At 37.3% G+C, this 72,089-nt stretch overlaps 2 protein-coding genes across 2 annotated transcripts; one reads left to right on the forward strand and one right to left on the reverse strand.

Moving 5' to 3' along the window:
* Window positions 1-10,899: 10,899 nt before the first annotated feature.
* LOC108465449 (pentatricopeptide repeat-containing protein At1g09900-like) lies at window positions 10,900-26,874 on the reverse strand. Its single transcript, XM_053026760.1, has 3 exons — window positions 25,691-26,874; window positions 14,589-14,848; window positions 10,900-11,411 (listed from the first exon to the last, which is right to left on the reverse strand). The coding sequence occupies exons 1-3, from the start codon at window positions 26,872-26,874 to the stop codon at window positions 10,900-10,902; spliced, it is 1,956 nt and encodes a 651-aa protein (XP_052882720.1).
* Window positions 26,875-35,739: 8,865 nt separating this feature from the next.
* On the forward strand, window positions 35,740-38,724 carry LOC108465447 (transcription termination factor MTEF18, mitochondrial-like). The gene is made up of 2 exons (XM_017765771.2): window positions 35,740-35,975; window positions 36,149-38,724. Exon 2 carries the CDS (start codon window positions 36,155-36,157, stop codon window positions 37,799-37,801), a length of 1,647 nt encoding a protein of 548 aa, XP_017621260.1. The 5' UTR covers window positions 35,740-35,975; window positions 36,149-36,154; the 3' UTR covers window positions 37,802-38,724.
* The last annotated feature ends 33,365 nt before the right edge of the window (window positions 38,725-72,089 follow it).

The following is a 72,089-nucleotide window of genomic DNA, read 5'->3' on the forward strand; positions in this document are numbered from 1 at the left end:
CATGACACAAATTATGGCCACCTTATCAAGATTTGAGTTTCTAAGACTCGTGGCTATAGGTTCTAGCATCCCACTCGACGACCACATAGGCCATTTTCACATGGCTTAAAGTTTACAACCCACAATTCGACAAAATATAATAGCCTATACATGCCAAATGTTCTTCAACAACAAAAACAATACCACAAGATTTCAGCGGTGTGATGACTTCAACGACGGTCCCGATCACGCAAACAATACGAGTCCGAGAGACCTAAAATGGGTGACAAGAAAAACACCGAGTGAGTTTACAACTCAAGAAGTCATAAGCATTCATCAATCCACTGATAAAGTTACTACAACATGAAACAATAAACGAGGCTAGGTACTCATCCATATCGAATCTATACCATAATTCCTCGGACCTTTCGGTCCAATCTCATACCAAGCCATACATCCACATTTCATATTCTACACAACAAGATATTTGAGGCATTTTCACACACTAACTCATTTCCACCACAATCATACAATTTCAATCATCACATAGATTTAAGGCTTACCAAATTTAACCCCGAGCATGAACATATTTTCTATTCGTCAAGAGCTCGAGGTACTTACCCGATCCGCTGTCCGGATTAGCTCGATAATGTCGCACACTCAGTGCCAATTGTAATGCAAGAACATATAGTGAATCCGCACACTTAGTGCTATATGTATTCAACTCGCACACTTAGTGCTATATAATCAAACTCGCACACTTAGTGCTGTACAATTTTAAACCCGCACACTTAGTGCCAATCTTGTCACCGTGTCCATTTATACCCGCACACTTAGTGCCGAGACCAATACCTTATGTATTTTGCTGCCTTTATACATTCAACAATGGCATCATTCCATACACATACATTTCCATTTACACACCAACTCATTTAAACACATTTGCATATATATATTGATCATTTAAATCAACACCAAATATACGCTTAATCACTTACCTTGTGTTGGGTAAAAGCAGTCCAAGTCGGCTACTCGATGACCTTCGTCTTTCCCTTGCTTGATTCTCCTTCTTTAACTCCTTGAGCTTAATCAATAAATCAACTAGTTTAACCCTCTTGCTAAACATTCATAATTCAATTACACATGCATATGTATGTTTGTATATTCGCAACCATCCTCACTTATTACCCATTTGGTCAACAATCTAAGCCAAGATAAGGCTTCAATATGGTTGCCTCTAACCAATACATGCACACCAATCTACTTCCTTTGGCGAATATGCATGTCTATGTGGAGGCTAATTTTACACTTAATACTACACAAAAAAACAGCATACATTTTCCTAATTAACGCATTACATATTGTAGTTCTATACACATCTCTCATTTATTTCATAACCAAAACAACATCACAAGCAAATAGACACCTTAAAATAGTATACATGTCATACCAATTCATCATGTGCAAACATATATTCATGTAGGTGCAATGGCGAATTCTCAAGTGGCTTATATCCAAATATACACACATATCCAAAGCTTAAATCTTACTTACCATGCAACATGCATGAATCATACTTATGGATACAACATGGCCGAATACCACAACACCATACCGTTTCAATTTGGTCATGGTTAAACAAAGAACTTAGTATCTCATTCAAAAATGCTAAAAGAAAATCTAAGAATCCTCAATCCACCATCACATGAATCATTATCAAGCTTGATATTTAGCATGCAATGGCATTAACACCATATTCACTTTGGTCAATTTCATTCCCATGACATAACAAAGATTTGAACCATGGGCTAACAAGAACATCAAGCTAGCAACTAAAATATACATGAATCTCATGGCAAAACATCAAACTTACCTTAATCTAGGTACAAGTATGGCCAAACCTCCTCCTAAACCTCTTCCAAACCAACATGAAACAAGAATTCCTTCCTTCTTCCTTAGAATTTTCAGCCCAAAGGAAATGAAAAATGATGAACAAAAATTCTTCTTTCTTTCTCCACACTCACGGCAATGGGCATGCATGAGACCATTTTTTTCTCTTTTTTTTTGTTCCCTTTCATTATTAAATTCCCATGCTCACTATTTTATTTTTTTCTTACATACACCATTGTCCCAACATGTTTTATGACATGTTTTTACCCATAATCTCTTGTCATGGCCGGCCACTAACTATTAGGGGGGGAAATTTGACATGCAAGTCCTCCCCTTTGACTACATGCACTATTAGGTCCTTATAGATTAGCCTATCACTTTTCAAAAGTGTCACACAAGTCCTACTAACTCAATTCACATGCTATCGGCTAAATCGAAGCTTGAAATTTTCACACATTCATAATTACATATTCTAGACAATAAATATTACGTTCAAACATTTCGGTGACTCGGTTTAGCGGTCCCGAAACCACTTCCCGACTAGGGTCAATTTTGGGTGTCACAACTCTCCCCACTTAAGAAATTTTCGTCCCGAAAATCTTACCGTAAATAGGTTTGGGTAACGCTCTTTCATAGAGTTCTCGGGTTCCCAAGTAGCTTCTTCCATCCCGTGTTTGAGCCATAACACTTTTACTAATGGAACTCTTTTGTTTCGCAACTCCTTCACTTCACGAGCTAGGATACTGAATCGGTTCTTCTTCATAACTCATATCGGCTTGAATTTCAACCTCGATGGACTAATTACGTGTGACGAGTCGATCTATAACGTCAAGCATCAAACATGGAAGACGTTAGAATCCTTTCAAGTTCAGGGGCAAAATCAAACGATACGCCGATCGACCGACTCGTTCAGATATTTCATATGGCCCGATGAACCTCGGGCTCAATTTTCCCTTACGGCCAAATCTAAGCACCTTCTTCCAAGGTGAAACTTTGAGAAAGACCTTGTCTCCAACCCGATATTCAATATCTTTTCTTTTCAAATCCGCATACGACTTTTGGCGATCCAAGCGACTTTCAAACTTTCACGAATTACTCGAACTCTTTGCTCGGCATCCTTAACCAAATCAACCTCAAGAATTTACCTTCACTAAGTTCACCCGAATAATGGGTACGGCATTTACGATCGTATAAAGCCTCGTAAGGCGCCATCTTAATACTTGATTGAAAGCTATTGTTGTGGCGAATTCAATCAAAGGCGATCTGCTTCCATGAACCACTAAACTCAAGGATACAACATCTCAACATATCCTCGAGTATATGAATTATCCGTTCGGATTGACCATCGGTTTGGGGGTGAAAGGCGGTCTTGAAATGCAACTTGGTACCCAAAGCTTCTTGAAATTTCTTCCAAAATCGCAAGGTAAATATCGGATCTCTATCCGACACAATAGAAATCGGTACCCGTGTAATCTCACAATCGAGAAACGTACAATTGCTAGTTTATCCAATGAAAATCCGTGCATGCGGGGGATAAAGTGAGCCGACTTAGTCACCTATCAACAACAACCCAAATCGCATCCTTCTTACTAGTGACAATGGCGGCCGGACACAAAGTCCATTGTGACTCGATCCCATTTCCACTCGGGTATCGTGATCGGCTGAAGCAATCTTGAAGGCACTTGATGTTCCGCTTTCACTTGTTGACATATTAAACATCTCTAAACAAAGTCGGAGATGTCCCGTTTCATACCATGCCACCAAAACCGACGTTTCAAATCGTTGTACATCTTCGTACTCCCGGTGGATTGCCATTCGGCTACAATGGGCTTCGTTCAAAATTATTGGAATAAGTTCAATTCTTTGGGACACACAGACGACTTCAACCTCAAACAATCGTCATCATCTATTTGAAATTCCGAGTCCTTGTTCGAACACACTCATCCGTTTTGCAACCAACTCATCGTCGACTTTACGAGCTTCACGAATTTGACGTATCAATAATGGTTTGGCTTTCAATTCAGCTACTAACACATTGTCGGGTAGGATAGACAAGTGTACATTCATCGCTTCATAAGGCAAATAGTGATTTCCGCTTAAGGCATCCGCAACCACATTAGCCCTTCCCGTGATAATCAATGACGAGCTCATAATCTTTTAACAACTCGAGCCATCGCCTTTGTCGCAGATTTAAGTCTCTTTGGGTCATCAAATATTTGAGACTTTTGTGATCCGAATACACATGGCACTTCTCACCAAATAAGTAATGTCGCCATATCTTTAAGGCGAATACGATGGCGACCAATTCGAGATCATGGGTCGGATAATTTTTCTCATGTGGCTTTAATTGCCTCGACGCATAGGCCACAACTCGCCCTTCTTGCATCAATACGCAACCCAACCCAAGTAGGGATGCGTCACTATAAATGACAAACTCTTTGCCCGATTCGGGTTGCACTAGAATTGGGGCTTCATCAAATAAGCTTTCAGTTGATCGAAACTTTTCGACATTTCTCCGTCCATTCAACTTAACATCCTTTTGGAGTAACCCGTCATTGGCGTGGCTATCGTCGAGAAACCTTTACAAATCGTCGGTAATAACCGCAAGCCCCAAAAGCTCCTAACTTCGTAACATTCCTTGGTGGTTTCCAATCGACTATGGCGAATTTTGTTCGGTCCACCGACACCGTCACGGACACCACGTGCCCCAAAAGCTAACCTCTTTCAACCAAAATTCACATTCTTGAACTTTGCGTATAATCGCTTATCTCGTAAGATTTGCAACACTAGCCTCGGTGTTCAAAGATGCTCGGTTTCATCTCTCGAATAGACCAAAATGTCATCGATAAATACAACTACGAACCGATCCAAGTATGGCCTGAAAATTCTATTCATTAAATCCATAAACACCGCAGGGCATTAGTGAGCCCAAACGGCATCACCAAGAATTCGTAGTGACCGTACCTCATTCTAAAAGCGGTTTTGGTATGTCCGATTCTCGGACCCTCAACCGATAGTACCCGACCTCAAATCTATCTTTGAAAACACCGAGGCTCCTTTAATTGATCAAACAAATCGTCAATTCGTGGCAATGGATATTTATTCTTTATCGTCACTTTATTGAGTTGACGATAGTCGATGCACAACCTCATGGTTCCGTCCTTCTTCTTCACAAACAATACAAAGCGCCCCATGGAGAAAAACTCGGTCGAGCAAAACCTCTATCCGTCAATTCTTGCAATTGAACCTTCAATTCCTTTAATTCCGTTAATGCCATACGATACGGGGCTATTGAAATCGGCGTAGTACCGGTACAACCGATGCGAATTCCACTTCTCGAATCGGTGGCAATCACGTAACTCCTCGGGAAAAACATCTGAATACTCACAAACCACTGGTACCGATTCGAGTTTCCTTTCCGTCTCTTTACTTCCAAACACATACGCAAGGTATGTTTCACACCCTTTTCACATACCTCCGAGCGGTCATAGAAGATATTATCATTGGCGCTCCTTTTAAATCAATGAGACTCGACTCGGACTACCTCATTATTTGCACTCCTCAAATCAATGGTTTTCCTTTTGCGTCCACCATTGCATCATGTACTGTCACCAATCCATACCAAGAATAACATCAATTCATTAAATGGTAGAAGCATCGATCGGTGGAAAACAGATTCTCGAATTGTTAGGGGCATCTCTTGCACACTTTATCAACGAGCACGTATTGACCCAAAGGGTTTGACACTGAATTACGAACTCGAGAGACTCAACGGTAGAGTCTTCTTCGGATGCTAAGGTTTCACATACATATGAGTGAGTAGAGCGGGGTCAATCAATGCAATCACAATAGTATCAAAGAGAGTAAAAGTACCAAAGATAACGTCGGGGAGGATGCCTCCTCTCGTGCGCGGATGGCATATGCTCTAGCAGAGTACGGGTCTCGGATCGGACAGTAGTATTAGAGGCTCCTCTCGATTACCACCCCTACCTCCAGAGATTCTCGGGGCCTACCTCCACCGTCGTTCCACTAGGTCTTACACCTTGCGTCTTATTCCTCTCATCTAGCTCGTGCAATCTCTAATGAAGTGGTCCTTGAACCGCATCCATAACAGCCCTATTAATGCACTTACCCCAACATTCACCTAGGTGTCGTCTTCCACATTGGGGGCATTCAGGTCTCTCTTGACGATTATTGCCCACACTAGCTACTAAAGTAGCTCGAGTCCGTCAATGGTCGGGCTCTAATGGAAATTCCCGCATCGTCCTCAACTTCATGGTGTCCTCCTGAACCTCTTTACAGTAGAACGGAGCTTTACTCGTCGATCTTTTACGGTAATCTCTTGCTTCAAATTCAGCCTTCTTCTTCTCCTTCCCAAGTTCTTCCGCCTTGCGTGCTCGTTCGACTAGTGTCACGAACTCCTTTATCTCCAAAATTCCCACTAGTAACTTTAACTCTTCATTCAATCCTTCTTCAAATCTTTTGCACATCGCAACCTCATCAGCCACACACTCCAGAGCATACCGACTAAGTCTTACGAACTCATGTTCAGATTCGAGATCTGATCATCCGCCTTGCTTGAGTTCCAAGAATTCCTTACGCTTCGATCGATGAACCGTTGACTAATGTATTTCTTTCAAATTGGATTGGAAGAAATCCCAAGTAACTCGTTCATTTGGGACTATGGAAATTAAAGTCCTCCACCAATAGTAAGTGAGTCTCGCAACAAGGATATAGCACACTTAAGACATTCATCGGTGTGCATGATAGTTCATCTAACACTCTAATGGTGTTATCGAGCGAACTCGGCCTTTTCGGCATCATCGAGAACTATGGCCTTGAACTCCTCGCCCCACGCTTCCTAATCAAGTCCACGGTGGTTTACTCAGCCTCACAGGATCGAGAATCGGAGGCATTGCGGGCTCTTGGGGTGGAGTATTTAAATTCGGAATGGTTGGACAGCCGGGTTGGTTCGGGCATATTGCGCGACCCACTCATTCATCATGGTGAAGAAGGCTTGTTTCGCCTTCATTTTGATTATTCATGGATGATCGAGGCTCAACGGGCGGTGTCCCTTGCGCAGAGCAGCCGCTACACTTTCAACGTCATCCGCCAAGGGTCTCTCTACCCCGGTTCCATTGCTAATCAAAACAAAAATTCCAACCGTCAAGTCATCACATTATTAAGCGCTAACAATTTGGCATGTATAGATAGACTCACACGCTATGGTAGTCCTAGAACAGACTAAACCATAGCTCTGATACCAATAAAATTGTAACACCCTAACTCGTGACCGACGCCGTGTCGGACACGAGGGTTAACGCCAAACCCTCTCAAGATACCAACTAATTTGACATTACCAGTCAGGCTGGAAAACTGCGTCACCGTCGCCTTAAAATCATATCTCGAGTTTCAAAACTCGAAACTGGTTTCGTAAATTTTCCTGAATTTAGACTCATATACCCATCCATGGATTTATTTTTAGAATTTTGGTTGGGCCAATTGGTACAGTTTATTAGTTAAAGTCACCCATGTTACAGGGACCGACTGCTCTGACCTTCACGCGTTACAACTTGAATATCTCCTGTACAGGGCTTTAATACTGGTGCCGTTTGTTTCTAATGAAACTAGACTCAAAATGGAATCTTTACATATAAGGCATGACTCCTAATTCTTTCTGGATAATTTATGGTAAATTTTCAAAGTCACGACAGGGGACCCAGAAACCGTTCTGGCCCTGTCTCACGAGAACCTTAATATTTCTCAGTATACCGCTCATATGGTCATTTCGTTTCGTCCATATAAAATAGATTCATCAAGGTTCAGTTCCATAATTTACTCACTATTTAATTCTACTTCTACTATTTTAGTGATTTTTCAATCTCATCTCACTGCTGCTGTCGGCAACAGTTACTGCAGTAGACTATGCCAATTTCATGAATTTTTCCTTGGCCTTAATCATCCATCATACATGACACAAATTATGGCCACCTTATCAAGATTTGAGTTTCTAAGACTCGTGGCTATAGGTTCTAGCATCCCACTCGACGACCACATAGGCCATTTTCACATGGCTTAAAGTTTACAACCCACAATTCGACAAAATATAATAGCCTATACATGCCAAATGTTCTTCAACAACAAAAACAATACCACAAGATTTCAGCCGGTGTGATGACTTCAACGACGGTCCCGATCACGCAAACAATACGAGTCCGAGAGACCTAAAATGGGTGACAAGAAAACACCGAGTGAGTTTACAACTCAGAAGTCATAAGCATTCATCAATCCATCGATAAAGTTACTACAACATGAAACAATAAACGAGGCTAGGTACTCATCCATATCGAATCTATACCATAATTCCTCGGACCTTTCGGTCCAATCTCATACCAAGCCATACATCCACATTTCATATTCTACACAACAAGATATTTGAGGCATTTTCACACACTAACTCATTTCCACCACAATCATACAATTTCAATCATCACATAGATTTAAGGCTTACCAAATTCAACCCCGAGCATGAACATATTTTCTATTCGTCAAGAGCTCGAGGTACTTACCCGATCCGCTGTCCGGGATTAGCTCGATAATGTCGCACACTCAGTGCCAATTGTAATGCAAGAACATATAGTGAATCCGCACACTTAGTGCTATATGTATTCAACTCGCACACTTAGTGCTATATAATCAAACTCGCACACTTAGTGCTGTACAATTTTAAACCCGCACACTTAGTGCCAATCTTGTCACCGTGTCCATTTATACCCGCACACTTAGTGCCGAGACCAATACCTTATGTATTTTGCTGCCTTTATACATTCAACAATGGCATCATTCCATACACATACATTTCCATTTACACACCAACTCATTTAAACACATTTGCATATATATATTGATCATTTAAATCAACACCAAATATACGCTTAATCACTTACCTTGTGTTGGGTAAAACAGTCCAAGTCGGCTACTCGATGACCTTCGTCTTTCCCTTGCTTGATTCTCCTTCTTTAACTCCTTGAGCTTAATCAATAAATCAACTAGTTTAACCCTCTTGCTAAACATTCATAATTCAATTACACATGCATATGTATGTTTGTATATTCGCAACCATCCTCACTTATTACCCATTTGGTCAACAATCTAAGCCAAGATAAGGCTTCAATATGGTTGCCTCTAACCGAATACATGCACACCAATCTACTTCCTTTGGCCGAATATGCATGTCTATGTGGAGGCTAATTTTACACTTAATACTACACAAAAAAACAGCATACATTTTCCTAATTAACGCATTACATATTGTAGTTCTATACACATCTCTCATTTATTTCATAACCAAACAACATCACAAGCAAATAGACACCTTAAAATAGTATACATGTCATACCAATTCATCATGTGCAAACATATATTCATGTAGGTGCAATGGCGAATTCTCAAGTGGCTTATATCCAAATATACACACATATCCAAAGCTTAAATCTTACTTACCATGCAACATGCATGAATCATACTTATGGATACAACATGGTCGAATACCACAACACCATACTGTTTCAATTTGGTCATGGTTAAACAAAGAACTTAGTATCTCATTCAAAAATGCTAAAAGAAAATCTAAGAATCCTCAATCCACCATCACATGAATCATTATCAAGCTTGATATTTAGCATGCAATGGCATTAACACCATATTCACTTTGGCCGAATTTCATTCCCATGACATAACAAAGATTTGAACCATGGGCTAACAAGAACATCAAGCTAGCAACTAAAATATACATGAATCTCATGGCAAAACATCAAACTTACCTTAATCTAGGTACAAGTATGGCCAAACCTCCTCCTAAACCTCTTCCAAACCAACATGAAACAAGAATTCCTTCCTTCTTCCTTAGAATTTTCAGCCCAAAGGAAATGAAAATGATGAACAAAAATTCTTCTTTCTTTCTCCACACTCACGGCAATGGGCATGCATGAGACCATTTTTTCTCTTTTTTTGTTCCTTTCATTATTAAATTCCCATGCTCACTATTTTATTTTTTCTTACATACACCATTGTCCCGACATGTTTTATGACATGTTTTTACCCATAATCTCTTGTCATGGCCGCCACTAACTATTAGGGGGAATTTGACATGCAAGTCCTCCCTTGACTACATGCACTATTAGGTCCTTATAGATTAGCCTATCACTTTTCAAAAGTGTCACACAAGTCCTACTAACTGAATTCACATGCTATCGGCTAAATCGAAGCTTGAAATTTTCACACATTCATAATTACATATTCTAGACAATAAATATTACGTTCAAACATTTCGGTGACTCGGTTTAGCGGTCCCGAAACCACTTCCCGACTAGGGTCAATTTTGGGCTGTCACAGTCATGGTATTCCTTGTACATGTTATGATAACCAGTATGGCTTTGGTAGCGGAGCCATACACCATAATTCTTGATCTTGGTAGGGTTCTTCTCAAATATCTGCAGAGAAATTTGATTTAGATACCAAGCATTAAAAAGAAAAGAAAGTAATATCATGAGAGTTAAGAGATCCTTGGGTAAATATTACATTAAGGGGTGGGGCCAAAGGGAACAAATTAGAGAGAGAGAAAAATACACACACATCACCTACCCTACAGTTAAGATGTTTGGCATGAGATGCTCTAGATGGAAAAAAATCAATGCTCCCGAAAGCAAGGACTTTCCCCCTTCCACTGCACAAGAGAACAAGAGAAAACATGTGAGGTTGATTCTCAATGACTTTCCCCCTTCCACTGCACACGAGAACAAGAGAAAACATGTGAGGTTGATTCTCAATATTAATGATTTACGTGTCTTTTCTCTGGTGGAAAAACATCAACACATAGATTCAATAAAAAGTATCTTCTTTTGGCCATTGATTAAGAACTTTTCATACCTGATTCAGGCTTGAATCTTCATAAATGTTCTTAGAAAAGACAAGTGAGCCATAATTTGCTTCAAGCAATCATATGAAAAGAATCTTCAAAAACTAAATAAATCAGCCAGCTATTGTCTTTTGATCTGTTTCTTTCTGAAACTCATTACTTATCACCCAATCTAGAACTTTAGCGACTTTAGGAAATCTCTTCATTGAACCATTTGAAATTTCTTGGCTAAGGATCCCTAGAGTTACCTCACCAGTTTGAAAGCCCTGCACTACCATGGCTTTACGTAACAAGAGGATATCCCAAAACTTGCCTCTCTGAAATATTGCATGTAATAGGGAATTGAAAATTACAACACTAGGAATAAGGCCCCTCTCTAGCATTTGATTCCACAGTTGGAGAGCAGCTGATATCTTCCCTTCTTTACACAGGCCACTAATTAATGAACCATAGGTAAAAACATCTGGTTTTAGTCCCTGTCTCTTCATTTCCCCTAACAGTTGACCAACCAGAAGGTGATTGTGCTCTCTTATAGAAGCATGGATGAGAATGTTGTATGAAGTCACATCAGGAAGGCACTTGGTGTTTCTTAAATTCTGGAAAATCCGGTATGCAGTTCCACAACCTGTAACACCCCGAACCCGAGACCATCGCCGGTGTCGGACACGAGGGGTTAACAAGCCAAGTTCACTTGTTTTGCCCATCCATTTGACATTTCCAGTCAGGCTGGAAATCTGCGTCACTGTCGCCTTAAAAATCATATCTCGAGTTTCAAAACTCGGAAACTGGTTTCGTAAATTTTCCCTGAATTTATACTCATATATCCATCCATGGATTTATTTCTAGAATTTTTTGTCGGGCCAATTGGTACAGTTTATTAGTTAAAGTCACCCATGTTACAGGGATCGACTGCTCTGACCTTCGCGCGGTCTAACTTGAATATCTCTCTTTACAGGGCTTTAATGCTGGTGCCGTTTGTTTCTAATGAAACTAGACTTAAAATGGAATCTGTACATATAAGTTATGTCTCCTAATTATTTTTGGATAATTTATAGTAAATTTTTAAAGTTGCGACAGGGAACCCAGAAACCGTTCTGGCCCTGTCTCACAATAGCTTTAATATCTCTTAACATGTAACTCCTATGACCATTTCGTTTCTTCCATATGAAAATAGACTCATCAAGGTTCATTTACATAGCTTATTCACTATTTAATTCCATTACTACGAATTTTGGTGATTTTTCACATTCACGTCACTGCAGCTGGCAGCATCTGTTTTAAGGTAGGTCTTACCTATTTGGTAGTCTCCATGAACCAACTAGTCTTGCCATACATAGGTTCATATATGATCATTTTAACCATGCCAATGGCTGATCATATGACCAACATTCCCATTTCCAAGCCATATCCACATCATGACACCAAATATATACATACAACCCACAATTAGTCTAAGTCGATACTTCACTTTTACGAGCCATTTTCGCATGGCCGTATATATATACATCACAACATATTCAACCAACAAGGGTAGTCCTATACATGCCATTTCAAAGTTCAACCAAAATTTATACCAAAATAGAGGCGTGGATAGTGTGGATGACTTCGACTTTATTGATCCCGAATCCGATTGCTATCGAGCGAAATCTATAAAACAGAGAGCCAAAGTAACGGGTAAGCATTTTTTTATGCTTAGTAAGTCTTAAGGAATATAATCAACTCTAATTACAGCAATACATTCACATAGCCAAATGCATCATTTCATTAATACACATTCTTACTTCACACTTCATCATTATATACTTTCACAAAGTATCAATCAATTCAATAACTGAAATTCATTAGTCGATTGAGCGAATGTTGCTCAAACATGTCGACTTTCAATGCACATATAACGTACCTTATCCTTTGGGCTTTTCGAGTGTACTAATTGAATTCATTATAGCAGCCAACACTCACCTCCAGCCCAAGATTCTTCGAATATAACCGATATAATCACGTGCACAAATGCCTTGGTCTTAGCCTGGATAGAATAACTCGCACGAATGCCTTGGTCTTAGCCCGGATATAGCCACTAGCACAATTGCCTTGGTCTTAACCGGATATAATTTCCAGCATAATTGTCTTCGGGCTTAGCCGGATATCATTCAATTTCTCATGTACACATACATCAATAATCATTGGACATACATATTTCATTTTCGTTACTAAGGCTCAAACGCACATATATTCACAAGCATATTCGCCTTGGGACTTAGCCCGGTATCATTCAATTTCTCATACACACATAAATCAATAATCATACACATCCATACTTCATCTCACATAATTCAAGTAAGGTCACTTCTTGAGGACTTACCTCGGATGTTGTCGAGCGGCTTTTTCGGCTATTCGATCACCTTTTCCTTCCCTTGTCCAATTGTGGCCCTCTTAGCTCTTGAGCTAATTCAAACAAATTCAATTTATTAAAACCTCATTGTGCTTGCTTATGGCGAATATGACAAGGAGTTTAAATGGTCATATGGCCACTCTTTAGCTTGAATACACAATGGTCATGCACATTTTATACTACATCAAGCAATTCAATACAATTTATTTGAGCATCAAGGAAAAGCTAAGGCCTTCAATAGGCTACCCAAGGCCGAATATTCATGTACATGTTGAGGCCAATTTTGCATAATACCTCACAAAAACAGCATGCATTTTACTAGTTAATGCTTTGCACATTGTATTAAAACTTATAATATAGCATCAAGCACTTATATGTGTGCTAGGACTAATTGTGCTTGCAATTTCACAAGCATTCTTCCACATCTTCTTCTTTAAACCAATATATTCATCACTTACTTCATAGCCAAAACATCATGTGCAAACATATATATACAATATGAGCATGGCCGAATTTCAAGGTGTCCATAGCCATCCAAAAATACAAATTTTAACTAACATGCAAGAAGCATGAACCATGCTCATGAATGCATCATAGCCGAATATGACAATCATGCTCCATTCAACTTCAATCATGGTTAAACACAAAAAGAAAACTCAAAATCTTACTCAAGGGTAGACAATCCATCATTGCATGCATCATCATCAAGCTTCACACTTAGCATGCAATGGCTTTATCACCATAACAACTTTGGCCAAATACCATTTCCATGGCATAACAAGGATTTGAGCCATGGCTAACATGCACATCAAATTAGCAACCAAACCATGCATGAAACTCCCAACACAACCTCATACATACCTTAATCTTGATGCAAACTTAGCCAAATCTCCTTCTAGGTCTCTTCCAACCCAAGCATGAAGCAAAAATCCTCCCCTTTTCCCTTAGTATTTTCGCCAAGAAGATGAGAAAGGATGAACAAATTTTCTTTTCTTTCTTTAGGACATTCGCCAAAGTGTTTAGAATGGATGAACAATTTTTTTTTTAATGCTAGTCTTTATTTTATGACTTCCTACATACACCACTAGCAAAACATGTTGGAAACATGTTCCTTGCCCATAACCTTGTCATGGCCGCCACTCCTCCTTAGGAAGGGATTATTTGACATGCAACTCCACCTTTTGTTAACATGTACTAACAAGCCATTTAAAATTAGCCTATCATATTTCACCATGTTTCACTTTGATCCCTATTTAATACTTTCTCATACAAATGGGTAAAATTAGAGAATGAAATTTCCACATATGCATGCACACACATAGTAAGCATGGAATATAACAATTAATTATTTTTATGACTCGGTTTAGTGGTCCCGAAACCACATTCCGGCTAGGGTCTATTTTGGGCTGTCACACAACCGGTTCTTGCAAAGGTTATGAAGCAGTATATTTAAGGTGACTACAATTGGAGTAGGACTATTATACATCATGGACTCCACTAACTTCAAACACTCTGAAAATTTTCCTCTACTGCAAAGATATCGAACCAAACAAGTCAAACTGAAAATATTAAGCTTCATGTCTTCATACCTCATATGATACAAGATCCTTTGGATTATTGCAGAGTTTCCTAGCCTGCATGCAGTAGACAAAATTGCATTGAAAGTGATTGTAACACCCCGAACCGAGACCGTCGCCGGAGTCGAACACGAGGTGTTAACAGACTTCAAACCACTTATTGAAAAGTTCCAGACAAGCTGCCAATCTGTGTACTAGTCGCTTCAAAAATCATAACTTGAGTTTTAGAACTCAAAAATCAGTTTCGTAATTTTTTTCTGAAGCTAGACTCATATTTCCGTCTACAGATTTTTTTCTAGAATTTTTGGTCGAGCCAATTAGTACAGTTTATTAGTTAAAGTCTCCCATATTACAGGGGCCGACTACACTGACCTTCATGCGTTACAACTCAAATAACTCCCTGTGCAGGGCTTCAATACTGGTGCCGTTTGTTTCTATGGAAACTAGACTCAAAGAGGAATTTATACATATATGGTATGACTCCTAATTATTTCTGGTTAATTTATAATGAATTTTCAAATTCGGAACAGGGAATCCAGAAACCGTTCTGGCCCCGTTTCACTAAAACCCAAATATCTCTTAACATACAACTCATATAACCGTTTTGTTTCCTCCATATGAAAATAGATTCATCAAGGTTCATTTACATAATTTATTTACTATTTAATCCTATTCCTACTATTTTTAGTGATTTTTCACATCCACGTCACTGTTGCTGCCTGCATCATTTTCTAGGATAGACTTTCTCTAACACATAGTTTCTATGATTCAACCACCCCTTTTTCATATATGGTCCAAAATATAAGCATGATGACCCATTCTAATAGCTGGTCATTGCCAAACACTTCCATGCCTCTTAATGAGCATATACATACCAAATGATTATAACATTATGCTCGAAACATTTATAAGCCATTTTCGCATGGCTATTCAAAATTTTACATACCAAGTTCAAACAAAACATAATAGCCTATACATGCCGAAATGTTTTCTTAAACCATCTAAGAAGAAGATACCAAAAAGTCGCTAGACGGTGTGATGACTTCGATGACAGTCCGAGCACGCAAAATGGATCAAGAACCTAAATAAACAACAAATAAGCACACCAAATGAGTACATAACTCGATGAAGTCGTAAGCCCTACTCTACCATCCAACAATAACAATCATAAGTGAATAAACAAATAATACAAAATCGATGTTTCCAACCATAACAACCTATACTACAATTTCTTAAATTTTTGGTTCGATCTCATGCCAAGACCTTCAACCGAATCAAACGCCAAGTCAGCCCAATCGATTTGGATCCGTTTCCTCAAGTTGGAACAACAACGTGCTAGATAATTTTATGCAAACACCGTGCAGTCCCAATTTCGATATTTAGTTAGTAGCTCAATCACTTACCTCGTTCATGCACAAGTTATTTCCACAACCGAATGTGGCACACATAGTGCTTATTATGTTCGCACACATAGTGCCATAGCGAATCGCACACATAGTGCCATAGTAAATCGCACACATAGTGCCATAGTAAATCGCACACATAGTGCCATATATTTCCAGCACGCACACTTAGTGCCATATATTTCCAGCACGCACGCTTAGTGCCAATCTAAATCACCATACACACGTATTGCCCAAGACACTTAGTGCCGAAAGCAAACTTTCTACACATTTCACTATTTCTTTTACATTCAACAATTGTCATCACTCCATACACATACAATATCATTTATACATATATAGCATTCCATTAAACACAATTGCATAGATTTTCCAATCATTCAAGCAATATCAAACATATATGCTTAACGACTTACCTCGGATGTTGTCGCATCGTCTTCAACGGCTATTCAATTACTTTTTCTTTCCCTTGTCCAACTTGATCCTTTGAGCTCTTGAGCTACATCAAACAAATTTACTTCCCAATCAATCACACACATACATAAAATTTATTCATACATGACCCATAGTTCATTTGGTCATTCATCTCTCAAACCTATCGAAGCTTCCTATCATGCTTCCTTGGCGAATACACATATAAGCACACTTAGCATTTGATACATTCGCCTTAGCATAATTTCATTTAAAAGTCCCTATTAGCCACTTCCCCATCAATTATCTCATCTACTTAATATTTCGTACCTATCATGCTAGCCGAATATTACTTATTCAAGTTCAACATCCTCCTATCGACACTAGCATCAAAGATGATATCTAATTCTTCTCTTTCCTTTTCATCAAACAACCTATATGAACATTTAACCAATCCAAACTTCACCCATTCACACTTATTCATTTAACATAAAGGAAATAAATCACCCGCTTCACTATCAACTATGGCCGAATGCACCAAGCATTACCTAACTAAGATTTCACAAATTTTAACCTTATATCGACCTCTACTTATTCAATACAACATGAAACAACCTCTTATCCTAACCTCTTGATACACGGCTTGATGTTCCAACCACCATGAAAGTTTGATTTTTCATGACATTGCCGAAATGCACTTTGACAATTAGCTCACAATGCAAAGAAGTTAAAGCCAACATCTCAAGACTTACCTCCAACTAGAAGAAGGGTTGCGAATTTGCTTAATGAAGAGCTCTCTAATTCCTTCCTTTGGTTTTCGGCTTTGGCAAGATGGAGAAGAAGATGAACACTCCTCTTCTAATTTCTCTTGTATTACTATTTTTTTTTTTTTGTTTTCTTTGCTCATTCACGGCAAAATGGAGAAGCTGGTAGGTAAGTCTTCCTTCACCTTTGTTTTCTTTACTTTATGAAACTAATATTATTTTATCTAAATTAATGCCACTTCTTAATTTAATATCTATTAAACATATATATTTGCCCATCCACATCCATCTTGGCGGCCACTAGAGAATAAATTGGGTAATTTGACATGCAAGGACAACATTTTCTAGCATGCATCAATAGGCCACTTCAACATTTGCCTATCACATTTCTAAGTTTTCTCACACAAGTCCTAATTGATAAAATTCACTTACAATTAACAAAATCCAAACATGAAATTTTCACACATGCATATATGCATATAATGAGCATCAATTATGATGGTTAATTATTATTACGACTCGGTTTAGTGGTCCCAAACCATTTTCCGACTAAGGTCAATTTAGGGATGTCACAACTCTCCCCACTTAAGAAATTTTCGTCCCGAAAAATCTTACCGGTAAATAGGCTCGGTATCGCTCTTTCATAGAGTCTTCAAGTTCCCAAGTGGCTTCTTCCATTCCGTGTTTATGCCACAACACCTTCACTAACGGGATTTTCCTATTGCGCAATTCTTTTACTTCACGCTTCATAATGCAAACCGGTTCCTCTTCATAGCTCAAATTAGGCTGAATCTCAATCTCAGATGGAGCAATTACGTGCGATGGATCAGACCTATATCGTCGAAGCATCGAGACATGAAAAACGTTGTGAATCTTTTCGAGCTCAGGGGGCAAAATTAATCGATATGCAACTGGCCCAACTCGTTCGGACACTTCATATGGCCCGATGAACCTCGGACTCAATTTGCCCTTACGACCAAATCTAGGCACCTTCTTCCAAGGTGAAACTTTGAGAAAGACCTTGTCTCCAACTTGATATTCAATATCTTTTCTTTTCAAATCCGCATATGACTTTTGGCGATCCGAAGCAGCTTTCAAACTTTCACGAATCACTCAAACTTTTTGCTCGGTATCCTTAACCAAATCAACCCCGAAGAATTTACCTTCACTAAGTTCAGTCCAGAATAATGGGGTACGGCATTTACGACCGTATAAAGCCTCGTAAGGCGCCATCTTAATACTTGATTGAAAGCTATTGTTGTGGCGAATTCAATCAAAGGCAAATATCTTTCCCATGAACCACTAAACTCAAGGATGCAACATCTCAACATATCCTCCAGATTTGAATTATCCGTTCGGATTGACCATCGGTTTGGGGATGAAAAGTGCTAAAATGCGCACTGGTACCCAAAGCCTCTTGCAACTTCTTCCAAAATCGCGAGGTAAATCTCGGATCTCTATCGACACGATGGAAATAGGCACCCGTGTAGTCTCACAATCTAAGAAGCGTATAATTCGGCTAGTTTGTCCATTGAAAATCCGTGCGTCGGGGACAAAGTGAGCCGACTTAGTCAATCTATCTACAACAACCCAAATCGCATCCTTCTTACTTGCTGACAATGGCAGTCCGGATACAAAGTCCATTGTGACTCGATCCCATTTCCACTCGGGTATCGTGATCGGCTGAAGTAATCCCGATGGCACTTGATGTTCCGCTTTCACTTGTTGACATATTAAACATTTCGAAACAAAATCAGAGATGTCTCGTTTCATACCATGCCACCAAAACCGACGTTTCAAATCGTTGTACATCTTCGTACTCCCCGGGTGGATTATCATTCGGCTACAATGGGCTTCATTTAGAATTATCGAAATAAGTTCCAAATTCTTTGGAACACACAGATGACTTCTGAACCTCAAACAATCGTCATCATCAATTTGAACTCTGATTCCTTGTTCAGAACACACTCAGCCCGTTTTGCAAGCAACTCCTCATCAACTTTCTGAGCTTCCCGAATTTGATGAGCCAACAATGGTTTGGCCTTTAATTCAGCTACTAACACATTGTAGGGTAGGATTGACAAGTGTACATTCATCGCTCGTAAAGCAAACAGTGATTTCCGGCTTAAGGCATCCGCAACCACATTAGCCTTTCTCGGGTGATAATCAATGACGAGCTCATACTCTTTTAACAACTCGAGCCATCGTCTTTGTCGCAGATTTAAGTCTCTTTGAGTCATCAAATATTTGAGACTTTTGTGATCCGAACACATGGCACTTCTCACCAAATAAGTAATGTCGCCATATCTTTAAAGCGAATCGATGGCGACCAATTCGAGATCATGGGTTGGATAATTTTTCTCATGTGGCTTTAATTGTCTCGACGCGCAGGCCACAACTCGACCTTCTTGCATCAATACGCAACCTAACCCAAGTAGGGAGGCATCACTATAGACGACAAACTCTTTGCCGATTCGGTCAGTACTAGAACCGGAGCTTTCGTCAAATGAGTTTTCAATTGGTCGAAACTTTTACGACACTTTTCCGTCCATTCAAATTTGACATCTTTACGAAGCGGTTTTGTCATGGGTGTGGCTATCATCGAGAATCCTTTACAAACCGTCGGTAGTAACCGCAAGTCCCAAAAGCTCCTAACTTCGGTAACATTCCTTGGAGGTTTCCAATCGACTATGGTCGAAATTTTGTTGGTCGACTCGAATACCGATCGCAGATATCACATGACCCAAGAAGCTAACCTCCTCAACCGAACTCACACTTGTTGAACTTAGCATATAACCGCTTATCCGTAAAATTCGCAACACTATCCTCGGTGTTCGGTGTTCGGTCTCATTTTGCGAATAGACTAAAATGTCATCAATGAAGACAACTACGAACCGATCCAGATATGGTCCGAAAATCCGATTCATCAAATCCATAAATACCGCAGGGCATTAGTAAGCCCAAATGGCATCACTAGGAACTCGTAGTGACCATATCTCGCTCAAGGCGGTCTTGGGTACGTCCAATCTCGAATTATGGCGATAATAGCCCGATCTCGGATCTATTTTTGAAAACACCGAGGCTCCTTCGCTTGATCAAACAAATCATCGATACGCGATAACGGATATTTGTTCTTTATCGTCGCTTTATTAAGTCGACGATAGTCGATGCACGACCTCATGGTTCCATCCTTCTTTTCACAAACAACACCGGCGCACCCCAAGGAGAAAAACTCGAAGTAGCAAAACCTCTATCCACCAATTCTTGCAACCGAGCTTTCAACTCCTTTAATTCGTTGGTGCCATATGATACGGAGCTATCGAAATTGGAGTGGTACCGGTACCAATTCGATGCCAAACTCTATTTCCGAACAGTGGCAAACCCGGCAATTCTTGAGGAAAACATCCGGTATTCACAAACCAGCGCACAGATTCGGGTTTCTTTTCCGACTCCTTGTCATCGAGCACATACGCAAGGTACACTTCGCACCCTTTTCTTACATATTTACGGGCCAACATTCGATATTACGGTGGCAACCCTTTAAGTCCGTAGACTCAACCCGAATTATCTCGTTATTCGCGCACCTCGGATCGATAGTCTTGCCTTTGCAATTTACAACCGCATCGTGCATGGTCAACCAATCCAACCCAAGAATAACGTCGAATTCGTCGAGCGGCAAAAGCATCAAGTCCGCCGGAAAACAAGAACCTCGAAACACTAGGGGACTTTTCTTACACTTTGTTGACAAGCACGTAATGACCCAAGGGTTTGACACCGAATTACAAACTCGATGAGACTCAATAGGCAAAGTCTTCTTGGATGCTAAGGTTTCATATATATAAGAATGAGTAGAACCGGGGTCAATCAAAGCAATCACATTAGTATCGAAAAGAGTGAAAGTACCGGTGATAACGTCGGGGAGGATGCCTCCTCTCGTCTTGCGGATGGCATATGCTCTAGCAGGAGCGCTGGTCTCGATCGAACAGTAGTGTCAAGTAGCCCTCTCGACTACCACCCCTACCTCCTGAAATTCTTGGTGGTCTACCTCTAGTCATCATTCCACTAGGTCTCGTACCTTGCATCCTATTCTTCTCATCAAGCTCTGTGCAATCTCTAATGAGGTGGTCCTTGAACCGCATCCGTAACAAGCCTTATTGGTAGACTTACCCCAACATTCACCTATGTGTCTTCTCCCACATTGGGGCATTCAGTTTCTCTTGACGGTTATTGCCCACACTAGCTACCAAGTAGCTCGGAGTCCGTCAATGGTCGTGGTCTAATGGAAATCCCATAATCGTCCTCGATCTATTGGTGTCCTCCTAAACTTCTTTACACCGAGAACGGAGCTTTACCCGTCGATCTTTTGCGATAGTCTCTAGCTTCAAATTCAGCCTTCTTCTTCTCATTTCCAAGTTCCTCCGCCTTGCGTGCTCGTTCAACTAGTGTTACGAATTCTTTTATCTCCAAAATACCCACTAGTAGTCTTAGATCTTCATTCAATCCTTCTTCAAACCTCTTGCACATAGCAACCTCATCAGCCACACACTCCGGGCATACTGATCGAGTCTTACGAACTCATGTTCAGATTCGATCTTGTCATGCGGCCTTGCTTGAGTTCCAGAATTCCTTACGCTTTTGATCGATGAACTGTTGACTAATATATTTCTTTGAAACTCTGTTTGAAAGAAATCCCAAGTAACTCGTTCGTTTGGAACTATGGAAATCAAGGTCCTCCACCAATAGTAGGTGAGTCCCGCAACAAGGATATAGCACACTTTAGACATTCATCGGGTGTGCATGATAGTTCATCAAACACCGAATGGTGTTGTCAAGCGAACTTCGGCCCTTCGGCATCATCGATAATTACGGCCTGAACTCTTCAGCCCGCGCTTCCTAATCAAATCTACAGGTGGCTTACTCACCTCACGGTCGATGGCGATGGCATTACGGGCTCTTGGGGTGGATTATTCAAATTCGAATTGTTGGACGGTAGGATTGGATCGGGCATATTATGCGACCCACTCATTCATCATGGTAAAGAAGGCTTGTTTAGCCCCTCACCTTGATTATTCGCAGATGGTGAGGTTCAACAGCGGCGTCCCTTGTGCGAGAGCAGCCGCTACACTTTCAACGTCATCCGCCAAGGTTCTCCCTACATCGGGATCCATTTACTAATCAAAACAACAAAAAAACATTTTAACCGTCGAAGTCATCACACATTTAAACATTAACATTAAGGCATGTATAGCTAGGCTCATCGTGCCATGGTAGTCCTAGAACCGACTAAACCATAGCTCGATACCAATAAAATTGTAACACCCGAACCGAGACCGTCATGGGAGTCGAACACGAGGTGTTAATGACTTCAAACCACTTATTGAAAAGTTCCGGACAAGCTGCCAATCTGTGTACTAGTCGCTTCAAAAATCATAACTTGAGTTTTAGAACTCGAAAATCAGTTTCGTAATTTTTTTCTGAAACTAGACTCATATTTCCGTCTACATATTTTTTTCTAGAATTTTTGGTCGATCCAATTAGTACAGTTTATTAGTTAAAGTCTCCCATATTACAGGGGCCGACTACACTGACCTTCATGCGTTACAACTCAAATAACTCCCTGTGCAGGGCTTCAATACTGGTGCCGTTTGTTTCTATGGAAACTAGACTCAAAGAGTAATTTATACATATATGGTATGACTCCTAATTATTTCTGGTTAATTTATAATGAATTTTCAAAGTCGGAACAGAGAATCCGGAAACTGTTCTGGCCCCGTTTCACTAAAACCCAAATATCTCTTAACATACAACTCATATAACCGTTTCGTTTCCTCCATATGAAAATAGATTCATCAAGGTTAATTTACATAATTTATTCACTATTTAATCCTATTCCTACTATTTTTAGTGATTTTTCACATCCACATCACTGTTGCTGCCTGCATCATTTTCTAGGATAGACTTTCTCTAACACATAGTTTCTATGATTCAACCACCCCTTTTTCATATATGGTCCAAAATATAAGCATGATGACCCATTCTAATGGCTGGTCATTGCCAAACACTTCCATGCCTCTTAATGAGCATATACATACCAAATGATTATAACATTATGCTCGAAACATTTATAAGCCATTTTCGCATGGCTATTCAAAATTTTACATACCAAGTTCAAACAAAACATAATAGCCTATACATGCCGAAATGTTTTCTTAAACCATCTAAGAAGAAGATACCAAAAAGTCGCTAGACGGTGTGATGACTTCGATGACAGTCCGAGCACGCAAAATGGATCAAGAACCTAAATAAACAACAAATAAGCACACCAAATGAGTACATAACTCGATGAAGTCGTAAGCCCTACTCTACCATCCAACAATAACAATCATAAGTGAATAAACAAATAATACAAAATCGATGTTTCCAACCATAACAACCTATACTACAATTTCTTAAATTTTGGTTCGATCTCATGCCAAGACCTTCAACCGAATCAAACGCCAAGTCAGCCCAATCGATTTGGATCCGTTTCCTCAAGTTGGAACAACAACGTGCTAGATAATTTTATGCATACACCGTGCACGTCCCAATTTCGATATTTAGTTAGTAGCTCAATCACTTACCTCGTTCATGCACAAGTTATTTCCACAACCGAATGTGGCACACATAGTGCTTATTATGTTCGCACACATAGTGCCATAGCGAATCGCACACATAGTGCCATAGTAAATCGCACACATAGTGCCATATATTTCCAGCACGCACACTTAGTGCCATATATTTCCAACACGCACGCTTAGTGCCAATCTAAATCACCATACACACGTATTGCCCGCACACTTAGTGCTGAAAGCAAACTTTCTACACATTTCACTATTTCTTTTACATTCAACAATTGTCATCACTCCATACACATACAATATCATTTATACATATTTAGCATTCCATTAAACACAATTGCATAGATTTTCCAATCATTCAAGCAATATCAAACATATATGCTTAACGACTTACCTCGGATGTTGTCGCATCGTCTTCAACGGCTATTCAATTACTTTTTCTTTCCCTTGTCCAACTTCGATCCTTTGAGCTCTTGAGCTACATCAAACAAATTTACTTCCCAATCAATCACACACATACATAAAATTTATTCATACATGACCCATAGTTCATTTGGTCATTCATCTCTCAAACCTATCGAAGCTTCCTATCATGCTTCCTTGGCGAATACACATATAAGCACACTTAGCATTTGATACATTCGCCTTAGCATAATTTCATTTAAAAGTCCCTATTAGCCACTTCCCCATCAATTATCTCATCTACTTAATATTTCGTACCTATCATGCTAGCGAATATTACTTATTCAAGTTCAACATCTTCCTATGCGACACTAGCATCAAAGATGATATCTAATTCTTCTCTTTTCCCTTTTCATCAAACAACCTATATGAACATTTAACCAATCCAAACTTCACCCATTCACACTTATTCATTTAACATAAAGGAAATAAATCACCCGCTTCACTATCAACTATGGCCGAATGCACCAAGCATTACCTAACTAAGATTTCACAAATTTTTAACCTTATATCGACCTCTACTTATTCAATACAACATGAAACAACCTCTTATCCTAACCTCTTGATACACGGCTTGATGTTCCAACCACCATGAAAGTTTGATTTTTCATGACATTGCCGAAATGCACTTTGACAATTAGCTCACAATGCAAAGAAGTTAAAGCCAACATCTCAAGACTTACCTCCAACTAGAAGAAGGGTTGCCGAATTTGCTTAATGAAGAGCTCTCTAATTCCTTCCTTTGGTTTTCGGCTTTGGCAAGATGGAGAAGAAGATGAACACTCCTCTTCTAATTTCTCTTGTATTACTATTTTTTTTTTTTTTTTTTCTCGTGCTCATTCACGGCAAAATGGAGAAGTTGGTAGGTAAGTCTTCCTTCACCTTTGTTTTCTTTACTTTATGAAACTAATATTATTTTATCTAAATTAATGCCACTTCTTAATTTAATATCTATTAAACATATATATTTGCCCATCCACATCCATCTTGGCCGCCACTAGAGAATAAATTGGGTAATTTGACATGCAAGGACAACATTTTCTAGCATGCATCAATAGGCCACTTCAACATTTGCCTATCACATTTCTAAGTTTTCTCACACAAGTCCTAATTGATAAAATTCACTTACAATTAACAAAATCCAAACATGAAATTTTCACACATGCATATATGCATATAATGAGCATCAATTATGATGGTTAATTATTATTACGACTCGGTTTAGTGGTCCCGAAACCACTTTCCGACTAGGGTCAATTTAGGGATGTCACAGTGATCGCATTAGGCCCATTCACATCCCACTCAAAATTGTACAAAAGCTCCATGGCCTCATTAATATTTTTTTCTTTACAAAAACCACTCAAGATAGTATTATACGACACATTGTTTGGCTTAAAGCCAACTTTCATCATGCGTTTCAACTGAGACAATGCTTCTCTTGATTTATTCTCTTGACATAAACATTGGAAGTAAATATTATAGACAGCAACATCCGTAGTTCCATTGGAAAATATATCAAGCAATAGTTTACATGCATCCCCTACTTTTCCTATTTTGAGCAGGCCTCCACACAAAGCAGCATATGAATATGAATCCGGAGAAAGACCTTTTTGATCCATCACCTGAATTAACTCAGAAATGTCATCTAGCCTATCTCTATGGCAAAGCTCACGAAGAATGACATTATAAGTAACCAGATCAGGGTTACAACCTTCTTTTTCCATCTTATTGACGAAGTCTATAGCCTCCTTAAACTTCCCATTATCAAAAGGAAACTTAACAATTATCATGTACGTAATCACATTAGGCATACAACCACTACTTTGCATGAAATCCAGCCATTGAAAAACATTATCTTGCAGGCCTTCTCTATAGAACCCATAAATCAAACCAGTATAAGAACACACATTATGAACAAACTCTTTCTTCATCATCAAATAAAACAATTGCAAAGTAGTATAACTTTGACCGATCTTGCATAAAGCCCATAGAATAGGATTGTAACAATATACACTATAAACATAACTCTTTCCCAAAAGAACAGAGAAAACAAAACATGTATCAGAAACCATCCCAGCATCACAAAGCATTAAAATAAATTTATTCAAAGTTGGTTCTGTTGGGTAATAATCATACCTCAACATGAGCTCAAAAACAAGAAGACCATCAAGTAAATTCCCTACTTTGACAACCATTTTCAACATTTTTGATAAAGAAGTAAAGGATGGCACAAAATGATTTCTATACATCTCTTCAACAATAAAAATTGCATGTTTTAGATCACCAAGAAGTAACATTCCATTAAGAAGGGTATTAAAAGTGGATGCAACTGGTGGAGGACCAAATCTCTTCATCCCGGTATACATTTCAACCAACTCTTGCCAACACGCGTTCTTAGACTTCAAATAAAAGTACATCAAAGCGTTACAATCATACACAATTGGTTTCCCATCAATGTTTTCCATCAAATTTAGAGTAGAGAAAGCATTGCTAAAGTCACCTAAGATAGCCTAACTCTGCATCCTCCGTTGTAATTCAGGATAGTCGGAAACATGGGTATCGATTTCTTTGAAGTAATCTGCTGTATTTAGAGCACATGAAGTAGAAAAACAAGCTAGAACACGAAACTTTCTGTAAACTCTACATGAATAAGAAACTGCAGAAGATAAACAAAAAGGCATGGAAGTTTGAATAAAAAATTTGAACTTGGGAGATACAATTGCATTTAATAAATATTTGTAGGTACCCTTTCGTAGTGGAAACAAAGAAGAAAGAAGAAAGGGGAATAGAAGAGAAGAGAAGAAATGGTCATTTCTAATGGTGGAACTAAAATAGAGGAAAATTGTTGTTCTTCTAATTTTCCTAAAAATGTCTTACCGAATTAGAAACGGCAATACATTTTTCAAAATTAAGGGGTTCTTTTTCCCGTGTTTTGTAATTGATTTTCCCTTGGGAAAATATTTTCAACCAAACAAATAAGGAAAAGCCTGAAAAGCCTTTCCAGAAAATGTTTTACTTCCAAACAAACAGACCCTTAACCAGAACTCAAATTTACTGAATTTTGCATACAATTGTTTATCTCGCAGTGTCTACAACACAAGTCTCAAATGTTCGGCATGTTCAGCTTCGTCATGAGAGTAGATCAAAATGTCATCTATAAACACAACCACAAATCAGTCCAGGTACGATCTAAAGATCTGATTCATCAAATCCATGAAAACAGCAGGTGCATTAGTCAGTCCGAAAGGCATAACCAAAAGCTCATAGTGTCCGTACCTCGTTCTAAAAGCAGTCTTTGGCACATCCGAATCTTTAACTCGCAACTGATAGTAGCCTGACCTCAAATCTATCTTTGAAAATATTGTAGCCCCTTTCAGTTGGTCAAACAGATCATCAATCCGTGGCAATGGATACTTATTATATAACGCCTCAGAAATCCCGAAATCCAAAAATCCCAAAATCTTGAATTTTCTTTTTTTTGTACTTACCAATTCCGATTAAGTGTTAATTATGCAAGGGTAGGTCTTGGTCAAGTTTGAGTTCAAATTAAGGGGTAGAAGAAATTATAATTTAATTATTAAAAGAATCAAGGATGGCAAGTAGTTGGGCTTTTAAATAAAGATAAGGGAAAATAACATTAAAAAGCCTTGTGGAGGAGTGGCTAAGTGACGCCATTTAGAGTGTAGGGAGGTGGTGTTAATAGATAGCAAGGAGGTCCAAAGTTCGAATCCTAGCTTAATGTTTTTAGAATTTTAATTTTGGCCTTCTAGAAGGTTAGAAGTGGCATGGAAATGGACTCCAAGGGAAGTGTTTAGGAGAGAAATCTGAGGAAAAGATTAAGGGGTTATCAGGGAGAAAAATGAAAAGACAAGAAGTGGAGAGCAAGTGGAGCCGAAATGGGAACTTGGGCTTCAGGAGTTCGGCTATAAGGGTTATAAATAGGTGCTGAATGCAAGGGTATGAGGCTAATGTCGAAATATTTTTCCCACCTTATTGCCAGAAACCCTCTTCCCTAAAAGCCAAAAACCCTTTTTGTTTTCTTCCTTTTCTTTCTGCCGATTTCTCTAAAAGCTAAAAATCCTTGTTCTTCTTTTTATTTTCTTTGTGCCGATTTCTTTGTTCCACTTTTAGGTTTAGCCGATTCTTCTTCCTCTCTCCCTTGGTGCCAAATAAGTAATTGTTGCCATTCAAATCTTTAGAGCCGAATACTCTTTGACCGAATCTAGTGTAAGTGTTACTCTTCCAATCTGTTTTCTTTGCTAATTATCGAATATTATCCCTCACTCTTTCTAATCAACTGTAGTAGGGAATTAGTATCGAATCTTGGATCTTAGCTCATTACCAAATTGCTCCTTAGGTGTTGCGGTATTGGTAAGTATCCCTCTCCCATTGGCTAAAGTAGCCGAATGTTCATAGTTAAGGTAAGGGGACTTATGCTGAATACGAGTCATCTATTATTCTAGTTTTAATGAGTAAGATTAATACAGATCTAAAGAGTGTGTAATCAAGGAAAGCTATTAAGGATTGGTGTTCAAGGTAAGGTTAAGGTGAGGTTTCGTTTTTTTTTGGGTAAAATATGAATTAAACATATGATTAATGGAAGGGTGATATCATTGTAGGTTGGTGACTAAGGGAATCGCTGCACGCTTGCTTACCAGGTGTGTACATACACTGCACACACACTATGAATCAGCAAAAGCCGAAATATCGAAATGCCGAAAAGTCGAAATGCCGAAAAGCTGAAAGTTTGGCTACGGTAGTCTTGTGAGTGCGTGAACACTCGTAAGGGGGAGACCAATAGGTTGCTTGAGACCCATGGGCGATTCCGTGGACTTGGGTTGTGATTTGGCCATATGGGCCAGAATGGACTAAATAGACCCGATGAGCTATTGGGCCACAATAGGCAAAAACTGAATATTGATGCTATGTGATAGGAATTTGTATGTGAGCATGAATATGAATGTGATTGGGCCTAACGGGCCATATAAATGTGATTTGGGCCTAATGGGCCATATACAGGTAATTTGGGCCTAATGGGCCATATGCATATGATTGGGCTTAATGGGCCAGATACAAGTATGTGAGTTTGTTTGGTCGTTGAAAGGGGCTTTGGGCCTAGTATATGATAACTACATAAGACTTAATTAATATATTGTGACCGTGGACAAGTCAAAGGGTTAAGGTGTGGCAACGGGTATATGCATGTTTAGGATTGGATCTAGGGAGAGCTTGGTATTTAAGCAGTCTTAATGACCCACCTCCTCTTCTCTGGAATCCTACCTGGTGCATAGTATTCATTCATCTTAGCTCGCGAGACTTGTTAACGGGTCAAGGTAAGTGGAAACCATAATTAAGGAAAAATTACCAAAATGCCCTTAAGGGCGAAAATGACCAAAATACCCATAGGTGTAGAAAGTAAGTTTTATGGATGTGGCATGCATACATATGATGTTCTGCTTAGGTTGCATACGGGGTGGGAACTATGGAATGGAGGAAGTATATGAGGATCGCATGGTTGCCTCACAATCATGGATCCACCGACGGCTTTTAAAGCCCAATATGTAAATGAAGGTAGTTCCGCAATCGGGCTACCATTGGTGTGTTGGCTGGGTGGGTCGGTATTTATATCCCCACATAGTGTGACGAGGGACGAAGCTGGTGTGTAGCGGATGGATAATTTGGATGGGATTGCATTGCATGTTTGATGATTTCTCTTTGAATGCTTGTTTTTCATCGAGGTTGCACACACTGAGTTTGCGAAAACTCACCCCCTCTTTTATTTAATTTTTAGGTGATGCTCAGTAGAAGGTTCAATGTTTGGAGGGACTCTGGATGGCCGGCTAGCAAGATAATTTGGACTTGGTTTTTTTTAAGTATTTAAGTATTTATTTCTTTTTAAGTGTGTCCAGATCAGATTGTAATAAGGTTTTCATTATATTATTATTACTTGAATTATTAGTATTTCCATTGTAATACGAGAAGTTGAACATGGATTTCTTAAATTATAATATGTTTTATACGTTTTCGCAACTAAGTTTTTTTTTAAAATTCAAATGTTTTAAGCAAAGCTTTCGTAACTAAAAGGTTTTTTTAGTTAATTAGGGTTTCTTTTATTTTAAGAAGGGTTTTTGATGAAAACATGATTTTCGCTAAAACACTTTAATGTGACACACTAGATTCAGCCATAGCATCTGGGCCAAGTTTTGGGTGTTACATTTAGTGGTATTAGAGCTCAGGTTACAAAACTCGGGCTGTGAAGTGGGTCTTATTACTATTTGGTTTCTCTGGAAATCTTACTGAGCGGCACACTAAGTCTCCGACGTCGAACCAAGTAAGTACTTTTATTTAAGTTTGTTTAAAATTGTTATACAGTAGATAGTTAGAGGGCTACTTTAGGTGATTGTTAGAACGGAACTAAAGCCCGTAGGATCTGGAAGCTGTAGAGGTTTTTGAAAACGATCTTCTCTTTAAATATTTTCATAAAACATCAATGTAATTACTTAACTAACCAAAATTTCATAAAATTTTAATCCAGATAATACGCGAATCGACGATGAGTGCTAGAAGAGGTACAAGGGGCCGTGGCCGAAGCCGCGAAAGCGTTAGGGTTGAATCGTCGGCATTGCGCCATATGCCCGATGTTGGAGTAGAAGAGGCTCCGGCCTCACCTATGGCTGGAAATGGACTTTATGATCGGGCCGTGGGAGAAGATGCATTGTCCCAAGCAATGCTGAGAATTTTGGATAGGGTCGCTGGGCCCAATAATGGCACAAGAAATCGAGGGTCCATTCCGAAGCGACTTTGATTGAACGAGGCTGAGATCTTTAATGGCGTGGCTGGCGTGGCTCCTAGCTTGGCGGAATATTTGTTGGAGGCTACTGAAAGGATAATGGAGGATTTGGACTGCTCATCGGAACAAAAGCTGAAAGAGGCAGTGTCACTACTTAGGGAAGAAGCCTACCAGTGGTGGTTGACTATGAAAGAGGGCACCCAACCAGAGCGGGTCACTTGGGAGTTTTTCAAAGCTGCATTCCAAGAAAAGTATGTGGGTGCAAGCTATGTAGATGCTAGAAAGAAGGAGTTCCTGAACTTGACCTAAGGAAACAAATCGGTGGCATAGTATGAGGCAGAGTTTCTACGCCTTAATAGGTATGCAAGAGTAATGGTGGCAATGGACTATGAGCATTGCTTTGAGTTTGAGGATGGACTTAGAGATAGCCTCAGGGTGTTGATAGCTCCACAAAAGGAATGAGTTTTCTTGGAGTTGGTGGAGAAGGCAAAGATAGAGGAGGAGGTTAAGCGCACTGAGCGCTTAAATCGGGAAAAAGAAAGGGGTAGGAATAAAAGGGAGGCTGAGACTTCTGGTGTTGGAAAGAGGCCCAGGGCTAGGGCCAGAGTTGATGGGCCAGTTAGAGTAGGGCCCCCTGCTGCTAATCCAGGGGTGCCACCTTGTGCTGACTATGGGAGAAGCCACAGAGGCGAGTGTTGGAAGAGGATGGGAGCTTGTTTCGCTTGTGGGTCTATGGAGCATAGGATCAAGGATTGCCCTCGAACGCTAGGTCAAGAGCCAGTAGTGGGTCAAGGTGGTGCTCAGCCACCAAGGGGTGGACGGCTGCCACCAAGGGCTCGTGGACAGGCCAGGGGCGATAATACATACTTAGTTCACGTGCACAAACACAGAACTCACGTGATTTATTATACTTCCATTTGCATGTATTAACCATATAACCGAATATGTACCTCATCATTTAATCACATACACATAAGAACTATTACAACAAGCTTACTAATCAATCACAAAATAAATACACATATCATATACACATTTTTGTTTCTAAATTTGTACTTACAAGATTTATAACAAATAACCAAGGTGTTTACTTACCTTTGTTCAAATAAATGACAAATAAATTCTTACCTGATCTATAGTTTGTTTTACACATTCGTTCTCATTATACCTCTACTCGATGAACAATTCAGAATTGGATAGGACACTCGGATGATCACGCAAGTCGTACACTGCCAACGTCCCAGACGTGGTCTTACATGTAGTCACATACCGATGCCACTGCCACAGACAGGGTCTTACTCGTAAACACATATCGGAACCACATATCGATGCCATGGTCTTACTCGCACATATATATCGGAATCCTATGTCATGACATATGTATCCTAACTATTCCTAAGGTTCATACGGGCTTTTGGACATCGTATCTCGGTCGAATTGAACTCGAAAGTTTGACAGCCACATTTATCCATATTCAGCCATAGTACAATTAAATTCTAACATTCCATAACAGCATATAATTATAACATTAATTTACTAATAAACACGTCTATTTGCTTATAAACTTACCTCGGACGGTACAAAACGGAATCGGGCAACTAGTCGACAACTTTCGTTTTTCCCCGATCCAAATCTGATTTCTTTAGTTCTTGATCTAAAAATATTCAAATTAAGCTCATTCAAACATATTTTCATTCAATTTAGTCCAAAAACACATAAATAGGAAAATTACCATTTACCCCTAACATTTACAATTTTTACAATTTAGTCCTTATTGCACAAAACACAAAATACACAAAATTTGGCTACACTCTAGTTAGGCTGAATGTTGCCTATATACATACAAGTCCATATTTTCCATCAATTTCATAATTTAGTCCCTCAAATTTATATTTTTGCAATTAAGTCCTAATTACTCAAAATCATCAAAAATTCCAATACAAAATATGTTAACCCAACACCTATCTTTCATATTTCATCATCAAACAATAAAAATCACAAGCTCTCATCAATGGCATAACTTAAAATATTCATCAAAATTCAAAATTTAAGCATGGTTTTTGTAGTACCTGAAGCAACAATCTCAAAAACATAAAAATTATCAAAAATCGAGCTAGATACATACCTTGATTAAGCTTGAATATGGCCGAACCTAGGTTTATTTTTTTTTTTTGGTTATTATCTTCGGCTATGGTGGAAGAAAATATGAGCACTTTCTCTTTTTTTTATGTTATAATATGTTATAATATGCCTTTTTATTTCATTTCCATTTTTACCCTTAATGAAATAATTATAATATCATATAAGCTAAGTCCATTACCATCCAACACCATATATAATGGAATAATTTCATTATAAATACTCCCACTTAGAAAGCCATCAACAAATAAGCCCTTTACAAAATAAACTACCCACTTTTCAATTTACGCGATTAAGTCCTTTTATTTAATCGGACACCTAAACGACAAAATTAAATTACGAAAATTTCACAGATATGAACTCACACAAAATAAACACAGAAAATAATTTTTAAATATTTTTCTGACTCAGATTCGTGGCCCGAAACCACCGTTCTGATTAGGGTCTAAATCGGGCTGTTACAGTGTTATGAGTGGTACAGGTACCTAATTGGTACGTATGAGATATGAGCCCTATATATATAACTTGTAATTTGTAGGGACGGTAATGAGTAAGTTATACTTATGCTTACCTCGATATTATGAGCATGTTGATCACTGATATATTGTTGTTGTATATTGACTTATATGCAACTTCCTAAGCTTTTATGCTTACTCCATTTCCTTTCAATTTCCTTATAGTGCCGTCTATCTAGCTCAAGGATCATCGAAAGTCAGAGATATCGATCACACTATCAACTGAAACATTCGGTATAGTTAGATTTATATTTTGATTATGGCATGTATAGGACTTAGACTTTATTATTTTGTGTCTTTGATATTTGGCTGAATGTGTTGGCTTGGGTTGGAAGCCTTTCAAATTTGTATTATGCCTTGAATGATGGCTAACAATCATTTTGAATTTATAAAAGATGCATTATCATAATGGAATGAATGTCTATTGTGGCTGAGTTGATTTTAGAAATTGTGCTCGTTTTAGTATTGGTTGGAATTTGTATGGAAATAGGCAAGTAAGGGTGGTAATGAGGCTTGGTAAATAGCCTTATATTGTCCACACGGGTAGACACACAGGCGTGTGTCTAGGCCGTGTGTGACACACGGTCTGCCCCATGGGCGTGTAGTTCGGCCATGTGTCCCTTGCACGTAAAAAGTTTAAGTCAGAATGCATGGTAATAAACACACGGTCTGAGACACGGCCGTGTGTCTCAACCGTGTGGAAGGCACGGTCTAGCACACAGGCTTGTGCCTTGGCCGTGTAACATCATGAGCATGCTGACGTCAAAAACAGAATGTCCATGTTTTTGCACACGAGCTAGGACATGGGCGTGTCGTGGCCGTGTGAAAACTCCTGCAGGTGTGAATTAGAATTAATTCTACATGGGTGTGGGACACGGGCGTGTCCTAGGGTGCTTAGGCTGTGTGAGTCACACGGGCCATTAGCACGACCATGTTAAAATGATCACATGGGCGTGTTACTCTTCCACACGGGCATGTTCTCTGTTTTAAAGGCAAATTTCTTAAAGTTGGTTTAAAGACCCGGAATGATTCTGAATAGTTTTCAACGATCGATTTGGGGCTCGTAGGCCCATAATAAGAAGTTTATAGTAGAAATCAAAAAAGTTTTAAATTTGCACCGAGTCTCGGTGATGTGAGATCGGTTGTATGCATGAGACCAGGTTAGGTAACGCTTTGTACTCCGCCCCGACGTGGGTTACGGGTATAGGGTGTTACATAACGAGTTAAGCTAATCAGGTTTTTGGGGTTACATGACCCATGAACACCTCTTATTACCACTCAAAGAGCAAATAACACACATATATATTTAAATTTTGGCAATGTTTTTGGAACCAAAGTGGTAATCAAACTAGTTAGACCAATAGATTCTAAACTTGAGTAGTCCTATCAGTTCAAAATAAATAAATTATTAAAAATAAAAAATAAAAAATAATTATAAAAGTCGGGTTAACATGTTTTTAGCCCGATTCAACTAGTATGTACAGTTCACAAGTCAATCAATTTTTTTACCTCTCACGAATCGATACCCAACCGATTCCTATTCCAACTAATTTGACACGTTAGTCCAATCCAATTTAGACAACATTGATTTTTGAAATTTTATATATTTAAAATGATTTTTTTATTTTTGAATTTTAAATAGTTTTTTCATGATTTTAGATTTTTTAAATATTTCTATTTTTATTTTTATTTTTATTTAAAATATGAAAAAATTAATTTTTATTTTTATTTACTTTTAAAGGTAAAGGCTAGATTGGCAAAAAGTTTAAAATAATTATTGATGCTAAAATATTATTTTACTTTGTTTGTAACAACCAGTAAAATTATACGAAACCAAAATTTTAAATAGTAAAAAGGTGAAGTGTTTCAATCTCAAAATTAACTAGAGAGATTATATTTTTGAAGTTCAAAAGGTATAGATAAAATAATCAAATCTAATGTATTTCCGTTGTGTAGCGTAAACCCGCATCAGTTAAATCAAAAACCCTCTGGCAAGTCTGAAATTAAGACTGTAAACCTTACTGCAACTGCCTTCTGGGCTGCCTGCCTACCACTACATCAGTTGAAGAGGAAATGAACAAACAAAATAGCTGACAATGCAACCACACTTGCCAAATCCCAGGTAATACGCCATAACTTATCCATATCTGCTTTAAAACCTATATCCTTTCTCTGCTATCTTTGCCTATTGATAAGTTGGCTTCATATTTGATCAAACTAATGATGACCCGTTTTCAAAAACTTGGGAATCCATCTATTCTCAAATGGGTATCGTCTTATTTTGTTGAAAACCAGCAAAAAATGGGTTCATGTCACATCCCACAAAGCCAAAGCCCTAGACTTTATATCACAGAAAGATCAGTTTTGAGTCAACGGTGTTATGGGGAAGACGGCGTGCGAATCCCCCGTGCCACATTGAAAGAGGCTCAAATCGCGTTGTTGGAGTATTTGCATTCTACTAGGAGTATTCAGTTTGTAGATGCAGAGAATATGAGCAAAAACTCACCCCATTTCTTAAGAAAGCTTTTGAAGAAGGTTGAAATTGTGAAAGATGTTAGAAGGTCTATGTCGCGGTTTTTGCGTTACCATCCCATTAATGAATTTGAACCTTTCTTTGAGAGTTTGGGACTGAAACCTTGCGAGTATACCCCTTTACTTCCTAGGGATTTGATGTTTCTCAGTGATGATTGTTTGTTGCAAGAGAATTATAGGGTCTTGTGTGAGTTCGGGGTTGAACGAAATAAGATTGGTCAGATATATAAGAAAGCAGTTCAAGTGTTTCAGCATGATTTTGGAGTTTTGCTATTGAAGCTTCAAGCTTATCAAAAACTAGGGCTTAGTCAGTCTTTTATGGCGAAGATTATTGTTTATAGTCCTCATGTTTTGATTGGGGATATAGATATTAAATTTATTAAGGTATTAGAGATTTTGAACGGTTTGGGATTTGATTATGCGTGGATTAAGGAGCATTTGTCGGAGAAGGAGTTCTACAATTGGAGCATGATATTTCGAGTTTTCAAATTCTTTAGGGAGATGGGTTGTAGCAGTGAGTTAGGTGGGTTAATCAGCCAGCATCCATGGCTTTTGTTTGAGGGCTCCGGTGGCAGAGTGCTTTCGCTAATTGCATTCCTGTTGAAATTTGGACTCCCAATGGACGGGATATGCTCTATGTTTCTACAGTTTCCGGAAATCCAAGTTTCACATTTTGTTTCAAATATTATTAGATGTTTTCTGTTTTTTCAGGAGATTGAGATGGAAGTGGATGAGATTGGGAAAATTGTGTGTTCTTACCCTATATTACTTGGTTCATGCACATTGAAGAAAACAAGTAGTTTGCTTCATGACCTAAATGTTGGAAAAAAGCGGCTTTGTAAATACATACAAGAGAATCCCCAAGAATTGAGTAAATGGGGTATGGGAACGAGAGTTAGGCCATTACCAGACTCGGGAGAGGGCGTGGAGTCACAAAAGTTGAAGACAAAGTTCTTCTTAGACTTGGGATACGGGGAAAACCCTAACATGTTGAAGAAAGCATTCAAGGTGTTTCGAGGCAGGGGAGGAGAGCTTCAAGAGAGATTTGATACTATTGTGAATGCTGGTTTGGATCAGGAAGATGTTTCTAAAATGGTACGTGTATCCCCCCAAATCCTAAATCAATCAAAAGCTCTCATCCAATCTAAGATTGAGATTCTAGTGAATGAGTTAGGTTTCCCTTTATCCTCTTTGATTTTGTTCCCCTCCTATCTTTCGTATACGACACAGAGGGTTAGGCTTAGATTGGCAATGTATAATTGGCTCAAAGATCAGGGAAAGGCAGAGCCTGACCTAGCCTTGAGCACTATAATTTCATGGTCTGACAAAATATTTCTGAGCCAATGTGTCAATAATCATCCTAGTGGCCCTCAAGTTTGGGAGGATTTGAAAGCTGAATTTACCCGGGATAAATGAATTTATTTGCGTATTTGTGGGTTATGCCTTTGTGGCTGCCGCTGCAATTGTCTGAGTTGTGTTTCTCCTATAGAAAGTTGGCATAGCCTGCATTCATATATAAGTAAAGTTGGAGCCCATTTCATTCAACTACTATTAGCCTATACGGGCAGAGTTGATGCACATTAGGTAAATGAACTTATAGATTCCTGTTCCTTGTTTATAGATTTGTTGATTGAACTGTTGGCATCCATATGCAACACTTAATTAACCATTGACTTCAAAGTGAGGCCAACATGATACTAATGACTATTACCAGTCTTTTTTCAGGTATTGGTTAGCATAAGTGCAGTCTAGTGTTTAAGATGAAAATTATATCGAGTTTTGTTTAGGACAAGCAAACCTATAAAGTACTATGAATTTTGGTGAGAGGCTTTGGCTATTTGGCTATACATATATGAACAAGAGTGGTGCGCAAAAAACTATTGCATGTAGATGTCATCTTACTTTTGAGCAGCTTATTCCAATTGGGATTATCAGCTACACCTTTTGAAGACGATAAAAATTGAATAACGTGGATCCTTCATTAGAGATCCGCATAGTTTTACTGCAACAATAAAGCTTAGCAGTGAGTTTTGCAGACCTGATGGTTAACTAACCGCGATAAGCTTTAAGGGCAGTTTTGGAACTGTCCAAGTCCAAACCTATTATTGTCATTTTGTACAGTAGAGTAATGCTATTTTGTTTTTGGTACATTACAAATTGAGGGAGGGGATGTCATTACCGGGACTTGAACGTTGGAGATCTCAAACGCAGCTCTTTGGGTTTTTGGAGAGTATGCAGCGAGGACAATCCTTTTATCAGTAAATGGGATTTCTTTTCTTCTAAATTTTGTTATTTGGGAGTAGTTAATAAAGCGCGCCAAAAGTAATTAAAAACATCAATTAAGCCTCTTGTCGGCGTTAAGCATTTCAAATAATTATTGGTACTTAATTGAGTTTTTTGAATTTGTTTTTCTATGGAAGCCCTTATCATGAAAAATGATTGTGGTAATTGATATGATAAACTGACGTGGAAAATGATGTGGATCATCCCATCAACAACACAACGATTGGTTGTTAACGGCCACAAAACAAATAAAATTTATTTAAAAATTTAAGTCCATCATGGAATTAAGTTTTTAATAATTTTATTTTATTTAATATTTTATAAAATTTTAATAAATTCTATTATTTTTAAAGACTAAACTGCCAAACCCTTAAAAATAATTAAAAAGTAATACTTTAATTTTTTGTTGAAAAGTGCATTTCAATTGAGTCATTTGAATCATCAATGAAGGTTGGTATGAAAATGATTGTGATAGTTGATATGGCAAGCAAATTTATTCAAAATTATAAATATTCTAGATTTTTTAGAAAAGTATAAAATATAAAAACTATAAAAAATAATAGAAAAATTTTTAAAAGTTCTTATTTTTAAAAAAATATAAAGAACTTGTTAAAATTACAAAAGAAGTAAAGAAAATTATAAGAACTAATGACTCGAAATTTGCAAGATAACAAATTTTTTCTATTTTCTATTTAACTTTTAGTATTTTTAATAATTTTTTATAAAATTTTATTCATTTTAATAGTTTTTGTAATATTAATAATTTTATAACTTTTTTTCAGTTTTTTCTGTATTTTATATTTTATAATATTTAATTATTTTCAATATTTTTTATAATTTTTTAAAAATAGGATTAAATAAACAATTAAACCTTTATACAATAATAAAAATTAATTAAACCTTTCACATTATCATTTTTCACCTCCATTGTCATGTCACCTTTTTTAAGTTAGTCACCATGTTACCTTGCCACATCGACACTTAATGGCTTGTCAGGGATTTTAAGAAGAAAATGAACCCAAAAGGCTCAATATAATACCAATCATGATTGAAAGAGCTTAATTAAGTGCACTTTTCGACGAGCTAAGTTGACTTTTCAAATTATTGTTGGAGTGCTTATTTAACATTTTAGTTTTTTTTCAAAATAAAATGTTTATAATTCAAAATTTTAAATTTAGGATTCAAAATTTTAAATTTAGGATGAATTTGAGTAAATTTTTGGTTTACTAGGTTCATTTTAGACTTAAAATGATTAAATATATATTTTTTAATTTTTGCTAACGTAGAATGTTATGTTAGCAACATAATGACTGATTTTAGTAGTCATTAATGGTGACGTTCGCAAATTAATGGTCAACGACGGAAACCATTGATTAAAGGGCTCAACCAATTCATTTTTAATGTTTAAAGGTTAATTGAGTGTTTTTTTTTTTTAAAAGGGCTTAATTGATATTTTGGCCAAAGTTGAGTGGCTTATCTACCTAGATTATGGAACACTAATGATGTATGTGAAAAAATTATATAACCAATATATTTATTTAAAATTGAAATGAAAGGCGAATAAGGTTTAATTTAAAATATTAAAGATCGTGGTGTCATAATCTTAAAATTTATCATATATGTTTCTTCTTAGATTTTTATAATATAAAAAAAGTAATCTCCTTATATTTGTTAATTTGTAAAAAATAATTGAGTTTTGATTATTTTCTAATTGAATTGAGACTCATATGATGAGTGATATCAACTCAATCAAACTATTAAATAATAGTATATATATTAAATTTTTAATTTATTTTGACACATTAAATATTATTTTCATATTTAAAAATGTGACTCTTTAACAAATAAAATACTAATCTTCAAAATTAGCAAAATACATAAATAAAAAGTACAAATTCTGATAAATTTAACATATTTTGAGAATTTTAAAGTACTAGCATTATATTATTTGGACAAATATTTATTTTAAAAAATTAGGCTGAGTTAAAAGAAAATTAAATAAGAACCATAATATTAAAACAAAATATACAATATGCATATTATTAGATTTGTAAATATTTTAATATTTTTAATAGAACAAAATTTTAAAAATATACTAGAATTAAATAAAAACAATATATTTAAAATTTATGTTTATGTTTATTTTATTTTATAGTAGAATCATGTATTTTGAATGAAATACAATTATGATAAATTTTGAATAATCACTTGTAGGGGAATTTGAGAAGCTCAAATCGGTGTTGAAATTTCTTACAATTTTGAAATTCATCACTATTTTTATCCAAACAAGTAAATTCGTTTTTATAATTTAAAAACCTTTAATAAAATGATATTTCTTCTATAAATCTTTTATCCAAACACACAATTTGTATAACCCTTAAATCCAACCTAGACGTTGTGGCCGAATCTCGAAGATCAGATTAGCCATGTTGTTGGCGCAAAAAAATCTTTTAACTATTTTCTCTTTAATAATCGTCATCATTTTAAAACGTCATTTTGATTTGTTTTAAGAAAAGCCAAGTATTGTAAAAATTGTTTATCTTTAGAAAAACTCAAGTATTGATGGTTTACAAAAAAATGTCATATTTCAAGTAAATGCCGTAGTAGAAAAATAACATAACACATTTATCATTTTGAAAAAATATGTTTAATATATCTTGTAAAATCTCAGTTTAATAAGTAGGTGGTGTTAAGTTTCGAAAACAAAGTATTGAGTTTGAAAATACAATCATTGAGTTAAGTTTGACATTATTATGAAAAATTCAATTTTACTTATCAATTTCATAAATCGTCTTAGGTGATCGTTTAAAAATTCAAATAATGCAAAACAATCCAAAAACCAAAATCCAAAAGAAAGTCTCAACCCCATGCATGTGATATGGCATACAAAACAAAATTTCAATAGGAATGCTTTACATGCGAATCAAATCTTATTACGATTTATCATTGTAACACCCCTCACCCATATTCAACGTTGGAATAGGGTTACGGAGCATTACTGGACCTACAACACAATTATACATACTTTTCACATTCATTTAATCAATTCATACATTCATCAATTAATATCAATCAATTTATCCCTAATACGAGCCTACTAGGCCCTAAACATACATTGGGAGTGGTTCGGGACTAAACCAGTAACTTAAGAAACTTTCACGAAACTTTGAAAATTTTTCTCAAAACAGGGGACACATGCCTGTGTGGCCAGGCCATATGTCTCACACGGCCACTAGACATGCACGTGTCACAGGCTGTGTGGACATTCGAAATGGGAGCACATGGCCGTGTCTCAGCCGGTACCTGACCCCGTATAACTCTCTGACTTGGGTCACACAGCCAACACACATGCCCGTGTGCCCTAAAAATGGCCACACACGCCTGTGTGCCAGGCCGTGCCAAACTTGTAGGGTATACTGACTTATGCCACACGGCCAAGTCACACGCCTGCATGTGAGGCCGTGTGGAGCATACTGACTTAATTTCAAAATCCCAAGGGACATACGGCCCTATACTTAACTGTGTGTCACACACGAATGAGACACACGCCCGTGTCTCTACCCGTATGGACAAAAATAGGCTATTTACCAAGCCATTTTGCCACCCAAATTGTCACACACCTACATCACAATTCAAAGCACCAACACAAGGCATAATAGACATTAAATCCACCTCAACCAAGTATCATTTAAACCATACCAATTCCAACAATATACAAGACACAAAATATTCCAATTTGTCATTTATTTCATACCAAATATCAATTACTTCAAACATCAAAATGATCAAACTCAAATATGCATTACTTGGCCTAATTTCACAAGGATACCAACATTCACAAATCATCAATTAAACATTCATAATACCTATTATCAACAATCATCACACAACCATCAACCAACTCAATTCAAAAGACAATAACATATATATATGATTCAACATGCCAAGATAGACCAAAATATGCCATCACTCATGGCTATTCATGCATAGCAAAACATATACATTTACAACCCAATTCATTTGGCCAAAATCATTATCAAATCATAACCAAAATGACCAAAGTCTCTATACATGCCATATACTTAAAATACCAAGTTCATAGGTACCTAAAGATAGATGGATAGTGTAATGATGTCTCCGACGATCCTCGAATCCGAGCTAGCTTTAAATTCACCATAAAACATAGAAAAATAAACGATGTAAGCTATAAAGCTTAGTAAGCTCGTATGACATAAATTCAATATAATCATAAACATATAATTCAAAAATTGGTAATAAATATAAGAATTCACATTAGCTAAACAACCCCTCAATTACTCATTCACAAAACTATATACTTTCTTCACCATTTCTTCGATTCAAAGCTAATATGGTTTATGCACATACCTGTACCATCTCGTACTAACCTCATACACATTCTCATCTTTCATTTACCCGTTGAACCATTCGGAATAGAAGTTGGATACTCAAGGGTCTCACACGATAAGTACATATACCATGCCCCATAGCCAAATCAAGGTAACTTATCTCCGAAGTACTGATATCATGGCCCGAAGCCAAATCAGCTGATATACATGGCCCAAAGCCAAATCGGTATAACTTGTAACGCCCCAATTTTCGGGAATTCTGTGAATGTTGACAAAATTTCATGCTTTGATTTTGTCATTTGTGAGTGAAATTATGAAATAGGACCTATGTGAAAATGTTTGAAAATGCTATAGGCTAAATTGAAGTGGCCAAATAAATAGGAGTGCAAAATAGGAGGATTTGCATGATAAACCTCCCTTTTTACATGAAGTGGCCAACCATCATGTTGTTGTAGACAAAATGTACACTTGATATCCATAATTTATGGTACAAATTGATACAAATTGATAATAGGTTAGGTAAATGTTCCATGATAATGGGTTAGGTAAATGTTTCATGATAAGAATATCATGTCTTTTGTATTAAAGAATTAAATGGATGAAATATGAAGTTTTATTAAAAGAAAAAGGGGTGAAAAGAACAAAGTTTTGTCCATCTTTGTTCATCATAGCTGAAAGTTAGAGAAGAGAAAGGAGAGGAGAAAGCTCTTGAGTATTCGGTCATTAGGAGGAGGAAAATTGAAGGTAAGTTCTTGGTACCTTGCTTCTATTTTGAGGTTCATGAGTTCTTCTTGATTCTACCTTAACTCTTGAAGTATATTTTGATTTTTAGTTGTGTTGTGAGCATTTAGTCATGAATTAAAATGAAGGAAATGGGTTGTTGTTTCATGTTCTTTTGATGAAAAATGGAAGATAGGTGAAGTTGAGCCAAACAAATGAACATGCATGTGCCTTAGATGCTAAAGGGAAAAATCGGCTAACATGTTGTGCTTTAAAATAATGAAATGGAGATTATACTTAAGTAAAATCATGTTTAAATAACATGCATGTAAGTTAGGTGTGAAAGAGTGATTTGGTAATAAATCTGCTTGGGACAGCAGCAATAACGTGACTTTGGAAAATTACCATAAATTGTGGGAGATGAATTAGAAGCTGCATAAATTATGTAATCAAAGCTTATTGAGTCTAGTTTCTAATGAAATAAACAAGAACATATTTCGAATTCTGTACAATGAGAAATTTGATTCGTAATGAAGGGTGGTCAGATTAGTCAAACAGTGAAACATGGGAAACTTTGAGAAATTTCTGGTATTGATTGGCTAAACCAAAAATTCTGAAAATTTTATGGATAGAAGATATATGAGTCTATTTTCAGGGAAAATTAACGGCACTTGATTTGGAGTTTCGTAGCTCCAGTTATAAATAATTTAGTGACTGTTGCTCAGGAAGACAGCTTGCAGTGAAATTATGATTATGTGGTAAACATTGACAAAAATTTGTTAATGAGTTGCTTATTGTTTTCTTATAAGCTTACAATGATCTGTAGGTGTGGTTGGCCGAATATTGTAAGGGGTTAATATGTATTTTGTATTTGAATAGTTAGATTAACGTGTTAGTAATCCAATTGTAGGCGGTTCGTGTGTGGATCTCGTCAGCATATCGTCGCAAACAGGTGTGTAACTAACACCCTCTTTCTTAGTCTAGATCGGCAAAAGCCGAAAAGTTTAAAATCTTTGGCGGTATTTTGTAGATTTGCGAGTGTGCGAATGCTCGTGAGGTAAATCGATTAATGTTTTTGGTAAGTGCAATGTTTGGACCGCAAAGTGCATGATTTACGTGCCCTCGATATTTTTGGGCTTAATGGGCCAAAATTGGAATGATGGGCCAACGGGCCCAATTCGGTAAGAACCCTCGGTACGTGGTTCTGTAGTACGTGAAAGGTAGGAATATGCATGAAAACGCTAAAAGTAGCTAAATTACTATAATACCCCTATGTATGGAAAAATTTATAGTTTTACCCCTAGGAGATAAATTACCGAAATACCCCTAGGGTTAAATTGACCTAAATGCATGTTTGACTGTTGTTATTTACTGCATGCCATGTTGTTATTATCTGATGCATGGGACTGGGATATTGACGGAGGAAGTACTGAAAGTGGCTTGTCCACGATCTTGGAGGCTTTGCCTCAATTCTTTGATAATGAGCAAAGAAGGCTCAATCGTGGAGTGTTGGGTGGGTGGGTTGAGCTATTCCCACATGGAGTGTATGGTGGTACGGTGGAGTGTAGTGGTTGGTGGGTTGAGTAGTCTCCCCAAATGGGCTTGCATATGTTTACTGATGTTGCATGTATTTTGAAATGGGCCTATGGGCCATACTGTTATTTGAATAAGGGGCTAAGGCCCAGTTTATTGTAATCTGAAAAGGGCTTTGGCCCAGTATCACTGTTACCCAAATGGGCTTGCATATGTTATTGATGTTGCATGTATTTTGAAATGGGCTTATGGGCCATATTGTTATCTGAATAAGGGGCTAAGGCCCAGTTTATTGTAATCTGAAAAGGGCTCTGGCCCAGTACCACTATTGCCTGAATGGGCTTAGGCCCAATAGGCTTGAGCTGACTTGGGCTTTGAATGGGTTTTCCTTACACACTGAGTTTCCCCAAACTCACTCCTTTTATTTTCATCCACGCAGAAATCCCCAACCATAGTGGGCTTGGAGTCATGAGGGAATTCGAGTGGCCACCCGCTCGAAAGTTTGATTTTCTTACGGTGAACTGGACATCCTTTTAATTACGTTTGAGGTTTTGGGCTTTTAAATGTAATAAGGCCGCTTATTTATTTTTGATGGTTTTAATATGTATTACTAAGATAGGTATTACTTATTTTAACTGTAGAAATTGGATAGCTTTAGGGCGCATTTTCAAAAACAACAGTTGATTTCAAAATAACACGACAACAAGCAAAGCTTCCGCAATAAAAGTATTTTTCCAAAATTAATCACTTTTCCTAAAAATGACTTAATCAAATAGGTTTCCTAGAAATATCCATGACGTTAAGGTGTGGCAATGCCGGTATGCATGTCTAGGATTGGATCCGAAGGAACTTGGTACTTAGCGATCCGATGGACTCACCACCTCTTTTAGGTTTCCTACGGTGCACAACTTCCATTCACTTTAACCCTTAATGAATTAATCTTTTGAACATCAAGTACGATTTTCTGGACTTAGAATGAAATTTTTTTTTAACATTTTTGATGTGGCATGCCGAATCTGGCCATAACTTCTGGGCCGGGTTTGGGGTGCTACATAACTCGCACCCAAAGTACTATATCATGGCCCGAAGCCAACTCAATGTATCCCTTAATGACATGTCACTAGTATCCTAAACTATTTCTAAGGTTCAATTGGAATTTCGAATGTCGAATCATCGTCGAATCACTATCGTTCATATCCACAGTCTTGTATTCGTAATTTATGCAATATCAAAGCAATATGAAATACATTTGTATTGAAATTTATCACATACGAACTTACCTCAAATGTGGAAACGATGAAATAAGTCGTTTAGTCGATAACTTTCGTTTTTCCTCGATCCAAATCTGAATTTCGCTTTTCTTAATCTAGATATATTCAAAATTAACTTATTTAATCATATCTCTATTCAATTTAATCCAAAACACACATTAGAGCTATTGTACACATTTGCCCCTAAACTTTCACATTTTGAAGCAATAATGTGCAAGAGATTTGAAGACGGTTTGAATGAGGATATTCGTCTGCTAGTTGGTATTCTAGAAATAAAAGAATTTGTGGTGCTTGTTGAACGAGCATGTAAAGCGGAAGATCTCGGGAAAGAGAAAAGAAATGATGATTTTGAAGCTAGAGAGGTACGAAAAAGATCATCGGGTAAATCATTTCAGTCTGGATCCAAAAAGTTTAGAGATGATAACAGTTGTTCAAAGGCTAGTGCGGGATATCTAAACAGAGATCGTGTTAGATCGCAATCGAATTACAAGTCTTCAGCCACATTTGTTGCTAGTGTTGATAATGCAAAGAATGAAAGGCCTGGATGTGATCAATGTGGAAGACGACACTTTGGTGAATGCTGGGGAAAGAGTAATAATTGAGTTTGTTATAGTTGTGGTTTAAGAAACCATTTTATTAAAGACTACCCAAATTTAGCTGAAAAAGATAATGTTCATAATCCGAGACAGAGTGGTAATGTTTCTCGTGGTAGACCTCCAAAAATTCGGGAAATGTAAGTGATAGTCAAAGAGGAACGAAAGATACAGCTGTTAGATCTAAGGCTCGTGCACCGGCTAGAGCGTATGCTATCTGAGCTTGAAAGGAAGCTTCATCGCTAGATGTGATTACGGGTACATTTACTCTCTATGATACTTCTGTGATTGCTTTGATAGATCTTGGATCGACATATTCATATATATGCATGAACTTAGTGAATAGTAAGACTTTGCCTGTAGAGTATACTGAATTTTTTATCAGAGTTTCGAACCCCCTAGGCAGATGTGTTCTAGTTGATAAAGTCTGCAAGAATTTTCCGTTAATGTTTCGAGACAATTGTTTTCCGGCTGATCTGATGTTATTACATTTTGATGAGTTTGATATAATTCTGGGTATGGATTGGTTAACCTTGCATGAAGTTGTGGTGAATTGTAAACGGAAAACTATTGATTTGAGATGCAAGAATGATGAAATAGTTAGAATTGAATCTAGTGATTTGAATGGATTGCCTGCTGTAATATCTTCGATGAAAGTTTTGAGTATTGTGAGAAAGGGTTGTGAAGCTTACTTTGCATATGTGATTGATTCGAAAGTGTCAGAAAAGAAAGTTGAATCTGTACCTGTAGTCTGTGAGTTCTCTGATGTGTTTCTTGAAGAACTTTCGGGATTACCTTCAGCTAGAGAAGTAGAATTTGGCATAGAATTGGTACCTGATACTACTTCGATATCGATATCTCCGTATAGAATGACTCCGACCGAGTTAAAAGAATTAAAGTCTCAGTTGCAAGAATTGATCGATCGAGGATTTCCTAGACTGAGTTTCTCACCTTGGGGTGCTTCGGTTCTATTTGTGAAAAAGAAAGACGGTACGATGAGAATGTGTATTGATTATCGTCAGTTGAATAAAGTGACTGAAGACGGTACGATGAGAATGTGTATTGATTATCGTCAGTTGAATAAAGTGACTGTCAAGAATAAGTATCCCCTGCCCCGAATTGATGATTTGTTTGATCAGTTGAAAGGAAGAGCTACTGTGTTTTCGAAAATAGATTTGAGATCGGGCTACTATCAGTTACGAATGAAAGATTCAGATATTCTGAAGACTGCTTTTAGAACGAGGTACGACCACTATGAATTTTTAGTTATGCCTTACGGATTGACTAATACGCCTGCTATCTTTATGGATTTGATGAATAAAATTTTCAGACCGTATTTAGATCAATTTGTTGTAGTCTTCACTGATGACATATTGATTTATTCACATGATGAATCTGAGCATGCCGAACATCTAAGAATAGTGTTACAAACTTTGCGAGATAAACAGTTGTATGCGAAATTCAGCAAGTGTAAGTTCTAGTTGCGAGAAGTTGGTTACTTGGGTCATATCGTATCAGCCTCTGGTATTCGAGCTGATCCAAGTAAAATTTCAGCTATTTTGGATTGGAAACCTCTGAGAAATGTTTCTAAAGCCCGTAGTTTTCTGAGACTTGTTGGTTATTATAGAAGATTCGTAAAAGGTTTCTCGATGATTGTGACTCCGTTGAAAAAATTGCTCCAGAAAGATGTAAAGTTTGAATGGTTTGAAAAGTGTCAGAATAGCTTTGACCAGTTGAAAGCTTTATTGACTGAAGCTCCAGTTTTAGTACAACCTGAATCGGGTAAAGAATTTGTGATTTATAGTGATGCTTCGTTAATTGGTTTGGGATGTGTTTTAATGTAAGAAGGAAAAGTTGTTGCTTATGCTTCGAGACAGTTGAAGCCACATGAAAAGAACTATCCGACACATGATCTGGAGTTAGCTGCGATTGTGTTTGCTCTAAAGATTTGGCGCCATTATTTGTTTGGTGAAAAATGTCACATTTATTTAGATCATAAGAGTTTGAAGTATTTGATGACGCAAAAAGATTTAAATCTACGACAAAGAAGATGGTTAGAACTGTTAAAAGACTACGAACTTGTGATTGATTATCATCCAGGAAAAGCAAATGTTTTCGTTGATGCCTTAAGTTGTAAAACATTGTTTTCTTTGAGTGCAATGAATGCTCATTTGGTTCTATTTGATGATGGTTCAGTTTTAGCTGAATTAAAAACAAGACCCTTGTTCTTACAATAGATTATCGAAGCTCAGAAGATTGATAATGAGATTCTAGCAAAACAAGCTCAGTGTGGTGTAGAGATTGACTTAGAATTTAGAGTTGATGAAGATAATTGTTTAAGATTTTGAGATCGGATTTGTATTCCGAGAAATCCAGAGTTAATTCAAATGATTCTGAGTGAAGCCCATAGTAATCGGTTATATGTGCATCCGGGTAGTACGAAAATGTATAACGACTTGAAACAACATTATTGGTGGTCCGGAATGAAAAGAGATATCTCTGAATTTGTTTCTAAATGTTTGATCTGTCAGCAAGTTAAAGTTGAACATTAGGTGCCATCTAGATTATTACAACCGATTATGATTCCGGAGTGGAAATGGGATCGAGTGACCATGGACTTTGTGTCGGGTTTGCAATTGTCTCTGAGAAAGAAAGACGCAATTTGGGTTGTAGTTGATTGATTGACGAAATCGGCTCATTTTATTCTGGTTCGATCTGATTATTCGCTTGATAGATTAGTTGAATTATACATTTCTGATATAGTGAGATTGCATGGTGTGCCATTGTCTATAGTATCAGATAGAGATTCGAGATTCACATCGAGATTTTGAAAGAAATTGCAAGATGGCCTGGGTACTAAATTGCATTTTAGCACTGTTATCATCTGCAAATAGATGGTCAATCTGAACGGATTATTCAGATACTCGAGGATATGTTGAGATGTTGCATTCTTGAGTTTGAAGGTACATGGGAACAATACTTACCTTTGATTGAATTTGCTTATAATAACAGTTTTTAGTCGAGCATTAGAATGGCACCATACGAAGCTTTATATGGTCGTAAATGCCGTACACCTTTGTATTGGATAGAGCTCAGTGAAAATAAAATTTATGGAGTTTATTTGATAAAAGAAACCGAACAGAAAGTGAGAGTGATCCGAGATAGTTTGAAAGCAGCTTCTGATCGTCAGAAATCATATGCAGATTTGAAAAGAAAAGACATTGAGTTTGAGATCGGCGACAAAGTGTTTTTGAAAGTGTCTCTGTGGAAGAAATTGATTCGGTTTGGTAGAAAAGGCAAGTTGAGTCCGAGGTTCATCAGGCCGTATGAAATCATTGAGCGAGTTGGGCCGATTGCTTATAGATTGAGGCTACCATCTGAATTAGAAAAGATACATAATGTGTTTCACGTATTGATGCTTCGACGGTACAGATCTGATCCTTCCCATATAATTTCTCCATCTAAGATTGAAATTCGGTTTGATATGACTTATGAAGAAAAGCCGATTCGAGTCTTAGCTCAAGAGGTTAAAAATTACGTAATAAGAAGATTTCTTTAGTGAAAGTGATGTGGCATCGACACGGTATTGAAGAGGTAACGTAGGAGCCTGAAGATGCTATGAAACAGCAATATCCAAATCTGTTTAATGGTAAGATTTTTGGGGAAGAAAATCCCTAAGGGGGGAGAATTTTAACAGTCCGGTTTTAACCCTAGTCAGAATAGTGGTTTCGGAACCACATATCTGAGTCAAAAAAATATTTTAATATTATTTTTTGTGTCTTTGATAAGTAAATTGATATGTGTGGAAGTCTCATGCGAAAATTTAACTGTTTGTGTGCTTAATTTGCAAGAAGGATCAAATCGCGTAAAATGTAAAAGTTTTGTGCTAGATGTTAAAGTACCTGTTTGAGTTGGCTTTCTAAAGTAAAGGTCCTTATGTGATTATTTGACCATTGGAAGTTTGAATGGACATAAAAGGGCATGTGTTAGGTGAATTTATAATGATTTAATAAAGGTTATAATGGTCAAATGTTTAATAAATTAATATATGTTATAACAAAACATGAAAATAGGCATTATATGCTTTTTTTGTGCCAAAAATTGAAGAACAAAAAGAAAAGATAAAGAGTTTTAGGGTTCGGCTAGATGGAAGCTTAATTCGGGTATGTTTTTGCTTCGATTTTTGATAATTTCTACGTTTTTATGATCGTTGCTAAGTGTACTATAAAGCCCATGCCTCAATTTCTGATTTTGTTGATGATTTGAAAATGTGCCATGGATGAATTCATGAGTTTTGTGTTGTTAAATGGTGAAATATGAAAGCTTGATGTTAGGTCTACATGTTTTGTCTTTGGATTTTAGATGAATTTGAGCAAATTGGGCTAATTTGTGAAAATGTTATTTTGAGGGACTAAAATTGTGAAATAAATGAAATGCATGGACTTGTTTGAGAGCTAGGATAATTCGGCTAGGCTTGTATATATGCAAATTATGTGTATTTTGTGATTTGGTGAAATAGGGACTAAATTGTCGAAATGTGAAAATGTGAGGGTTAGTTTGCAAATTGCCCTAAATATGTGTTTATGGATTGAATTGAATTAATTGGTGAATAAAAGGATTAATTTTGAATACTTATAGATCAAGAAAAGAGGAATTCGAATTTAGATCGAGGGAAGTCGAAGATTATAGAATAAACGTTCGAGTCGACACCTTCAAGTTCGAGGTAAGTTCGTACGTAATAAATGTTGTTAAAGATATGTTTCATTTCAATGGTAATGTATAAATTGTATAGATATCTGATTACATTTTGAGTATAATGATATTCGACTATAATTGGCACTAAGTGTGCAGTTTAATATAGCTTCGACTATAAATGGCACTAAGTGTGCGAGTTGGCATAGCTTCCATTATAGAAGGCACTAAGTGTGTGATACTGACTTTGTTTCGGTTAATTGAGATAGCACTAAGTGTATGGGATGGTGCAAGCGATGGCTAACCTTTAAGCACTAAGTGTGCGTGTAATAGCCCAAAATAGGGTCCAGTTGGAATAGAGGTTTCGGGACCACAAAATCTGAGATAGAAATAATTATTTTATGATTATTTTGAGGTCTATGATATGATTTCATGATTATTTGAAAATTTCGTGAAGAAATTTCATGCATAAAGTGCTCAATTTGAAGTTAGGGACTAAATTGAATAAGTTGCAAAACTTGCATTCTAGAAGTTTCTAGTATGAAATTGCTTTGAAATATTAATTAGGAGTTATTAAATAGAAATTTGAGCAATTTCTAAGTGATGGACAAAAATTGGACATGGATGGAATTTTTGAAAGTTTAGTAAGGAAGGGCATTTTGGTCATTTGGTAATTAAAAGAAATAAAAAGGGAAAATAAAGCCAAAATTGACTCATCTTTTTCATGGAGCCGAAATTAGCATGGGGGAAGCCATGGCTAGGGTTTTCAAGCTTTCCAAGCTCAATAGTAAGTCCGTTCTAACCCCGTTTTTCAAGTTCTTTACGTTTTTAGAATCCCGGTAATTTGATTAAGCTTATTCTAGCAATAATTTAAGCTAGGGTTCATATTTGGAAAAATACCCATAGGTGAAATGTGTTTATTTTGCTGTTTTATGATAGAATATGAGGTTTTAAATTATGTTAGACAACTTGTGCTACTCGGTTTTGAGTGAAAACGAGTAAAAGAGCTTAATTAGTAAAAACACCTAATAGTCATAAGTATATGTTAGAGTGAGAATTTGATGTTTCCATAGAAGGAAAAAGTGATCAGTATGTCATAAAACATAAGAATAAGGGATGAAGTTTAATTCCCGAGCTTAGGGGAAAAAGTGTAAATATGCAAAAGTTTAGGGGCAAAATTGTAATTTTTCCAATGTAACACCCCAAACCCGAGACCATCGCCGGTGTCGGACACGAGGGGTTAACGAGACAAATCCTCTTAAAGTACCGACCAATTTGGCATTTCTGGACAGGCTGGAAAACTGCATCACCGTCGCCTTAAAAATCATATCTCGAGTTTCAAAACTCGGAAACTGGTTTCGTAAATTTTTCCTGAATTTAGACTCATATACCCATCCATGGATTTATTTTTATAATTTTTGGTTGGGCCAATTGGTACAGTTTATTAGTTAAAGTCACCCATGTTACAGGGATCGACTGCTCTGACCTTCGCGCATTACAACTTGAATATCTCTCTGTACAGGGCTTTAATACTGGTGCCGTTTGTTTCTAATGAAACTAGACTCAAAATGGAATCTGTAAATATAAGGCATGACTCCTAATTCTTTCTGGATAATTTATGGTAAATTTTCAAAGTCGCGACAGGGGACCCAGAAACCGTTCTGGCCCTGTCTCACGAGAACTTTAATATTTCTCAGTATACTGCTCATATGGTCATTTCGTTTCGTCCATATAAAATAGATTCATCAAGGTTCAGTTCCATAATTTACTCACTATTTAATTCTACTTCTACTATTTTTAGTGATTTTTCAATCTCATCCCACTGCTGCTGTCCGCAACAGTTACTGCAGTAGACTATGCCAATTTCATGAATTTTCCTTGGCCTTAATCATCCATCATACATGACACAAATTATGGCCACCTTATCAAAATTTGAGTTTCTAAGACTCGTGGCTATAGGTTCTAGCATCCCACTCGACGACCACATAGGCCATTCTCACATGGCTTAAAGTTTACAACCCACAATTCGACAAAATATAATAGCCTATACATGCCAAATGTTCTTCAACAACAAAAACAATACCACAAGATTTCAGCCGGTGTGATGACTTCAACGACGGTTCCGAGCACGCAACAATACGAGTCCAAGAGACCTAAAATGGGTGACAAGAAAACACCGAGTGAGTTTACAACTCAGTAAGTCATAAGCATTCATCAATCCACCGATAAAGTTACTACTACATGTACAACAAATGAGGCTAGGTACTCGTCCATATCGAATCTATACCATAATACCTCGGACCTTTCGGTCCAATCTCGTACCAATTCATACATCCACATTTCATATTCTACACAACAAGATAATCAAGCATTTTTACACATTAACTCATTTTCCAGCACAACCATACAATTTCAATCATCACATAGATTTAAGGCTTACCAAATTCAACCCCAAGCATGAACGTATTCTCTATTCGTCATGAGCTCGAGGTACTTACCCGATCCGCTGTCCATACTCAATTCAATGGAGACACACCTCCATATATATAGAGTACGCACACACAAGGCTTATTACTTGATTTCGCACACTTAGTGCCACGTAATTTAAGCCCGCACACACAAGTGCCATACCCTCCGAGCTCGCACACCCAAGGTCAGTATTTTTTCAGCTTGCACACTTAGTGCCATATATTTCCAGCACTCACACTTAGTGCCGATCTCGTCACCGTACACACGTATTGCCCAAGACACTTAGTGCCGAAAGCAAACTTTCTACACATTTCACTATTTCTTTTACATTCAACAAATGTCATCACTCCATACACATACATTTTCATTTATATATATATATCATCCCATTAAACACAATTGCATAAATTTTACAATCATTTAAGCAATATCAAATACGTGTTAATGACTTACTTCGTGTTGGGTAAAATAGTTCCAAGTCGACTACTCGATGACCTTCGTCTTTCTCTTGCTTGATTCTCCTTCTTTAACTCCTTGAGCTTAATCAATAAATCACTAGTTTAACCATCTTGCTAAACATTCATAATTCAACTACACATGCATATGTATGCTTGTATATTCGGCAACCATTCTTACTAATCGCCCATTTGGTCGATTATACACCTAACCGAATATGCACCAAAAACTTGATTCAACATTACCTACATACTCACTTTAATGGCCGAATATATATATATATGTACAATGTCAACTAACATCTTTTAATCACCTAATTTTATCTCATGAACATTTAATCAAATTTTCCCAATCTAGCATATATTTTCACATCCATTTGTAACATCATGTACAAACACATATACACATATATCAAAACACAAATTTTTACCTATCATGCAACAAGCATAAATCGCACTTATGAGCATGCCATGGCCGAATACATCCCACACCATCCCCCTTTCAATTTTTGGTCATGGTTAAACAAAGAAAACTCCATGTCTTACTCAAGAATGCTAAAAGAAATTTCAAGAGTAGTCAATCCATCATTACATGTATCATCAACAAGCTTCACATTTAGCATGCAATGGCTTTAACACAATATCAACCTTGGCCAAATACCATTTCCATGGCATAACAAGGATTTGAACCATGGGCTAACATGAACATCAAGTTAGCAACTAAAACATGCATGAATCTCATGACACAACCTCAAACATACCTTAATCTTGACACAAGTATGACCAAATCTCCTTCTAGTTCTCTTCTAAACCAAGCATGAAGCAAAAATCCTTCTTTTTCCCTTAGTATTTACAGCCAAGATTTGAGAATGGATGAACAAATTTTTCCTTTCTTTTCCTCTACTCACGGCAACAAAAGGGGGGCATCCATGCTCATTTTTTTCATTTCTTTATTTTTTCTACATAATCCACTAACTAAACATGTTGGAAACATGTTCCCTTGCCCATATTCTTGTCATGGCGGCCACTCTTCCCTTTTTTTGGGCAAATTGACATGCAAAACCACTCTTTTGCATGCATGTACTATTAGACCATTGTAAGATTAGCCTATCACCTTTCAACAATGTTTCATACAAGTCCATTTTAATAAATTCACATAGAAATGATCAAATTAATGCATGAAACTTTCACACATGCATTTACTAACATCATAAACATAGAATATAACTTTTAATTACTTATAAGACTCGGTTTAGTGGTCCCGAAACCACTTTTCGACTAGGGTCAAATTAGGGATGTCACAACTCTCCCCACTTACGAAATTTTCGTCCCGAAAATCTTACCGGTAAATAGGTTTGGGTATCGCTCTTTCATAGAGTCCTCGAGTTCCCAAGTGGCTTCTTCAATTCGTGTTTATGCCACAACACCTTCACTAATGGGATTTTCTTATTGCGCAACTCTTTTACTTCACGCATCGAATGCGAACCGTTCCTCTTCATAGCTCAAATTAGGCTGAATCTCAATCTCGACGGAGCGATTACGTCGCGATGGATCAGACCTATATCGTCAAGCATCGAGACATGGAAAACGTTGTGGATCCTTTCAAGCTCGGGGTAAAATTAATCGATGCGCTCATTGGTCCAACTCGTTCGGATACTTCATACGGACCGATGAACCTCGGACTCAATTTTCCCTTACGGCCAAATCTAAGCACCTTCTTCCAAGGTGAAACTTTGAGAAAGACCTTGTCTCCAACCCGATATTCAATATCTTTTCTTTTCAAATCCGCATCGACTTTTGACGATCCGGCGACTTTCAAACTTTCACGAATTACTCGAACTCTTTGCTCGGCATCCTTAACCAAATCAACCTCAAGAATTTACCTTCACTAAGTTCACCCGAATAATGGGGTACGGCATTTACGACCGTATAAAGCCTCGTAAGGCGCCATCTTAATACTTGATTGAAAGCTATTGTTGTAAGCGAATTCAATCAAAGGCGATACTGCTTCCCATGAACCACTAAACTCAAGGATACAACATCTCAACATATCCTCGAGTATTTGAATTATCCGTTCGGATTGACCATCGGTTTGGGGGTGAAAGGCGGTCTTTGAAATACAACTTGGTACCCAAAGCTTCTTGCAACTTCTTCCAAAATCGCAAGGTAAATCTCGGATCTCTATCCGACACGATGGAAATAGGCACCCGTGTAATCTCACAATCGAGAAACGTACAATTCGGCTAGTTTGTCCATTGAAAATCCGTGCGTCACGGGGATAAAGTGAGCCGACTTAGTCGGTCTATCGACAACGACCCAAATCGCATCCTTCTTACTCACTGACAATGGCAGTCCGGATACAAAGTCCATTGTGACTCGATCCCATTTCCACTCGGGTATCGTGATCGGTGAAGTAATCTGAAGGCACTTGATGTTCCGCTTTCACTTGTTGACATATTAAACATCTCAAACAAAATCGAGATGTCTCGTTTCATACCATGCCACCAAAACCGACGTTTCAAATCGTTGTACATCTTCGTACTCCCGGGTGGATTGCCATTCGGCTACAATGGGCTTCATTCAAAATTATTGGAATAAGTTCAATTCTTTGGAACACACAGACGACTTCGAACCTCAAACAATCGTCATCATCGATTTGAAATTCGAGTCCTTGTTCGAACACACTCATCCCGCTTTGCAACCAACTCATCGTCGACTTTACGAGCTTCACGAATTTGACGTATCAATAATGGTTTGGCTTTCAATTCAGCTACTAACACATTGTCGGGTAGGATAGACAAGTGTACATTCATCGTCATAAAGCAAATAGTGATTTCGGCTTAAGGCATCCGCAACCACATTAGCCCTTCCCGGTGATAATCAATGACGAGCTCATAATCTTTTAACAACTCGAGCCATCGCCTTTGTCGCAGATTTAAGTCTCTTTGGGTCATCAAATATTTGAGACTTTTGTGATCCGAATACACATGGCACTTCTCACCAAATAAGTAATGTCGCCATATCTTTAAAGCGAATACGATGGCGACCAATTCGAGATCATGGGTCGGATAATTTTTCTCATGTGGCTTTAATTGCCTCGACGCATAGGCCACAACTCGCCCTTCTTGCATCAATACGCAACCCAACCCAAGTAGGGATGCGTCACTATAAATGACAAACTCTTTGCCCGATTCGGGTTGCACTAGAATTGGGGCTTCAGTCAAATAAGCTTTCAGTTGATCAAAACTTTTCTGACATTTCTCCGTCCATTCGAACTTAACATCCATTTGGAGTAGCTTCATCATTGGCGTGGCTATCGTCGAGAAACCTTTTACAAATCGTTGGTAATAACCGGCAAGCCCCAAAAAGCTCCTAACTTCGGTAACATTCCTTGGTGGTTTCCAATCGACTATGGCCAGAATTTTGTTCGGGTCCACCACGACACCGATCACGGACACCACGTGCCCCAAAAAGCTAACCTCTTTCAACCAAAATTCACATTTACTGAACTTTGCATATAACTGCTTATCTCGTAAGATTTGCAACACTAGCCTCAGGTGTTCAGCATGTTCAGTTTCATCTCTCGAATAGACCAAAATGTCATCGATAAATACAACTACGAACCGATCCAAGTATGGCCTGAAAATTCTATTCATTAAATCCATAAACACCGCAGGGCATTAGTGAGCCCAAACGGCATCACCAAGAATTCGTAGTGATCGTACCTCGTTCTAAAAGCGGTTTTGGTATGTCCGATTCTCGGACCCTCAACCGATAGTACCCGACCTCAAATCTATCTTTGAAAACACCGAGGCTCCCTTTAATTGATCAAACAAATCGTCAATTCGTGGCAATGGATATTTATTCTTTATCGTCACTTTATTGAGTTGACGATAGTCGATGCACAACCTCATGGTTCCGTCCTTCTTCTTCACAAACAATACAAAGCGCCCATGGAGAAAAACTCGGTCGAGCGAAACCTCTATTCGTCAATTCTTGCAATTGAACCTTCAATTCCTTTAATTCCATTAATGCCATACGATACGGGCTATTGAAATCGGCGTAGTACCCGGTACAACCGATGCGAATTCCACTTCTCGAACCGTGGCAATCCGGTAACTCCTCGGAAAAACATCTGAATACTCACAAACCACTGGTACCGATTCGAGTTTCCTTTCCGTCTCTTTACTTCCAAACACATACGCAAGGTATGTTTCACACCCCTTTTTCACATACCTCCGAGCGGTCATAGAAGATATTATCACTTTGGCGCTCCTTTTAAATCAATGAGACTCGACTCGGACTACCTCATTATTTGTACTCCTCAAATCAATGGTTTTCCTTTTGCGATCCACCATCGCATCATGTACGGTCACCAATCCATACCAAGAATAACATCGAATTCATGAAATGGTAGAAGCATCGATCGGTAGAAAACAGATTCTCGAATTATTAGGGGGCATCTCTTGCACACTTTATCAACAAGCACGTATTGACCCAAAGGGTTTGACACTCGAATTACGAACTCAGTAGACTCAACAGGTAGAGTCTTACTGGATGCTAAGGTTTCACATACATATGAGTGAGTAGAGCCGGGGTCAATCAATGCAATCACAATAGTATCAAAGAGAGTAAAAGTACCAGTGATAACGTCAGGGGAGGATGCCTCCTCTCGTGCGCGGATGGCATATGCTCTAGCAGGAGCACGGGTCTCGGATCGGACGGCCGTATTAGAGGCTCCTCTCTGATTACCACCCCTACCTCCAGAGATTCTCGGGGGCCTACCTCCAGCCGTCGTTCCACTAGGTCTTGCACCTTGCGTCTTATTCCTCTCATCTAGCTCCGTGCAATCTCTAATGAAGTGGTCCTTCGAACCGCATCCATAACAGGCCCTATTAACAGACTTACCCCAACATTCACCTAGGTGTCGTCTTCCACATTGGGGGCATTCAGGTCTCTCTTGACGATTATTGCCCACACTAGCTACTGAAGTAGCTCGGGAGTCCGTCAATGGTCGGGCTCTAATGGAAATTCCCGCAGTCGTCCTCGACTTACTGGTGTCCTCCCTGAACCTCTTTACAGCCGAGAACGGAGCTTTACTCGTCGATCTTTTACGGTAATCTCTTGCTTCAAATTCAGCCTTCTTCTTCTCCTTCCCAAGTTCTTCCGCCTTGCAGGCTCGTTCGACTAGTGTCACGAACTCCTTTATCTCCAAAATTCCCACTAGTAACTTTAACTCTTCATTCAATCCTTCTTCAAATCTTTTGCACATCGCAACCTCATCAGCCACACACTCCCGAGCATACCGACTAAGTCTTACGAACTCATGTTCGTATTCAGATACGATCATCCGGCCTTGCTTGAGTTCCAAAAATTCCTTACGCTTCGATCGATGAACTGTTGACTAATGTATTTCTTTCAAATTGGATTGAAAGAAATCCCAAGTAACTCGTTCATTTGGGACTATGGAAATTAAAGTCCTCCACCAATAGTAAGTCGAGTCTCGCAACAAGGATATAGCACAATCGAAGACATTCATCGGTGTGCATGACAGTTCATCTAACACTCTAATGGTGTTATCGAGCGAACTCGGCCTTTTCGGCATCATCAAGAACTATGGCCTTGAACTCCTCGGCCCCGCTTCCTAATCAAGTCCACGGTGGTTTACTCACCCTCACAGGATCAATAACTGGAGGCATTGCGGCTCTTGGGGTGGAGTATTTAAATTCGGAATGGTTGGACAGCCGGGTTGGTTCGGCATATTGCGTGACCCACTCATTCCTCATAGTGAAGAAGGCTTGTTTCGCCTTCATTTTGATTATTCGCGGATGACTGAGGCTCAACAGCGGTGTCCCTTGCGCGGAGCAGCCGCTACACTTTCAACGTCATCCGCCAAGGGTCTCTCTACCCCGGGTTCCATTTACTAATCAAAACAAAAATTTCAACCGTCAGAAGTCATCACATTTTTAAGCACTAACAATTTGGCATGTATAGCTAGACTCACACGCGCTATGGTAGTCCTAGAATCGACTAAACCATAGCTCTGATACCAATTAAATTGTAACACCCCAAACCCGAGACCATCGCCGGTGTCGGACACGAGGGGTTAACGAGACAAATCCTCTTAAAGTACCGACCAATTTGGCATTTCTGGACAGGCTGGAAAACTGCATCACCGTCGCCTTAAAAATCATATCTCGAGTTTCAAAACTCGGAAACTGGTTTCGTAAATTTTCCCTGAATTTAGACTCATATACCCATCCATGGATTTATTTTTATAATTTTTGGTTGGGCCAATTGGTACAGTTTATTAGTTAAAGTCACCCATGTTACAGGGATCGACTGCTCTGACCTTCGCGCATTACAACTTGAATATCTCTCTGTACAGGGATTTAATACTGGTGCCGTTTGTTTCTAATGAAACTAGACTCAAAATGGAATCTGTAAATATAAGGCATGACTCCTAATTCTTTCTGGATAATTTATGGTAAATTTTCAAAGTCGCGACAGGGGACCCAGAAACCGTTCTGGCCCTGTCTCACGAGAACTTTAATATTTCTCAGTATACTGCTCATATGGTCATTTCGTTTCGTCCATATAAAAATAGATTCATCAAGGTTCAGTTCCATAATTTACTCACTATTTAATTCTACTTCTACTATTTTTAGTGATTTTTCAATCTCATCCCACTGCTGCTGTCCGCAACAGTTACTGCAGTAGACTATGCCAATTTCATGAATTTTTCCTTGGCCTTAATCATCCATCATACATGACACAAATTATGGCCACCTTATCAAAATTTGAGTTTCTAAGACTCGTGGCTATAGGTTCTAGCATCCCACTCGACGACCACATAGGCCATTCTCACATGGCTTAAAGTTTACAACCCACAATTCGACAAAATATAATAGCCTATACATGCCAAATGTTCTTCAACAACAAAAACAATACCACAAGATTTCAGCCGGTGTGATGACTTCAACGACGGTTCCGAGCACGCAACAATACGAGTCCAAGAGACCTAAAATGGGTGACAAGAAAACACCGAGTGAGTTTACAACTCAGTAAGTCATAAGCATTCATCAATCCACGATAAAGTTACTACTACATGTACAACAAATGAGGCTAGGTACTCGTCCATATCGAATCTATACCATAATACCTCGGACCTTTCGGTCCAATCTCGCACCAATTCATACATCCACATTTCATATTCTACACAACAAGATAATCAAGCATTTTACACATTAACTCATTTTCCAGCACAACCATACAATTTCAATCATCACATAGATTTAAGGCTTACCAAATTCAACCCCAAGCATGAACGTATTCTCTATTCGTCATGAGCTCGAGGTACTTACCGATCCGCTGTCCATACTCAATTCAATGGAGACACACCTCCATATATATAGAGTACGCACACACAGTGCTTATTACTTGATTTCGCACACTTAGTGCCACGTAATTTAAGCCCGCACACACAATTGCCATACCCTCCGAGCTCGCACACCCAAAGGTCAGATTTTTTCAGCTTGCACACTTAGTGCCATATATTTCCAGCACGCACACTTAGTGCCGATCTCGTCACCGTACACACGTATTGCCCGCACACTTAGTGCCGAAAGCAAACTTTCTACACATTTCACTATTTCTTTTACATTCAACAAATGTCATCACTCCATACACATACATTTTCATTTATATATATATATCATCCCATTAAACACAATTGCATAAATTTTACAATCATTTAAGCAATATCAAATACGTGCTTAATGACTTACTTCGTGTTGGGTAAAATAGTTCCAAGTCGACTACTCGATGACCTTCGTCTTTCTCTTGCTTGATTCTCCTTCTTTAACTCCTTGAGCTTAATCAATAAATCACTAGTTTAACCATCTTGCTAAACATTCATAATTCAACTACACATGCATATGTATGCTTGTATATTCGGCAACCATTCTTACTAATCGCCCATTTGGTCGATTATACACCTAACCGAATATGCACCAAAAACTTGATTCAACATTACCTACATACTCACTTTAATGGCGAATATATATATATATGTACAATGTCAACTAACATCTTTTAATCACCTAATTTTATCTCATGAACATTTAATCAAATTTTCCCAATCTAGCATATATTTTCACATCCATTTGTAACATCATGTACAAACACATATACACATATATCAAAACACAAATTTTACCTATCATGCAACAAGCATAAATCGCACTTATGAGCATGCCATGGCCGAATACATCCCACACCATCCCCCTTTCAATTTTTGGTCATGGTTAAACAAAGAAAACTCCATGTCTTACTCAAGAATGCTAAAAGAAATTTCAAGAGTAGTCAATCCATCATTACATGTATCATCAACAAGCTTCACATTTAGCATGCAATGGCTTTAACACAATATCAACCTTGGCCAAATACCATTTCCATGGCATAACAAGGATTTGAACCATGGGCTAACATGAACATCAAGTTAGCAACTAAAACATGCATGAATCTCATGACACAACCTCAAACATACCTTAATCTTGACACAAGTATGACCAAATCTCCTTCTAGTTCTCTTCTAAACCAAGCATGAAGCAAAAATCCTTCCTTTTTCCCTTAGTATTTTCAGCCAAGATTTGAGAATGGATGAACAAATTTTTTCCTTTCTTTTTCCTCTACTCACGGCAACAAAAGGGGGGGGCATCCATGCTCATTTTTTTTCATTTCTTTATTTTTTTCTACATAATCCACTAACTAAACATGTTGGAAACATGTTCCCTTGCCCATATTCTTGTCATGGCCGGCCACTCTTCCCTTTTTTTTGGGCAAATTGACATGCAAAACCACTCTTTTGCATGCATGTACTATTAGACCATTGTAAGATTAGCCTATCACCTTTCAACAATGTTTCATACAAGTCCATTTTAATAAATTCACATAGAAATGATCAAATTAATGCATGAAACTTTCACACATGCATTTACTAACATCATAAACATAGAATATAACTTTTAATTACTTATAAGACTCGGTTTAGTGGTCCCGAAACCACTTTCCGACTAGGGTCAAATTAGGGATGTCACATCCAAAGTTTGAGTTAAGGAATGTTTTGAATAGTACATTAATGAAATAAGTAAAATATGATGTTTTATATCCCAGAAAACGAGATTTGAACCTAGAATGATAGAAAAATTGAAAATTGGGAAAGTTGGTAAAATGGCCGTTTTAGTATCAAGGTAAGTTCATATGTATAATAAGCATTAATTTATGCATGTTTCAATGTAAAATTGATATATTTATTATAATTTCCTAGGTGTTGAAAGTATGTAAGTTGGTATGATAATAATATAGCAATAATGTCTGTAATTTATATTTGAAAGTTAAATTTAGTGAATTAATTGAATTATGTTAAATTAAATGATTATGGTGCCATGTTTATGAATTGGTTTAAAATATGTCTATGGTACATGAAGTGCATTGAATTATCATACATAAATGTGATTTCTATGATTATAGATATTATGGAAATTGTAACTTCATATGATTTTTAATAAGGCAATGTGTAATTTAATGTTATTGCCTTGATATTAAATGAGATCTAAGTTTATATGTAAGTAATACATCAATATTACTTGTATTATTATATTTTATAATAATATTGGAAATATGTTTGTGGATAATTACTTGATTGGTGAAATTGTTGGAAAAGAGAGAGAAATCCCGGTTGAACATTCGGAAAGATTGAATAATATAGATGGAATGTAGCTAGGTCACATGTATGGTGCTGAGTGCACTTCATGTGTACAAGAGAGCTACAAGACATTATGATGTAGCTAGGTCGCATGGGTGATACTATGTGTACACCATGTAGACAAGAGAGCTACGGGATATATGTAGCTAGGTCGCATGCGTGGTTCCAGGTGAAGGACACCATGTAGACAAGAGAGCTACGAGATAAATTGGCTAGGTCACATGAGTGGTACTGAGTGTTCACCATGTATACAAGAGAGCCGAACTACATGATGGGTGGAGCTATGTGCTGAAACCACCAAGTATCAAGGATTGATCCGAAGTGTTCAACGGGAGACTCTCTATGTATTGCTTTGTGAGTTTTGTGATGAATAAGTGAAGGAACTTGGTTATGTGAATGATGTGTTCATTAAGTGACCAGGATGTGGTAAGGTTATAAACAAGTAAGTTATACATAAGGATCATGGGTCTATACTTGTGATGTATGAAATGTGGTGAAAATGATTTGTGATATGTATGTTAAAATGAGGTTAATACAAAGAAACTGTGAAAGAGTGAATTAGCAATAAAACTGTTTTGGACAGTAGCAGTGACGTGATTTTGAAAAGTCACCAAAAATAGTAGAAATTGAATTAGAGACAGAATGAGATATCAAATTAAAGATTAATGAGTCTATTTTCATATAAAAGAAACAGAGCAATAAAAGGAGTTCTATAATTTGAGATATTTATGTTTTTGTGAGAGTGGTTCAGAATGATTACGTGATCCCCTGTTCTGACTTTGGAAAATTACAAAACTTTGGATAAAAATAATTATAGGCTTAAAGTTATATTTTTAAAATCCCTAATGAGTCTATTTTCAAGATAAATCAACAAGAACATTATCTGAGTTCTGTACTGTGAGATAACTAATTTTTAGTGAAGAGAGGTCAGAACTGTCAGAAATTGAAATAGGGGAAATTTTAATGAATAAATTGTAGTAATTGGCTAAACCAAATATTATGAAAATTTTTTGGTGGAAAGATATACGAGTCTATTTTTAGGTGAAATTTACGGATCTTAATTTGGAGCTCTGTAGCTTGAATTATAAATAAGTAAGTGACTATGACTCGTGTGGATAGTTTGATGTGAGCATTTATTAGTAAATTGTGAAATCGTACTTACAAGAATGCTATATACATTAAGGATGTGGAATGGAGAGGAGGAGGAGGAAAATAAATATATGTAGAATACATGGAAACTATGGTATATGAAATGTTGATATAATGAAATAAATGATATGTGTTTATAAGAAAACAGAAAGAGAATGATATGTATCATGACATGTATATATATATATGACTAGTCTCAATGTAATGCTTGTTGGGTATGGAGTTGAATTGAAATGTTTCAGGCAAACATGTTATTTTATGATCTGAATTGTGGTATTTTATAAAGATATGATCTAGTTTTAAATATGAATGCTTGATGATTAAGCTGAAGATATTTGGTAAGATGATAATCTTGGTATAAATGTATAAGTGGTACTATAATAAACAAGGTAAAATGAGTATGAGAGACACATGTATGATGACATACAAATGCTATGTTTGTGGTTTAATTGAGAATATTTAATCATTAAATAAATACCATGTTATATGCTTTTGATTTTGTATAAGTGTGTAAGAGATTAAGGTTGACCAAAGCTTGGAAAATAGCCTAGGTATATTCCACACAGGCAGAGACACGGCCATGTGTCTCAGCCGTGTATGGAACACGACTTTGGGACACGAGTGTGTGGAGCCTTAAAGCATGAAATTTCCAAGATTTTCATAAGTTGTTGGTTTAGTCCCGAACCCTTTCTAAAGTATGTTTTGGGCTTCGTAGACTCAAATAAGGGACTTTGTGTAAGTGAATGAATGTTTTGAGATATGAATGAAATTTTATGGCTCGTATTTTAGTTTAATGTTTGTATGTTTGTCCGGTAACGCCTCGTACCTTATCCCGGCCTTGGGTACGGGTAAGGGGTGTTACAGTGCGAATGCCTAAAAAGTGGAAATCTTGGTAGGTGATAAAGTAATCAAACAAGAGGTAAGATTGGAAAGGAATGAATTTGAAAATGTTCAGGTAAGTATAATACTTATATGGTAGATGACATTATGTTGGTAAGAACTCATAGATTGAGTTGGTATATATATTGGATAGTTGAATTGAGAAATTTATAAATACTCATGTGTTGATGTTTTATTTTTTTATTGTTAATGTTTTGGTATGGGCTTACTAAGCTTTTGAAAGCACTTTGTATGTGTTTGCATTGTTTTATAGATTTCATAGCTACTACAAGCTCGGTGATCGTCAAGGATCGTCGCCACACTATCGAACCTCATTTTGGTACTTTTGAAATGTATATATATGTAGTATGGCTTGTATAGGCTAGTAGTTGAGGAAGTATGTTTTGTGAAGTATATATATTTAGCCATGTAATTTGGCTAGTTTTGTTTGAATTCAAAGTTGAGAATGGTTTATAGTATGTGATGTTAATATGCTATTATGGTATGTTTTAGTTGGACAAAAGAAATGGTAAATGTTGGTTAGTTTTGGTAAGTTTAGTTTTGGTTTGGCTGATGAATAGAAGGAAGTGTTTTGGTATAAATATACCTTGTGTTTAGCATGAATTGGTAATATTAGTGAGTAGAGAAATGGTTGATGTTGTTATGTTATAAATGATGAATGCCATAACATAAACATTGGTTGAATTGGATAGTACATATATGATTGTTTCCTTGCTTGTAGGAATGACAAAAAAGGGGTGGCAAATTGGCTCAAATCAAGCCTGCATTGTGCCACACGATTAGGGAACACGGGCGTGTCATATGGCCATGGGCTTAAGTCAGTAGCTAGCTAAGTATCACACGGCCATAGCACATGGGCGTGTCTATTGGCCGTAGGGAAAAGTCAGTATGCATGCCCTGTTTTGCCATAGCTTTGACACACGGGTGTATTTAGGCCGTGCGAGGCACAAGACCTGTTCACACGGGCATGTGACCTTTTAAAAGAAAATGGAAAATCTCTTATAAGTTTAGAAACTTTCGTATGTTATTAATTTGATCCTGAACGCATGTTTCAGCTTTGTATATTTGATTTTATATGAGTATTGAATGTGAATGAATGATTTTATTATTAATGAGATGATATTTAAGGTATGATGGTTCAGATTTGAGTTATAAGTTCGGTAATGCTTCTTAACCTATTCCGGCCACTGTTATGGGTTAGGGGTGTTACACTAACAGGTTCTCATAGTTCCTCAAGGTTTAGAACCTTTACGTTTGAGCAAGCTGTCTGTTGATAAAATCCAAAAATACGGGGCTGAAGAGTTTAGAGTTATAGTTGATGATTATCCTGAGAGAGCTAAGTTTTGGCTTGAGAATACAATCCAAGTATTTGATGATCTGTCTTGCACACCAGCTGAATGCGTTAAATACGTGGTATCACTTCTGAGAGATGCTGCATGTCAGTGGTGGAAAACTTTGATATCTGTGGTGCTAAGAGAAAGAGTAACGTGGGAATTCTTTCAGACCGAGTTCAGAAAGAAATACATAAGTCAGTCGTTTATCGATCAAAAGCACAAAGAATTTTTGGAGTTAAAATAGGGTCGTATGATTGTAACCGAGTACGAAAGAGAATTTGTGAAACTTAGTAAATACACTCGAAATTTGTTTCCACTGAAGAGATTATGTGTAAGCAGTTCGAAGACGGGTTGAATGAAGACATTAAACTTCTAGTTGGGATTCTTAAATTGAAAGAATTTGTTGTGTTAGTCGATAGAGCTTGTGAAGCCGTGGAACTTGTCAAAGAAAAGAGAAAAGTTGATTTCGAGGCTAGAGATTCGAGAAAGAGGTCAATGAGTAAACCCTATCATTATTCTTCAAATAAATCACGGGATTTGTATAATCGTTCAAATGCTTCTGTGGGGTATTCTAATGGAGATCGTGGAAAACAACACCCGAGTCCAAAAGCTCAAGCCACATTAGTATCGAGCGTTGGCAGTGTTAGAACCAACAAACCTGAAGGTCAACAGTGTGGAAGACAACATTTTGGAGATTGTTGGATGAATAATAAAGCTTGTTTTAGATGTGGCTCACAAGATCACTTTATTCGGGATTGTCCTGAGTTAGCCGAGAAAGACAAATTTTTGAATACAAGACCAAGAAATACAGTTGCCAGAGGGAGACCACTTAAAAATAAGGGAAATGTGACTAGTAGCAAAGGTGCGACAAAGAATTCTGCAGTGAGATCCGAGGCTCGAACACCAGCCAGAGCTTACGCTATTTGCACTCGCAAAGATGCGTCATCGCCAGATGTTATCATCGGTACATTTTCTTTCTATGACACTGATGTAATTGCTTTGATTGATCCTGGATCGACTCATTCTTATGTTTGTAAGAATTTAGTGTCTAGTAGGAGTTTACTTCTTGAGTCTACTAAATTTTTGATTAAAGTATCGAACCCCTTAGGTCAATATGTCCTAGTTGATAAAGTTTGCAAGAATTATCCTTTGATGACTCGGGGTTACTGTTTTCTGACAAATTTGATACTTTTACCGTTTGATGAATTCGATGTGATTTTAGGTATGGATTGCTTGACTCTGCATGATGCTGTTGTGAATTGTTGTAACAGCCCTAATTTGACCCTAGTTGGGAAGTGGTTTCGGGACCACAAAACCGAGTCATAAAAATAATTAACCATCATATTCTATGTTTATTTTATGTGAATATGAATGTGTGAAAGTTTCATGCATTAATTTTGTCATCAGTATGTGAAATTTTGAAGAAGGGACTTAGGTGAGACTTTTGTGAAATAGGATAGGTAATTATAAAAGGATCTAATTGTGCATGAGGTTAAAAAATGTACTTGCATGTCAATTAGTCAAAATTTTTGTTAGTGGCCGCCATGTTATGGATTTATGTATAAAATAATTATTTTTACTAATAATTAATATTACAAAATGTAATAATGAATAAAGATTAATAAAATATTTGGGTGAGTGGGAGGAGAAACCAAAGTTGGTTCATCCTCACTCTACCATTGCCGTAATTTGAGATTAGAAAGAAGAAAAAATTTCTTTGTTTGATTTCGCTTGGAGAATATTTAGAAAGAGGTAAGTACTTTGAAATTCTTGAAAATTTATGTATAATTTTGGTGATTTGTTCAAATTCTATCCATTCCATGAGTTCAATTTTTGGCTGTTTGGAGGTTTGATATTCGCCAAGTAGTTTGAAACTCTTGGTAAATATTTTCTTTCTTTCTTTATGTCATTAAAAGGATTAAAATGCATCAATTGATTAATAAGCATGCTATCATGAAAATGTTAAAGTGTTATGTCTTTAGAATATTGAGGTTTTGAATGGCAATTATATCATTAATAAATATATGGACGGTAATGGCTTAATGCATGATGTCTTTATATGTTTATTTTAAAGTTATTTGTGAGATAATTATTTTTATAAGTATTATAAAACATAAAATGGAAAGCCTTGCATGTTTGTATCTTCGTATTTAATTGAAGTTGTTTTTGTAAGTTGGAGTATTTGTGATGATATTTAACCTTAGACAATTGATATGGACGGTATGGGGCATAAAAAAAAAAGAACATGCATGTAGTTCATCTTGGAGGCCGAACAAAGGAGAAAGAAAATAAAATTTGTGGCTTTGAAGTTTCGGCCATTTGGAAGCAAAAATTCAAGGTAAAATTCAGGTTGTTTTTGTTAATTTTTAGTATCATTGAATTCCTTACTTAATTTTCTCTAAAACCCATGAGTTAATTTTTGTTTTGGTGAATAATTGATGTTCGGCCATGAGTTGATGAGCTAAGAAATTTGAGTTTGATGTTAGAAATTAGAAATCAAGTGTTATATGAATGCCTTTTGTGTTACGATTTTATGTGATTTTGAGTTTAAGATTAGTTTGTGAAAATTATTTGATAGGAGGGTTAAATGGTTAAATAAATGAAATATGAGAATTTATATTTGAATAAGACATATTCGGTTTTAGTGTGCCATGGGAAGAATTTAATTACTTTGATGTATTAAGGATGTTTGAACCGAAATGTCAAAGCCTAATTTTAAAAGGGGTATTATTTAAATTTTTATATTATATGATTTTTGAGTGAAAATAAAATGGATAATTAATTAAATAAGTTAAAATTTCTTTTAACTAGCTCAAGATCAAAAGAGAGCTGATTTGGATCGGGGGAAGTCGAAGCTAGTCGAATAATCGTTTTTATCAAAAGCTAATACTCGAGGTAAGTTTTTAAGCAATTAAGTCAAATTGAATTTATCGTTAATGAGGTTTATGAATTTATTGAAAGTATATATATATATATATAAAGGCTATTATTATAGCCGAATGTGATATTTAGGTGAATGTCCATATATGTGTGATTGTATATAACCGAATGTGTATCTAGGTGTAGTTTGATATAGCCGATTGAAATGTATACATATATATATATATGTGAGTTAAATATATACAAATGAGATATTGAATAGGAGATGAATAAGTTAATATGTGGTTGATGTTTAAACTTATTGTGTATATGTATAAATGAGTAATAAGTTTGAGGGATGCACTAAGTGTGCGAATTTGATACTTGACCATTAAGTGTGCGAGTTGGATTTAAGCACTATGTGTGTGAATTAATTTCGAGCACTAAGTGTGCGAATGTGTACGAGTTGGATTTAAGCACTATGTGTGTGAATTAATTTCGAGCACTAAGTGTGCGAAGTCGTTATTGAGCATTAAGGAAGCAAATTAATTTCATGCTAAAAAAATGAGTTTAGTAAGTCCTTAAGCTATGTTATGTACTAAATTTAAATAAATGTTAAATATAAGTGCGAATTAAATTGTTAGAAATTGTTATACCACTGCTGAATGATTTTGTTAGGTGAATGATATTATTATGGTGCAAAAGTGAATGCCGAAGGTGATCTAAAGTGACGAATGGTTTTAATGGATGCATATTGAGGTGGTCAAATATGATTAATAATGTGAATAATATATATGCTATGGTTCAATGTGAAAGTCGAATGTGTCTTATGATATGAAGGATAATTGTTATGTTTCAATGTGAATGCCGAATGTGATTTATAAGGGTGAATGATATTGTGATGAGTTAAATGTGATGGGCTGATGTGATTTTGAGTTGGAAATGATAATTCAAAGACTTTGATAGTGTTCTGTTAATGATCGGTAGCGTAAGACATGTGATTGAGATATTCAGGCTCCGAGTCTAGCAGGCCTAGTGCCGGTGTAAGAGTTCAGGTTATAATCTCGCAGGCTTCGTGCTAGTCTTATATCCGGGTTAAATCTCGCAGGCTTCGTGCTGGTCTTATATCCGGGTTAAATCCCGCAGGCCTAGTGCTGGTATTATATTCGGGCCTTTAGGCCTAGCAGGCTATCGTGCCAGTGAATAAAATCGGGCTCCGTGCCTAGCAGGCCTCGAGCCGGTGAATTGTATTAAGTTATAAGTCTAGAAGGCTATACACTGATGTGAGATCAAATGTGGTAAACGAGCCCTAA

This window comes from Gossypium arboreum, chromosome 4 (genome assembly GCF_025698485.1).
Source record: "Gossypium arboreum isolate Shixiya-1 chromosome 4, ASM2569848v2, whole genome shotgun sequence".
NCBI lineage: Eukaryota > Viridiplantae > Streptophyta > Magnoliopsida > Malvales > Malvaceae > Gossypium > Gossypium arboreum.

Excerpts from the sequence above, each read along its gene's own strand:
- LOC108465449 (XM_053026760.1), bottom strand. The coding sequence starts at position 26,874 with ATGGAAAACATTGATGGGAAACCAATTGTGTATGATTGTAACGCTTTG. Across the intron at positions 14,849-25,690 it reads TGGGATGTGAATGGGCCTAA|TACAATCACTTTCAATGCAA; the intron begins TGCGATCACTGT and ends GGTTCGGGGTGT. Across the intron at positions 11,412-14,588 it reads CCTTTGCAAGAACCGGTTGT|GTTGTGGAACTGCATACCGG; the intron begins GTGACAGCCCAA and ends GGGGTGTTACAG.
- LOC108465447 (XM_017765771.2), top strand. The coding sequence starts at position 36,155 with ATGGGTTCATGTCACATCCCACAAAGCCAAAGCCCTAGACTTTATATC.